Here is a 72,089-nt window from a genome sequence, read left to right as displayed (position 1 = left end):
CGTAGCACGCAATGGTGGAACAAGCAAGAAACCCTCCGTGAGATCCGATGGTGAGCCAGCCGCCAAGCGAGCAAGGAACGCCGAGCTCACTCTGGTTCCAACCCTTGAACCAAAAAGGAACGGGGAGCAGGCAGCCACTGAGATCGATGGAGATGAGCTGAGAGCCATAGTTCCCCATGTACCCGACCATGCCAAGAAAGCCAAGAAGGAACCAAAGACCGAGCCCGAGGAAGAACACTTCCCGACTACTGAGGAGTACTTGGACCACTTTAACTCTATACGAGTAGCTCAAGGTCGGTTCCCTGATATGGAGCTGTTGAAGAAGCTTGAGATACTCGATGATGTTACACTCATCTTTCAAAACATGGGCTTGGCCGAATTCTTCATGATGAGCGATGTTGCTTACGAAGGGATCACACAACAGTTTCTTGCCACTTTGGAGGTTGTCATCTACCCCAAGAGAGATCCCAAGCGTCTACATGGCAAAGGATTCGGACACATAGAGTTTGACATAGAAGGCGTGCACTACAAGGTCAGTTTCAAGGAGCTTGATGAGATATTTGGATTTGAAAGGAATGGAAGCTCGCTTGACAAGTTTGTGTACCCTCGTGATGAGTTGGCCGCGTTGTGGGAAACGATATCTTTTGGGCCTTACTTGGGAGGCAAAAGCAAGACAAGCTGCATCAGGAACCCTGCAATCAGATACACCAACCGGGTCCTGGCCTCTACGTTCTTCTCTACATACAACCCTGGTGTCATTCACACGGCAGAGCTTGAATTGTTAGGACTTGGACTTAAGCCGCTCATCACTCAAATGAAGAACAAAAAGGAGTACCAAGGGCCACTGCATGTACCGTCTTTAGGAGCGTTCTTTGCGATCCAAATGCTCACCTATAGACACAATGTGTGGTGTGACCGAAAGAAGAAGGGAGCAAGGAGGCTTCAGAACGGTTGGATTGTCACTACAATTTTGAGAGCTCAAGGGTTCATATTCCCTGATTCACCATCAAGACCGAATCTCATTGATGAGCAATACCTAAGTAAAAGCGGTTTCTTTGGAGGCAAGTCAGGGGATAGATGGGTTTACAACTTCACGCTGATGCACAGGGACGGTACACAAGTTCTACTGCCTAACCGAGGCCTCACCATGCTTGATAAGCAGTGTAACATCTCCTTCTATGTCCTCAAGGATCAGTTGTACAACCCCTCTCTCGGCCCACCAATGCGCAAGTGCACCAAGGCCATACCTAACAAGCCTCAAAACGAGAACGGCCCGGCCGGATGTGAGAATGAAGAAGAACGGCACCCTGAGAGAAGGATGGGAGCAGGCCGATATCATTTTGATCCATACGTGTGGGGTGAGCCTGAATACCACACCAAGAAGCTGTATTTGCGAGTGAACACTCTCCAAAAGTGGTGTAAGTGGCAAGACAAGACCATTCATGCGTTGGTGGACTGTGTAAGGCACCTGAAGAAGAAGGTCAAGCAGCTGACACGGCCATCTTCTCCGGACATGAACTCGGGGACCTCAACCGCACCAGTTACACAGGAGGAGGTTGGGGAAAGCTCAAACGCAAGGAACCCGGAGTTTCCACCAGGCAAAGAGGATTGGATCAACCCTGCCTTGGCATTCTTACCTGAACCCTCGGATAGCAGCCCGCCACGTCAGTCCACACCCTCCTGCTCAACATCAAATCCCTCGTACTACTTGGGATCAGACCTCTCCGACTAAGGTATCGACTTCATGCATCTTGTGTATATCATTCTGCATTCGTTTAGTTCGTCTTTTTACTTCTCTCACACGCTTCTATAACACACGGGACTGTGTTGTTTAAGTGTGGGGGAGGAGCTTTGTGTTTTCTGATCTTGTTTTCTCTGTTCTTATTTGACTTTTGCATTCTTGAGTCTCATTTAGTTAATGACTTTTGCATCATTAACATCCTAGTTGCATCTCGCATTCTAAGATCGAGTCTAGTTGCATCATTTAGGACTGCATCAATGCAAGGAGCAATGATAGATTTTTTTTTTTCCTAGAAAGTAAATCACTTGAGAACTTGAACTAAATATGCTTGTGAAACTCATTCTGTGCTTGTAAAGCTTGAAACGATTTGAATCTGTGAAGCAGGTCTAAATTACACTCAACTCTAGTTAAGTGATAACCCTGAACTTGAATTGTAAATATCTTTTGATGCATTACTTGAATTGGCTTGTGGATACCGATATACATACTTGAGCTAGAATCATTGTTTTTACCACCCTCTTTTCCTTTGCTCAAGTAGCTGAATCCGCATCATGGATCAGTTCCCTCACCTTGAACCCAACTTTCTTTTCGAGCCAATGTTTGTGTGTGAATTGTAAGGCCACCTTGGACTGAACTTAGCAGAAAGTGTTAGGTTTAGAGCGACAAGGGCATGTCTCATTGAGTGCTACGTTCCAACATCAAGGAACTGAGAGTATTGGCAAGAAATAAGTGTGGGGGAAAAGATCTATTGGTGAGTGGAAAAAGGTGAGCTGAGAGAAAAAGAGAGAATGGAGATAGCTAGGGGAATGAAAGAAAAAGAATCGAGTCTTGAATTTGAAAAGAAGAGCTATGTTGTTCTAAAAAGAAAAGTATAGTCTTTGAAATGAAAAGAAGCCAAAAAGGCTCAAGTGTTCTAAAAAGAAAAGAAAAGAGCTGTTTGAATAAGTAAACACCAAAGGCTTGAAAATCAAAACAAAAGTGAGTCCCCTAGTGAAAACGAAAGCGATTGAGAGAGTGAGGATCTTGAGAGGGTGAGCAAGTAAGAAAAGCTTTGAGTGGAGTGTGGGGTGTGATGAGTCTTGCCCTTGTATGCATCAGTTGCTTTTTACCTTTAGCATTCTGCCAAAGTTTGGTCGTTCATTGAGTGATCCCATTGTTGCATTACACCCGCTTGAATATTGATGAGATCATTTTTATCTCATGACCTTACCCTAGCCAAGCCAGCCTATTTGAACATTGCATCATTTGATTCACCGGTTACGAGCTTAATGAATGTGAAAGAGTTGAATGTGATAATGACTTGTGGAGATTCTGTGCTTTAATTGTAGAATATCTGAGTATGGCTTTACGTTGCATATTTGAGCATGAATCCGAGTTCTCCTTGTGATCACTTCTTTCTAAAAAGGAAATATGAGCTCCATCTGCATTACACCATCTTCTCCGGACAAGAACTCAGCAACCTCAACCGCACCGGTTACACAAGAGGAGGTTGATATGTCTATATTTTACATCATTTAGAGTGCATTTTAGAGTCCTCATCATGTGTTTTCCCATGTAAATTGAGTCTTTAGGCATGAAAATAGGATTTAGGGCTTGCATTAGGTCCCAAAGAGTTTTGCATGTTTTGAGGTCTTTATCAGGTGCTTTGGGAGTCATTTGGAGCTTAAGAAGAGAAGCAGAGAAGAAGACGGTGAAGAAAACGGTCAAAAATGGTGAAAACCGCTTGGAGGAATTTCTCGGCCAAATCGCGTACCGGACGGACAGAAACCTCGGTCAAAATCCTTACCGATCGCTCATTACCGGCCAAAATCCTTACCGATCGTCCAACCTCGACCAAAAAGCTTACCGATCGTTCAGCACCGACCAAAGTCCGTACCGATCGACCAAAGTCAGCCTGGGTCGAAGATCAGGCGTTAATACCGCGGGTCGAGTTTTGGCCGAAGCGAAAGAATTTTTACGACCAAAAAGCTCACCGCGGTACACAGCCCTCGGTCATTTTTCTTACCGCGGGAAGCCTTTCTCGACCAAAATCTGTCCTTGTCTGCGCAATTCAAAGATCAGAAATCCGGGGAACCTTCCGGTCCGAATCAGTTGGCGGGGTCTTCAGCAAAGTTGGAGATAATAAAACAAAGATCCCAGAACAGTTAGAATCATCCAATTCGGACCAGTAGGGAGTAAGATACAGCTTCCGGAAGATACATCAACATTACGCGCATCCGAGAACTGAACGGCGAAGTACAAAGGTCACGGCGGACGGAGCCTTTCCGGACCAAATCATCTTACCCGGTCTTCATCAAAGTTTGAGATCTGTGAAAGACCTTTTCAGAACAGTAGGGATCGCTCAACTCGGACGAGTGGTTTGAAAGATAAAATCTCCGGAGTTCACATCGGTCCGAACAGCTTATTTTCCGGTGATTTCGATGCGGTTCAAAGATGTGAAGTCCAGGAAGACTTCCACTACCCAAGCTCCGACGGTTTCTTCACCAAAGTTCGAGTTTATTGAGTCACCTTGACTATGAAACTGGTCTCAGAGCATTCGGAGTCGTGGGTCGAAAGTTAATGCCGCCGGAAGGCGACATGGTCGATACGGGCCCAAATATGTTGCGATACGCGCTAAGTGTTTCTTCAGGGCTCGGCATCATTACCTCGACATCGGCCAAGTCAAGGCTCATATTTTGGAAGTATCCTGAGCTAGGCCTCGTACAGATACCTCGGCACGTTGGGATCAAGGCATGCACACGTAAGAAAGGAGCTGGAAACGACTAAGTGTTGAACATGCACCTCGGTATAGCGACCTCGGCGTGCATGCCGGACCCTGTTCTCCCGAACCCCTCGACGTCCAAGCGCCTCAGCATTTTATCCCGAGGTCCATTGTCACAAGCCCAGAATCAAGAACAAAGCTGCTCAAAAACACACACGTGAAGATGGATCAAAGACTAGGGTTCATGCATGTTCTTGACGTGTTCTTCACGAGATCTTCATTTGGATCTGGACTCACGTGCGCTCCTCGACATGAAGACCTCGGCTTCACTCTCCGACACACCGTGGCACTCACCCATCAGCCCAAGAACGCGGTTCAGTACCCGGTTTGTTCCGGGCTGACCCGCGACACTTTACCTTTGCTATATATACATTTTGAGACTAAAAACCTAAGAATCTTATCTCTTATCTGTTTTTAGCTTTAAGAACTTGCCTCTTTGGTGAACCTTGATCATTCTAATCCGATATCTCGTTTTTGCATGAAAAATCTTGTTCTTTCTTTATTTCTTTTATCATCTAACATTAAACTCCTCATCATGACTAGCTACACGCCTTGCAAAAGACTTAATGAGCTCGTTATGATTAGTGAGTAGTCGTTTAAGCGGCTTTAGATGAGTAGATTAGGGTGCTTTCAAGGTAGATTAGTGGGTTTAGGTGTCTAGTCTTGCATGTTTCATTCCTTAACCGACGAGATCTCTAGGCTGGATCCAAGCACATCACTTGAGGTTCAGATCTGAGACATATCTTGCATCAAAAGTGTTTGTAGAAATGTCTGAACCACTCGGTTATGGGTTTAAGAGTCTTTCATCGCGAGAGTGATAGTTTGTTCTCTTAAATGACATTTTTGAACTGACTCTTATTGCTGATTGATTCGATGCTTCTCAAAAGACATTTTTGGTATGAAGGAGAATCAGTTTAGATGCTTAATACTTTCATGAGAAGATTAACATGCCTTGAGTTCAAAGTTAAATGAAACCGCTTGATGTTTTGATTCATTAACCAACTAGTTGAACTTGGAAGCACCCGAATCAAGTATCTCGTCTAAAGTCCCTTGCTTTATTACATATTATCATCATCTGAATCGTTTAGCTATTATTTGCATCCTGTCTCTGTTTAGATCTAATCATTTGCTTTACCTTTCATGCTTAGTCGTTTGTCACTTAGCTTAGTTCGAAACCTTCACCTTTTGTCTTGACTTAAATGAACAAACATCATAGTCTAGTGTCTCGTTGACTTGTCTGGATTGATACCTCTTTGTGCTACTTCGACAAAGGGGATTGATAGCCCTGAGACCTAAAATCTCTTAACTATCAAGTATACATATATATAGTTTAAGTATAGTTTCTATGTGTTGACCCAGTCCTTGAAAGTACTGCACCATTCCTTAAACCCTATTTGAAGATCAAGAATTGCTTTCAAACTATCATGTAAGGTTGTCTTTGACCTTATAAATCAATCCAGTTTCTCCATGATTGCCTAGAATTGTTTTTTTGTGCACTTCAGTAATGATCTCCCCATTCTTTTACTGTCGGCCATAAAAACACGAATATCACTTTTTCTACTACTTACTAAGTATATAAATATTGGAATTTGAAAATATAATTTACCGAAGTAGAGGTAGTGGAATGAAACCCTATGAGAATATTAAATTGCGGAAGATACGTATCACTGGTTAAGAAGATCGGGCATGGACAGAGCCGCCCTTCTGAAACTCTCATCAGCCTCAAGATCCAATCAAAACTCAGCAGAGTCTTTTTCGATCGACGTGATTCAGCTTCATTCAAAGGTAGAAGAATTCATCATCGACAATAACATTACTTGCTTCACACAGGTTTCAGTTACTCACATGCCATCTGTAATCTTGTTTGTAAAAAATATTTCTGTACGTGAGAAGTGATTGGATAAACAAAAGTATGGAGCTTGAAAGAAAAAAGGTAGAAAAGACGTTTTCTTAAAAGAGAGAATATAAGTAACATAATTTAAAGAGGCGTATTAAATAAAGAATCGCAGTTGGAAGAGTGGAATTTTAATGGTTCTCTGTTGAATAAAAATTTTGAAAACTGCAAATGTCGTTTTTAAGAAGAAAAACTTGATATTAATATGATTTTATCAAGGCTGATGTGTCAAAATGGTAGATGCTGATGTGTCATAATTGTGAGACAACTCAAATTTTCTATAATAAATGTGGCATAATTTGTTTTAATTAAATCTTTAAGATTATATTTTTAAGAACCAATTAAACCTCGTTTTAAATTATCTTTTAAAAAACCAATGAACTCAAAAAACCCTAACATACTTCTTCAAAACACTATATATATATCTTTATATTCTCTCTTACGTAGTTTATCTTTTAATAACTTTTCTTTCCATAAACACTATATTTGCTTTCTTTCTATTAGTTTTTTTTAATGTACATTTGAGTTTGTTATTCACACCTATAAAAATATATGTAACAATTCTTAATGTTTTGTAGACAATAATTGAAAAGGTTAGTTGAAACGACCTTGGTTTAAAAAGTGGCATCAATGTTCACATACGGTGAAACAATGTATTGCATCAAGTCTACGAATATTGTTTGGTCTCTTATTTTTTTTTAATTTTATGCGGTAAAAAGATTGCTTTGCAAACCAAGTCTCCAAGATAAGATAATTGTTTTCATAATTTTTGTACTTTTATTCTTTTTTGTTTATGTTACATCCGGATATTTTATTGTTTGGATCAACTAATTTTATTTCCGAATTTATTTATATTATGTGATGGTTTTTCAGTAACCATGGGAGTGTATGTCCTATTTTAAGATTATATGTTTCTCCCGTGTATATGATCTTTATTTCGTTTTGTTTGATAACATCCTATTTGTACCCATTTTCACCACTGATTTCAAATGTTTTTCTAAAGTTTTTAATCAGTTTAAGGAACTTTTATTATGATTTTTATATATTTGTAGTTTCAAGGCTCTTTTCAGGAAACTTAGGAAAAATGATGGCAAAATGGAAGAAATCCACATTATCAGCTCAGAGACAGACCGTCAGAAATTCAGCCTTAGATGAAGACTTTCTCACCGTCTGATCCAGCTCAAATTTGAAGACAATCAAGAGGAGTCAACCAGCTTTCCATAGCACTTTACATAACGAAGATCCAACGGTGAAATCAAAAGATACATGGAGAAAAAGTTGACCAAATTCACCAGTCCCGGAAGACTCTCACCCCCGGCAAAGTAGCATTTTACCAGCACCGAAAGACTTTCACCCCCGGTGGATCCATGACGAGCCACAAGGTCCAACATCAAAGCCCACTTTGCCATTTCTCTTCAGAGAAACCATAAATGAGACCTGAAAGACCATAGGACCTATAAATATATTTCTTAGCAGTCCTAAACGGGTGTGTGCTCCTGTAATGAGATTTTGAGCCACTAAACTTTGTTTTTCTAGGGTTAGGCGATGGAGATGGGGATACTTCCCCTGATCCATTGTTATTTTTCCTTTCTATCTAATCAACTTTTATGTTTCATCTTTTGCATTATTTAATGTCTTTTATCATCAATTGCATCATGTAAATCTGTCCCAGAGAGTCAAGTTGTTTGACGAGTTTTCGATAGGCATACATGTCAATTATGATTTCTAAGTTTGTAGACCATATTCTGGATCTAATCTCTTTTATGTTGTTCATATTGCATGAGAGTAGATTCATGACCTATTCTCTGAGCCTAGGATCGATCAGAGCCACGAGAGTGTTGTATCAGATCATCCATACCTAGCTTCAGAAGAACATAATCGCTATAGGAGTCAAGAGCAACCTGTAGAGAAGATGTGAGCAGACGAATTCAATATTTAATGGATGATCCTAATTCTGGCATGAGAGCGACAATTAATTGTCAGATCTGAGTGGTTAGTTGATTAAGATGGCGAGAGTTAGCTAATCATACACATGTCTATTCTAGTTCCATGCAAATCCCAAAAACAGATGAAGATAAATCGCCCGGAGGCTAATTGGAAATGCTTTGACATCGATTAGAGTAACCGGAGAAGTCTAAATCGCCACCTATGAGTTTAGATCTATAGTTTGAGTCAATATGCTTGAGATATTCTTTTAACAATTTATTTTGCATTGCATCTTATTTCCTATAAATATTAGATTAGGTTTACTTTAGTATTCTTAACTAAAAAATCCCATGATTTTATGACTTTGCTTACTTCCCAGTTTGTTGTTTATTGCACATTAGACATCCTCCCTGTGGATCGACACCCTAAGTCCTACAACGTACATCTGTACACTTGCAGACACTAGAGTTTTATAAATTTAAAACTTTTTGAGGACCAATGGGCTTGTAAAAAACACAACACTAGGCCTGCACCGCATCAAGTTTTTGGCGCTGTTGCCGGGGAGGTTTTTAGTCGCTGGAGGTCTAAACCTGGGAGGTTGAAGCCGCATATGACTATATATATGTCTAGTTTCTGCCAAAATATCATAGGAAGTAAACCAAACTCATAAACACCCTAACTTTTTCTTTTTTCTGCTTATTATTTCTTCTGTTTGCCCTAGTTTCAGAATCCTTGAAGCATGGATCATCCGAGAAAAAACCCTAATCCCGAGTGAAGGTTTTGCAACCTGTGTGAATCTCCCTGCGCATGTGAATCACCATCCAGGCGTGATTCCGATCATCTTGTTCGGTCGAATCATCTGAACCATTAAAATGGAGACTCGCGAACTCCAAGCCACCGAGATGAGCCCTATTCGCCACACCTGGTGAACCGTCGACCATCAGATTCTGCACCAGAACACTGAGGGTGATCGATTTAGGCTCCAACTAGATCGATTAGTGATGTCGTGTCAACTGCGTGAGGGAATAAGTTTTACCCTTAACAAAACAAATGAAAGCCGCAAGTGCACAGCTAATCAGTTGTAGTATTTAGGGATCGAATCCACAGAGATTTGTGTGCCTGGTATTCTTCTATGGTTTTTAACTTTATGTCTAGACTAAATTGGTTTTAAAGGTTGGTTGTTTTTCTTGCGAATTAAACTAAAGCAAAAGAAAGCAAATAAATCTATCCTAAAAAAGCAAGTAAAGAAAATCGAATGACATGCAAATGGAATAAGTAAAATATCGAACTAAACAAAAATGAGGCAAGTAAAATATCGCATGAAAAGTAAATAAAGCAAGTAAATAACGAACTAAGGAAATTGAAATGCAGGTCTAAGAAAGCAAGTAAAAATCGATGGAATTGTAAACTATGGCTAAAAACGCTGAGCTTTTGGGAACTCTAAGGGATCATAATCGGTTTTAACACTAAGGTAGATATATTGGGATTGACGGATAACAATATATGGGTTCTAGAGCTAGAGTACGGCGGTATGACTACGTCACTGTCGTGATCATAACCAACTGTTTCTCGCAACCCTGACCAGTAGGTTTCCACTCTGGCCCTGGAAGGGAGAGAACGCAAGAGCTGCACAAGACTCGTCAATACTCACGATCTCGCCGCAGGTAGGTTTCCACTCCTACGGAAAAATCGCCTGTTTCATTCTAGGGCTGATACTTAATGAAAACTTTTGCAACACTAACTATCTAGATCAGATACTAGGTGATCAATCAAGCATACATGCAATAAGAACAAGAATAAACAGAGAACGGGTCGAAATCCCAGATCTATAAACCTAGATGTCTTAATCGATTATGAGAGCCCCTTTCGGGAACCCTAAGCCCAACTCGGGATCTACTCAGACATGGCTGAGTTCGACATCATCATTGGTTTTAATAAAAGTAATGAAAAACAGTAAAGAAAAGAGATAAAGAAAGCTTCTCTATTGAAGAACTCGGACTTGAACAATCTTCTACAAAAATCTCATAAAAACGGCTAAAGGAAAAGGGTTTCTGTAAAGTATGAAAGGCTCTCTCTAAAACGACCTAAATGACATGTATTTATAGTCTCCAATACTCCATGGTCTATAGGGTTCCGGAATTGAGGCTGGGAATGACTTTGTGCTTCAGATAAGTGGGCTTTAAGTCGGAGCTTGAATGCCACGGTCGGGAGTGTTGTGACCGCGGCAATTGGCTTGTTGGCCGCGGTCGGGAAGCTTCTGACCGCAGCAAATAGCTTGTTGGCCGCGGTCGCGTGAGTTGTTGGCCGACTCCGCGTGGCTCCGGGGCTAATGAAATATCTTGAGATCCAACCGTTGGAATGTCTCCAAACCAAGTGCATTTGAAAGCTGGTTGATTCTTCTATAAGTTGTCCAATTTTGAGGGTGATCAGACGGTGAGAAGGTCTTCGTCTCTCCATGAGAGTTCTGACGGTCTGCATTTATCCAAAAGAGTCTTTTTGTTCCATTTTGTGCCTCTTTATCCCAAATTACCTGAAAAGTCTTTTAAAATCTGGAAACATAGAAATCCTTTGAAAACCTTTGAAAATAGAGTAAAAACACCTGTAAAAGATATTAAAATGATCCATAAAAATGGCCAAAATCCGGTGTTATCATCTCCCCCAGACTTAGTCGTTTACTTGTCCTCAAACAAAACAAAGGCTAAATCTCGGCGAGAGGTTTGAAAACGCAGGAACTAAACAAAATCTCAGAGACTAAACTTCTAGACCAATATCAATCAGTATGCATCAATCGGGGATAGCCTAGAAAATTCTCACTAGCAATACAGGCATAACTAGTCCGTTAATCCGTCATGCAGAAATCTATGCACTAAGACCTAACTTCCAGTCAACTAGCTCTTAACATTCATTAAAAATCTCGGCGGTTCTCATCAAAGAAGATCTAGGCAAGGCAATCTAGGCTAGGTGTAAAGAAGGATTATTTTGGGGGTATGGCTTTTTGTGTTTAAGGGTTACCTGAAGATCTGGAGGATGCAGGACATTATGCAAAACCGCAAGAGAGTGTGAAGCTGTTGGTATCCACAGTTTTCAGTCACTTTCTTCTTGACATAGATTCATGGCTCCAAACTCCCCCAGACTTAGATTTTTGTAAATCTTTCAAAACAATAGCTCCTTAAACGAATAGTGGTTGCTCATTGCTCCACAAATTTCGACAATCTAAGACTCATTAGGCTTTTTATTTCCCTTTCTCTTTTCACGTTTTTTTTTTTTTTTTTTTTTTGAGAAAGGGAACACTTTTAGATATAAAGTCTTAGAGAGCACGAATTTACCAGTTAATATCTGTCTTGTAAAGCTTTATTATGTTTCTGATACTCTTCCTTCCCAATTCCATTCAGTCTCTTTTGCGAGTGATTGAAAACTGCGTCGCTCCTCTTCTCTCCGACGTTTTTGCACATATCTGCTGATATAAACTAAAGAGAGAATGCATGAGGATTGAAAACAAAGCTTTTGGGTTTAGGTTATGGTACCAGATAAAGATAAACTGGTCATCTAGGATGACAAAGAGTGGTAAAACTGATGGTAAAAGACGTCCTAGATGTGTATGTCGATGCCTGCCTAAAATCAATGATGAGAAAATTAGATATCAATATTAAGTCCAAATAAAATGAGCTAGTCTATCCTGTCAGAAAGAATCTCCATGAATAGAAGTCCTCTGGTGGGAGTTCGTAGTGCAAGTACTCTAGCTACCGCCTAGTCTAGTGCTAACCACAAATGAGCTATCATGCATAGTGTAGAAGTGTGCAGGTCTAAATCATCATAGTTTTGCGTCAAACATTCCTGAAAAATACTTAATGTCGAATAGGTTACATATTAAAATTTAAAAAGTACTTGAAATTTAAAAGCAAAGGCAGGAAAATAATTAGTACGGATAGACATCCTCCCCCAGACTTAAATCACACTATCCCTAGTGTGAAAAAGTTGGTGAAAAGATGGTGAATAAAAGCAAAATAAGATAAAATAAGATAAAAGAAAAGAAAATGATGATAGAACCGTGATGGTAGTGAAGTGCTGATCAATCACTCATCCTCCGAAGTGTCGTCTGCGAACTGGTGCTGCTCCTGTAAGAAGGTGACAACGCGCTCAAAGCGTCGTCCCTGTCTCTCAACTCTGCGCTCCAGATCGGAATGAGTGTGTGATGATGTAGATGATGAGGTGTGGCCGGTCGGAATGGATGGCTGAAAATGAGCACGGGCCGCAGCTGCATCACGCCTCGCCTTGGCCACTATGTACTGGCCAATGGTGAATGGTAGGCGAGGTACGGATGGCAGAAAATCATCGGATTCTGGTGTCCATCGAGGGCGTCCTCCGTTGCTCAATCTCGGGATAGACGCTGAAGGTAAGCGGACTCGGTGCTCCTCGGTGCTAGTGCAATACTTGTAACCAAACCTGTCTGGATCGAAAGCGGCACGAGAGATAGTGTGATCGCGAGAGAGATAAAGTAGATCATACCAGACATCGGGAAGTGTATCATCAGATGAGAAATCGAATCCTACAGCCTATAGTATCGCTGTAATAGCACTCCCGAAGGCTGGAGTAGTGTCATCGCAACCATGTAAATCATGCTTCACCTTTACCATATTCTGCGATATGATCCAGGCAAAGCAGGCAAGTCGTGGATCATCCATAAACGGAATCTGAAGTGTAATGAGCTCAGTCTTCAAGACACCTCCCATGTTGGCTCTAGAGAAGATCGTGTGTGCTAAAAGTTTGTGCACAACTCTCACTGCTGGGTGGCTAAGAAGGGCTGACTTAGATCTCCCACTATCATAGGCTCCATGACCCATCTCTCTCCACAGGTTAAGATCAGGTTCATCTTCAAGATAAATGCCATCAGTGTATGGAAGCTTAAGAGCTTCACAAACCTTGGAAATGGTGAGAGAATAAGGCTGTCCGCGGATAGAGAATGACAAGATGCCATCTGATGCTCTAGGGTTCCTCCTCTTCGTGTGGTGGAGTGTAACGGTCGCTAAAAGCTCACGGACTAGCTCAGGATAAGTCGGAAGGTTCAGCTCCAAGTAGGGTCTCAGTTTAAGTGCATCGATGTACCAGATCACATCCTCTCTGATTCCAAGCATCTCGAGTGTATGATAATCAATGCAAGGCGAGGGTTTGATGTTCAGCTTCTTGAAACGCCTTGCGTAGTCCACTCTCGGGTTTGTCTCCCTCCCAATGTATCGAATCTGTGGTGGCTCGGGAGGTGCTCGTGTTTCTCTTTGCTGGAGCAATCTCATCACATAGCTTCTTCTTCTCGGTCTGGCTTGGTTCAGCATGTACTCTCCTAGAGTAGCATCGTCGGGAATGTCATCGGAGCTGCCACCAGTTCGACGGCTCCTTCGGGATCTGGTTTCATCCATTTTCTGCAAAATGAAATGATTCTTGGAAAAAGAGTGAATTTGGGTGCTAATTTTAACACATTAAGATCTGTTATACTAATACTAGTATAAAGAGATTAATTAAAACTATTAGCAAACAAAATTGATATTAAATCAGAGAAATCAAGTAGTTCATGACTAAATTCGGATTTTTGATGTTCTTAACATAGAAATCTTCTAAAAATCGGTTTTATATGAGCAATTTCCATGTGAATTCTAAAGATTACCCAATACTAATAACTAAAAACACAAGACTAAATCAAATTCATCAATTTTGCTGTACCAAATTCAATTTTTATGAAGCATGTAGAATCCAAATTTCAAAAATCTCAATTCCTCTTAAGCTAGGTGCTAAAATCGTTTTTAGATAATCTAAATGGATAATCTATCATTCTTAAGCTATTTCCACCATCAATAGACAAAGATTCTGGGTTTTTAAAGAAATCCCTAAGTTCAAAATCGAGTAAGAATGGTGAGTTTGAGGTTCATACCTTGCTGGAAAGAGAGAATTGATGGCAGAATTGAAATCAGCTTCGAAAAAGAGTGAGGTTTGAGCCAAAAATCTCTTAAAAAGCTTAAGAATTGAAAAATGTGTTCTTTCTCCTAAATCTCTAAGTTTTTTTTTTTTGGAAGAGAAGAGAAGAAAGAGCTTTGATCCAAAAAGTTTGTTTCTTTTCTTTAAAAAGCGTTTTTTGAAACAAAAACGGAAAATTTCTGGAAATTTTTAAGTTTACGGGAACTTACCTTTTCTTGTTTGCACATTAGGAAAGTTTAAAACTTACGGAGGATCTTTTCGGGTTTTACCGGGAATCACCAGGCAAAACCGGGAATCACCAGGCAACACCGGGAAATCACCAGGCAACACCGGGAAGCGGCAGAAATCCGTGGAATCATCTCAACGACCAACGGCCGTGGTCAGGAGACGCGCCACCGCGGTGGCTGAGGGCTCGGCCGCGGTCATATTTCCGGCGCCGCGGTCGATGCACTCTTGGCCGCGGTCAGGTCTGTTGCGACCGCGGGTCTTCCTCTTGCGACCTATTATCCAATCTTCTCGTCTTTGCCGGGCCGAGCAGCTAAAGACCTACCTATTTCTTATTGGTTTTTCTAATTTTCTGATTTTTTTGTGTTTTTTTGTTTTATAAAATACCTAATACTTAAAAAGAAAAAAAAAAGCATAAACTCTAAAAGGGGAAAGAAAATTAAAAGAAAGAGTACCTAAATGGGTTGCCTCCCATTAAGCGCTTTTGTTTTAAGTCGTTTAGCTCGAAATAAGCATGAGGAATCAGGCTGATTTGAATGGCACTCCACTTGATGTGCCTTTATCACTTCCGGTTGGTGGAGGTTTTACTTCTTCTCCTTGAAGAGAAGTATTCTTACCTTTAATCTTCTTTCAGACTTTAATGTTGTTCAGAACCCTTTTTGTGTTTTCGATCAGCTCCTGTGTTTGATCCTCACTAGTTTCTGTTGCGTCCGGTGGAATGATGATCTTGATCTCTGCAAAAGCTTTCGGCTTCTCCTTTTCTTTCTCTTTTGGCATGTTTCCTTACTTGGAAATTCATCTAAGATAGTAGGATAGTACCTTTTTCTGTCCACATTGAGGAAAACAGCATGTCGGTTTGCGTGATCGATTATTGCTCCTACTGTAGCTTGGAATGGTCTCCCGAAAATGAGTGGCCTCTCCTTGTCTTTATCCATCTCCAGGACTTGGAAATCTGTTGGAACAATCTTATCTCCCACTAGAACTTGTAGATCATGAATCGCCCCTTCAGTATCTTTTTGAGATGAATCTCCAAAGATAACCTTAACCGTCGATGTCTTTAAGGTTTTTATGCCCAATTTTTCAGCAAATGTCTTAGACATGATGTTGACATTGGCTCCGGAATCGCACAAGCAGTCTGTAAACTTGATTCCTGAAATGAAACACTGGAAAACAAAACGTCCCGGATCATCGGTTTTGGTAAGCCTTTGAAACGGTGATCGTTCAGGTACCTTAAACGGTAGCTGCTTGGGATCGATATCCTTGTACAGTGGTACAAAGATTGGGGTTTCTTCTTTCTTTCCATCGGTTCCAGACTCTTCTTCGGGCAATGTTGTTATGGCGTTGCAAACTTCTTAGGGTTATCTTCAACTCTTCCTGGAAGAACTCCACTTTGCCTCTTCATAGAGTCGGCTGTTTGGGCGACTTGCAAATCTAACTTCTTTACGTGCGAAGATAAAGATTCAAACTTACCATTCAGATCATTGTACATGCAGTCCACTTTCACGTTCATGTCTTTAGATGCTTTTTCGTTCGTCATAACTAGCTGTTGGATTGACTGTTCAAGTCTACCGATTTGTGAAGCTAGCTGGTTCGTCGTGACTCCCTGCTGTTGTACAAATTGATTGTTAAAACCCGTACCTTGGTAGTTATATGGCTGTCACGGTTGATATGGTACTATTCCTCCAAAGTTTCCACCTTGAAACTTGTTTTGGAATGATTTTTGCTGAGGTGGGTAGTACTGATCTTGAGGGTTCTCCACATTTGGATTGCGGTAAGAGAGATTGTTGTAATTTGCACTCCGGAAGTTGTTGTTGAAGTTGTTGTTGGAGCGGATTTGGTATGGCACCAGTGCTCCTACGTAGTTCACATCTTCTTCTTGAAATGCTTGATTAATGTGATCGATATCACTAGGCCCTTCCTCTTCTGCGCCATTGTTGGTTTCACAAGCATGGATCGGGCGATTGTTGCTCTTCAGAAGCTGACTCACCATGTTCTTCAACTCGGTTATCTCCTTGTTGTCTGTTCCGGCTTGCTTCATCGATTGATCATATTCAGGACAATCATTGCTATTGGCTTGAGCCAAATTTTCGATGAGGGCTCTTCCTTGAGTTATCGTCTTTTGCCCAAAATCTCCATTGCTAGCTGTATCAAGTGAAAGTTTGTATTTTGGTTGCAAACCTCGATAAAATGTGCTTAGCAGGCTTGATCCATGAAATCCATGATGAGGGCAATCACGTTCATACTCCTTAAAACGTTCCCAAGCTTCATAGAAAGATTCAGTTGGCCCTTGTTGAAAGGTTGAGATCTTCGTTCTCAAATTGTTCGACCTTGACTTAGTGTAGAAGTGGTTCAAGAAAGCAGTTCTACATTCTTCCCAATTAGTAATCGATCCTGCAGGCAAAGACTTCAATCAACGGTGAGCTTTATCTGCTAATGAAAAAGGGAACAACTTACACTTTAAATAGTCAGGTGGAACTTGGTTTGTTCTCATCATGCTGCAAATTTCTTCAAAAAGCTCGATATGGTCCATTGGGTGCTCAGAAAGAACTCCATGGAACTGGTTTTGCTTCACCAATGAGATGATTTGAGGCTTGACTTCAAACTCATTCCGGTTTGGAAATGGTACTTGAATCGCAGATCGATTCTGAAAGTTTTGAGTAGGTGCATCAAAGTCAGCTATGCGATGGTTCCTGGCTTGTCTTCGGTGTTGATTTGCTGGCGGAATGGGGCGGTGAATGCGTTCTTGATGGGTGGATCAAGGTCTTCACGTCCTTCTCTCTCTCGGTTTTGGTGGTTTCTTGGAAGAACCTCATCCTCCTCTCCATCTTGTCGAGCATGATCACCTTCTATAAGATCATTCTCTTCGTTTTCTCCATGTTCGGACCCTTCTTGGTCCATATTTAAATTTTGATTAATAGGGTCTCCAGGCTGGTCGTCGTTGTCCATTCCTTGCGTTCGTCTAAGTCTTCGAAGTTCTCTTTCGTGTTTGTCTATCTCGTCTAGAATTGGAATGTCTCCTGCAGGTCTACGCCTGGTATTCATGCAATTCAGAGAAAAACAAAAGAAGGGAAAGATAGTTCTGGAAAACTTTAAGAAAGAACTAGAGATCAGGTGTCTAGAACAGAAGTTAAAACAAGAAAAATAGCAAAAGGCAGCGAAACAAATCCCCGGCAACGGCGCCAAAAACTTGATGTCGTGTCAACTGCGTGAGGGAACAATTTTTACCCTTAACAAAACAAATGCAAGCCGCAAGTGCACATCTAATCAGTTGTAGTATTTAGGGATCGAATCCACAGAGATTTGTGTGCCTGGTATTCTTCTACGGTTTTTAACTTTATGTCTAGACTAAATTGGTTTTAAAGGTTGGTTGTTTTTCTTGCGAATTAAACTAAAGCAAAAGAAAGCAAATAAATCTATCCTAAAAAAGCAAGTAAAGAAAATCGAATGAAATGCAAATGGAATAAGTAAAATATCGAACTAAACAAAAATGAGGCAAGTAAAATATCGCATGAAAAGTAAATAAAGCAAGTAAATAACGAACTAAGGAAATTGAAATGCAGGTCTAAGAAAGCAAGTAAAAATCGATGGAATTGTAAACTATGGCTAAAAACACTGAGCTTTTGGGAACTCTAAGGGATCATAATCGGTTTTAACACTAAGGTAGATAGATTGGGATTGACGGATAACAATATATGGGTTCTAGAGCTAGAGTACGGCGGTATGACTACGTCACTGTCGTGATCAAAACCAACTGTTTCTCGCAACCCTGACCAGTAGGTTTCCACTCTAGCCCTGGAAGGGAGAGAACGCAAGAGCTGCACAAGACTCGTCAATACTCACAATCTCGCCGCAGGTAGGTTTCCACTCCTACGGAAAAATCGCTTGTTTCATTCTAGGGCTGATACTTAATGAAAACTTTCGCAACACTAACTATCTAGATCAGATACTAGGTGATCAATCAAGCATACATGCAATAAGAACAAGAATAAACAGAGAACAGGTCGAAATCCCAGATCTATAAACCTAGATGTCTTAATCGATTATGAGAGCCCCTTTCGGGAACCCTAATCCCAACTCGAGATCTACTCAGACATGGCTGAGTTCAACATCATCATTGGTTTTAATAAAAGTAATGAAAAACAGTAAAGAAAAGAGATAAAGAAAGCTTCTCTATTGAAGAACTCGGACTTGAACAATCTTCTACAAAAATCTCATAAAAACGGCTAAAGGAAAAGGGTTTCTGTAAAGTATGAAAGGCTCTCTCTAAAAACGACCTAAATGACATGTATTTATAGTCTCCAATACTCCATGGTCTCTAGGGTTCCGGAATTGAGGCTGGGAATGACTTTGGGCTTCAGATAAGTGGGCTTTAAGTCGGAGCTTGAATGCCGCGGTCGGGAATGTTGTGACCGCGGCAATTGGCTTGTTGGCCGCGGTCGGAAAGCTTCTGACCGCGGCAAATAGCTTGTTGGCCGCGGTCGCGTGAGTTGCTGGCAGACTCCGCGTGGCTCCGGGGCTAATGGAATATCTTGAGATCCAACCGTTGGAATGTCTCCAAACCAAGTGCATTTGAAAGCTGGTTGATTCTTCTATAAGTTGTCCAATTTTGAGGGTGATCAGACGGTGAGAAGGTCTTCGTCTCTCCATGAGAGTTCTGACGGTCTGCATTTATCCAAAAGAGTCTTTTTGTTCCATTTTATGCCTCTTTATCCCAAATTACCTGAAAAGTCTTTTAAAATCCGGAAACATAGAAATCCTTTGAAAACCTTTGAAAATGGAATAAAAACACCTGTAAAAGATATTAAAATGATCCATAAAAATGGCCAAAATCCGGTGTTATCAATTAGACAACACAATGAATGAGTTTATTAATCTACAAGTTATTGCTGAATCTAACCTTTGTTTGAAACTGGAATCAATGTCCTCTGATTGTACCAGGAAGTTTGAATGTCTCTCTAATATGAACCTCCCTGAATTCGATATGGATCTAAGGGATAGCCTTGCAAACAAGCGAGTTGTTTCAAGGTTTGTTGACTTGATGAGACTACAAGGGTTGCGGAAGACCCTTGATGAATTGGTTTTGGAACCTCCTCAAGACTCTGATGCGAGTTGTAAACGGGGTTTGTTGTTTTCGTTTTACTAAGCTTCAGGTTTTAAATTTATAACCCCTAAATGTCTGCAAGTGCACAGATGTGCGCTGTAGTACTTAGGGTATCGATCCACAAAGACTTAGTTGTTTCAGTACGAATTCAACGCAACGCTTAAATCAGATTAGAACTAAAAGGTTTTGGTTTTGGTTTTGGGTTTTTGTTGTCACTAAATCTAAACTAGAAAGCTAAACAAGTAAAAGCAATTGAAAGTGAAAGCAATAAAGCAAGTAAAAATCGATTAAACAAAAGCGAATGAAGGCAACTAAATGGCGATTAAACTAGGCGATTGAAAGCAAAGAACAAGCAAATGAAAAGCAAACTAAATCAAAGGTTGTAAGCAATGAAAGAAAAACGTTGGGGCTCAAGGGGTTTTGCAGGGGGTTCATGGTCTAGGCTATATCGATTTTAAGCATATGATAAAGGTAATCAACTACGTATGTTCTAGAACTCGAGGCACAGAAGTATGAATAGTCTACTTTCGCAGCACTAAACAACTATCTCTCGCAACCCTAATCAGTAGGTTTCCACTCTGATTCTGGAAGGGAGAAGATGCAATAGCAGAATAAGACTCATCAACATTCACAACTCAACTACAGGTAGGTTTCCACTCCTATAGAAGAATTGCTCGTTTCACCCTAGTTCAGACAATCAATGAAAACTTTCGCAACATATCATTATCAGATCGGCTTCTAAGTGGCCAGCAAAGAATCACGCAGTAAGATTAAAGGCAAACGAAGAACATCTAGAAGATTAATAATCCTAAATCTATCGATACATAAGCAAAGACACATGAAATTCCCTTTGAAAAATCCCTTTAAACCCAAGTGGGCAACTACTCAAACATATTGTAAACAATCATCACAGAGTATTGAAAGTTGCAGGAAATTAAAGAAAAGAAGGAAGAAGAACGAAGAACGGAAGCGACGACGGAGGCGCGATGATGCTCTCCTCGGCGGTGGCTCCTCCTTCAAGCGGCGGCTTCTCTAGGGTTTGTGAAGCACCCACACGAATTCTCTCTCTATTTTTATCTTATGTCTTCTCCACACCTTTAGGAATGACCTAAAGGGGATATTTATAGCTTCTGGGGTGGTTCTGGACACTTAGGACTTCAAAAATAACGAAGGGAATTGATCTGGAATTTAATTAAGTCGTCGGGAAAGTGAACGACCAAAGTCCGCGGTCGCGGTGGCTCTACCCACGGGAAAATGGGTGTTGGCCGCGGTCCCGGCACCTGCTCTCTTCCGGAACTGCATTTTCTGTCATTCTTGCATCGGGAGTATCTGACGATCTAACCGTTGGATTGTCTCCAAACCAAGTGCATTAGAAAGCTGGTTGGATCTTCTATGTTGTCTCAAATTTTGGGGGTGATCAGACGGTGAGAAGGTCTTCATCGCTTTTCATACTTCTGACGGCCTGCATTTATCCAAAATTGCTCATTTGTTCCAAATTGCATATCTTTTGCCCAAAATTCCTGTAAAATCTTTTGAAACTCTATAACATTGAAAACACTTTAAAAACATTGAAAACAGAGTTAAAACACCTGCATAAGACATAATTATGATCCATAAAAGTGGTCAAAATACGGTGTTATCAACTCCCCCAGACTTACCTTTTTGTTTGTCCTCAAACAAACTTAAGTCAGGAAAGAATTTTGGCTCTGATTGTTAACTTGCGGACTGGCGGAATTGCATTTTTAAACACAATTTCACAGGTTTTTTGCCAATCAACAAAAATCCGCGTAATGAAAAAATACACATAAAAACGCAGACTGCGTTTTTGCTTAACAAAAATACAAAGAAAAAGTCATTCCGCAGAAAAGCGACTTATAAGTCGCTTAATCTATTCCGCAAGATTTTTTCCACAATTCCGCCATTCCGCAAAGTTACCAATCAAAGCCTTTAAAAATCGCAGGAACTAAACAATATCTCAGTGACCGTCCTTCTAAACCATAACTTATCGTGAAACATCTATTTGGATCTAGTCTAGAAAATTCTCACCAAAATACAAGCAAACTAGTCCGTTAATCCGTCATGCGAAAATCTACACACTTAGATCTAACTTCCAGTCAAATAGCTCTCTACATTCATTAAATATATTGTGAGTTCTCATCAAAGACATTATTCAGGGTAGACGGCGTTTGGCATTAAGGCTATTTAAGTGGTGGAGTTAAAGTGTTTCGGGTTACCTGAAGATCTGGAGGATGCAAGATAATATGCAAAACCGCAAGAGAGAGAAGGACATGTTGATGACCACAGTTTTCAGTCACTTCTTCTTGCCAAATGTTGTTGCATAATCCTTCCTCCTTTGTTGTAAACAGCTGTTCCCCCAGAACTCAAAGTTCCATGGATTAGCAATGGAAGATCCCTTGGAACACTTGGATCAATTTGATAAAGTGTGTGACCTGACCAAGACTAATGGAGTTTCTGAGGACAGTTTCAAGCTAAGACTATTCCCTTTCAGTCTTGGTGACAAAGCTCACCAATGGGAGAAGAATATTCCAAGAGGCTCCATTCAAACCTAGGAGCAATGCAAGCAAGCTTTCCTATCTAAGTTCTTCTCCACCTCAAGAACTGCAAAACTGAGGAACGAAATCTCTAGCTTCACTCAGCACAGCAATGAGAGTTTTGGTGAAGCATATGAGAGATTCAGCAGCTACACTAACCAATGCCTACACCATGGGTTTAGTGCGGCTTCTCTTCTCAGCACACTTTATAGAGGAGCTCTTCCCAAGATTAGAAACCAGCTGGATACTGCTTCCAATGGGAACTTTCTGGTTAAAGAAATTCATGCTGCTTTAGAGCTAGTGGAGAACTTAGCAATGAGCAATGACACTTATGGTGAAGACTATGATAGATCAAATAGATCTGAAGGTTCAAGCTCAGAACAGAGGCTCACTAGGGAAGTTAAGGAGTTGAGAAGTGAATTGGACAAGTTGAAATTCACCACTCAGAAGCCAATGCATTTTGTTGGAGAGTATGAAGAACCTTCTCAAATTTTTGAGAACATAAGTGAAGAAGGTCTCACCCAGGAGGAGCTTAACTACATTGGGAATCAGAGGTTCCAGAGATATCAGTATGGCAATGCAAATCAGAACCTCTCTTACAGGAATCCCAATGTGGCAAACCCACAAGACCAGGTCTATCCCAATTCTCAAGCTCCAAAGAACTTTGTTCCCAAGAACAACTTTCAAGGGTCTTTTCAACCCAAGAATCAGTTTGCTCAGAATCAGGGTTTTGGTCAACAACAGCAACCATTTCAGGGTACTGGTTTCAACTCCCAGCAACAACAAAAAGCACCACCAGGGTTTGGTCCACCACAGTTCCAACAGCAGGCGCCGGTTCAACAACAGTTTCAGCCACCAATGGTTCAGCAGCAGCCACAGATGGGGTCAGATATGGTTGGTATTCTGCAACAACTACTTCAGGGTCAACAGATCTTTGCAAGCCAGAATGCAGCCATGCAGCAGGAAATCAAGGAACTAAAGCAGAACCAGGCCTCAAGCTCAAGGAACCAAGGTCACCTACCTGGAAAACCAGAACCCAACCCTAAGGAATATGCTAAGGCCATTACACTGAGGAGTGGAAAGGAGTTACCTGGTATTGAGAACAACAATGTGATCATTGAGGAAAATGATCAAACTGAGGGGGAGGCAGCCTTAAAAGATGATCAAGTTGCTGAGAAACCAAGGCAAGAAAAGGGTAAAGAGGTAGCAAAGGAACCTGAACCAGAAAAGGTATATGTGCCACCACCTCCATACCAACCCAAGCTCCCATTCCCAGGGAGGTTTAAGAAGCAGCTTGTAGACAAGGCAAGAGCTGTATTTGAGAAGGCACTCAAGGAGACACCACTCACAATGCCTCTCATTGATGCATTTCTAATGATGCCAAAGATGGGCAAGTTCTTGAAAGATGCCATTCTGAACAAGACAAAAGATGCCATTCTGAACAAGGCATGGTGGTACTAAGTCATGAATGCAGTGCTATCATTCAGAAGAAGTCCATTCCAAGAAAGTTAACTGATCCAGGGAGTTTCACACTGCCTTGTGCCATTGGACCTCTTCTATTCTCTGAATGTCTTTGTGATCTAGGAGCATCAGTCAGCTTGATGCCATTCTCCATAGCAAAGAAGCTGGGCTTTAAAGTCTTCAAACCTGCAAGGATCTCTCTTATCCTTGCAGATAGATCAGTTAGATTGCCTGTTGGTATGTTGGAAGATTTACCTGTTAAGATAGGTGGTTTTGAGGTTCCAACAGATTTTGTTGTGCTGGAAATGGATGAGGAACCAGTTGATCCTCTTATCTTGGGCAAGCCATTCTTAGCCACCGCAGGAGCCATAACTGATGTGAGAGGTGGGATAATAGAGCTTCAACTTGGGTCTGAAAAGCTCAAGTTTGATGTGAATGAGATGATGAAGAAACCCAGCATTGAAGGTCAATGTTTCTATGTGGAGACAATGGATCAGTTGGCTGATGAGTTGCTAGAGGAGCTGAACACTGAGGATCCTCTTCAAGCTGCTCTAACTCAAGAACAAGGAGACAATGGGCTCTTAGCAGAAGCAAGTGAAGGGTACAAGTTGTATTTGGACAATGCTGGAGAGCTAGGTCCTGAGACAAGGTTTTTAGAGCTAGAACAAAGTGGCTCTGAGGTTTTTGCTATCAAAGGATCATACACCAGCCAAAGCATCTTGGACCAGGATTGGAATGAGGCTGATGCACCCCCTGTTGAGATCAAGCCTCTACCAACAGGGCCCAGGTATGCTTTCTTGGGCTTAAACTCCACATATCCAGTAATCATCAATGATAGCTTATTAGAGCACCAAGAGAGTGCATTGCTTAGTGAGATAAGAAAGTTCAGGAGAGCCATAGGATATTCTTTGGCTGATATTAGAGGGATCTCTCCTGACATTTGCACCCATAGGATCCACCTAGAGGACCAATCTATGTCCTCTATTGAGCATCAACGACGTCTTAACCCCAACCTTAAGGAAGTGGTTAAGAAGGAGATACTAAAACTTCTTGAGGCAGGGATAATTTACCCAATCTCTGACTCAAGATGGGTATCTCCTGTTCATGTTGTGCCCAAGAAGGGTGGGATCACAGTGGTTAAAAACGAGAAGGATGAGCTGATAGCTACTAGGACTGTCACAGGACACAGAATGTGTATAGACTACAGAAAGCTCAATGCAGCCTCTAGGAAGGATCATTTTCCTTTGCCTTTCATTGATCAGATGTTAGAGAGGCTTGAAAACCACCCCTTCTTTTGTTTTCTCGATGGGTACTCGGGGTTCTTCCGAATTCCCATAGATCCCCGAGATCAAGAGAAAACAACATTCACATGCCCTTATGGCACCTTTGCATACAGGCGAATGCCTTTTGGTCTCTGTAATGCCCCTGCCACATTTCAACGTTGCATGATGCATATCTTCTCTGACATAATTGAAGAGAAGGTGGAGGTGTTCATGGATGATTTTAGTGTCTATGGCTCCTCCTTCTCGGATTGTCTCTCTAATTTGTCACAGGTTTTGGAGAGATGTGAGCAGCATAACTTGGTGTTGAACTGGGAGAAATGCCACTTCATGGTGCAGGAAGGAATAGTTCTTGGGCATAAGATATCTGAGAAGGGCATCGAGGTTGACAGAGCAAAGGTGGAAGTGATGGTGAATCTGCAAACTCCCACTTCAGTCAAAGGGATAAGGAGTTTCCTTGGGCATGCAGGGTTTTACAGAAGATTTATCAAAAGACTTCTAAAGAATAGCCAGGCCCTTGACAAGGCTGTTGTGTAAAGAAGTTGATTTCATCTTTGATGCTGAATGTGATGAGGCCTTCAAGATGATCAAGGATGCATTAGTCAGTGCACCAATTGTCCAAGCACCAGACTGGTCCCTTCCTTTTGAGGTTATGACAGATGCATCTGATTTTGCTGTTGGAGCAGTATTTGGGCAAAGGAAGGACAAGAAGCTACATGTTATCTACTATGCCAGTAGAACACTTGACTCTGCACAAGAGAAGTATGCTACTACTGAGAAGGAAATGCTTTCAATAGTCTTTGCCTTTGATAAATTCAGAAGCTACCTGGTGGGATCGAAAGTCATTGTATATACTGATCATGCAGCCCTCAGGTATCTGATGACCAAGAAAGATGCCAAGCCTAGACTATTAAGATGGGTTCTTCTACTTCAACAATTTGATATGGAAGTACAAGATAAAAAGGGTATAGAGAATGGAGCTGCAGACCATCTCTCTAGGTTGAGAATAGACTCTGAAGTCCCTCTTAATGACAGTCTTCCTGAGGAATCACTGATGGTACTCCATTCTTACTTGGAGTTTGAAGAAGTAGACAGCATTCAAGAGAGGAGGATGCCATGGTTTGCTGATATTGTGAACTTTCTTGCTTGTGGAGTGGAACCACCTGTACTTGATGCTTACCACAGGAAGAAGTTTTTCAGAGATGTTCAAAGATACTATTGGGATGAGCCTTACCTCTATGTCCTGAACAAAGATCAGCTGTATAGAAGGTGTCTTGCTGAGGAGGAGATGCAACCTGTGTTGCAAGAGTGTCATGGTTCAGCTTTTCGGGGTCACATGGGAGCATTCAAGACTGTGGCCAAGGTTCTTCAGAGTGGGTTTTGGTGGGCCACAATGTTCAAAGATGCTCAGTTGGTTGTTTCAGCATGTGATGCCTGTCAGAGGCATGGGAACATATCAAAGAGGAGTGAGATGCCTCAAAATCCAATTCTAGAAGTTGAAATCTTTGATTGCTGGGGAGTTGACTTCATGGGGCCCTTCATTTCATCCTATGGGAATCAGTATATACTTGTTGCTGTGGACTATGTGTCCAAATGGGTTGAGGCCATTGCTTCCCCTACCAATGATTCCAAGGTAGTAGTGAAGTTGTTCAAGAGCATTATCTTCCCAAGATTTGGAGTACCCAGGGTTGTCATTTCTGATGGAGGATTTCATTTTGTGAACAAGACTTTGGAGGGATTGCTGAGAAAGCATGGAGTGAAACACAAGGTAGCTACTCCTTATCACCCTCAAACTAGTGGCCAGGTTGAAGTATCTAATAGACAAATCAAGGCCATTCTTGAGAGGACTGTTAGCTCAAGAAGAAATGATTGGAGCAAGAGGCTAGATGATGCATTGTGGGCTTATAGGACTGCCTTTAAAACTCCTATTGGGACATCACCTTTCAATCTGCTATATGGGAAGAGCTGCCACCTTCCTGTTGAGTTGGAGTACAAGGCCTTGTGGGCTGTGAAGTTGCTAAACTTTGATATCAAGACAGCTCAAGAGAAAAGGGTCATGCAACTCCATGAACTTGAAGAGATCAGGCTTGGGGCTTTTGAAAGCTCAAAGATCTATAAGGAGAAGACCAAGGCTCTGCATGATTAAAAGATTCTGAAAAGGGAGTTCAAGGATGGTGATATGGTGTTGCTGTTCAACTCTAGGCTTAAGTTGTTTCCTGAAAAACTTAAGTCTAGATGGTCTGGTCCCTTTAAAGTACTTGAGGTGAGGCCATATGGAGCTATTGTGCTAGAAGGCAAGAATGGTCAAGAGTTTGTGGTAAATGGCCAAAGGATCAAGCACTATCTGGTTTCAAAAAGGAAGGAGGAAGCTACATCAGTTCCCCTTCTTGATCCACCACCTGTTCAACAGGTTTCTAAAGTCAAACTTAGATACTTTAAACAAAGTGCTCTTGGGAGACACCCCAAGCTTATCTTTTGTAAATATGCTTTTGATCTTTTGATTTCTTTCTTTTTTATGTTTTAGGATGTTTTGATGGGTTTGTTTAGTGTCTACAGGTTACAGGTTTGTGTTTGGACCCTTGGAAAGTGAACAAAGGCAAAAAAATGAGGAATGGACCTGAGTTCGGGACTTGACACGGCCAGGAGACATGGAACGGAAGCTGGCCGTGGCAAAAGTTAGAATTGTTTGGTGTTTGCCACGGGTAAAAGGCACGGGACCGCAGGCAGGCCGCGGAAAAGAAAAGAAGACTGAGCATTCAGTCGGTTCCTGCCACGACCACGAGACACAGACATGAAGGTGACCGTGGCAACACAAAGATAATAAAAACTTGGGTTCGGGCTTTGACACGGTCAATGGACACGGGACCGCGACCTGGCCATGGCAAAACGAGACACAGACGGACAAAGGCTCGGGTTCTGACACGGTTAGAAGACACGGGTTTGGGACCTGGCTGGGGCAAAACAAAGATGGAATGAGCATGGTTCGCACATTGACACGGGTAAAGGACGTGGGAAGAAGCCAGGCCGTGGCAAAGCAAAGAGAAATTGACCGAGGTTCGGACTTTGCCACGGTTAGAAGACACGGTTAAAGATCAGACCGTGGCAAAGCAAGAAGAAATGGGCCGATGTTCGGTGATTGCCATGAGGAGATGACACGGGAAGGAGGTGTGACCGTGGCACAGATTGGAAAAGAAGCCAACATTCGGACATTGACACGGTTGGATGACACGGGACGACCCAGGCCGCGGCAAAAAGAAAGCACACACACGTTTTTTGACACGGTCACGTGCCACGGTCAACGATGGCGCGACCAAATTTTGAAAAATGTTGACCGTACGGACGTTGACCGGTCAAAGAACGCGCCAATACAGCTGTGTCCCACCGAGTCTTCTTCTTCTTCACGAGTTTGCTTCCTTTCTCACCATTTCTTGAGCTTTAAACACTCATATCTCTCTCGTTCTTGCACCAAATTGAGAAATTCCAACTGCATTGAACTCGTAATCCTGTCTAGTTTCATGTGCACATTCGTTTTTCACTCGAAACCTGAAGATTCCAAGGTATTTAGTCTGTTAAAACTCACCTTTTCCATGTCTTAGTGTACTGTTCATGAACAGGAAAACAAATGGAATCGATTTTAATAGGCCTCTTGATACCTTGGAATCATTTTGTGAGTATTGTACAAGTAGAATGGATAGGAAATGCATGGATCTTGCTTGAGAAGAACCTGTTCTTGGAATTGTTTTTTAGAAATTTCTTGAAATTCACCAAGTATCTTGATTTTTTTTTAGAAATTGTGTTTCAAGCTGAACTCTTTGTGTGCATTGCTTCTTGCCATTGCTTTGAGTTTATTGAGTTTTTAATCAGCCTAAGAAACATTCTTTTCTAGTGAAAATGAACTTGGTGAATTTTTTGGAAAATTTTTGTTATTCTCTTGTTTTGGTGCTCACAGCTATTTGAGAAAATGCAGGATGGGAGGAACAAAAAGAACAGCAGCCATGGAGAAATCGAAAAAAGAGAAAGCTGGAGCTTCAGAGGATCAGATTATGCCTTTTGGGCATAAAGTTTTCAAGAAACAGAAGAAACAGAGGAAGGCAAAGGATCCAGCTGAGAAGAAGCAAAAGAGTGTGGCTGCACCAAAGAAAACAAAGGCCTCTACTTCAAAGACTTCTGGTAAAGAACTGGCACTGGTTGAGGTTGTTCACAGGGCAGGAAAAGAGGTGGCTGTGGCTGAGGATGAAGAAGAAATAGAGAGTGATCCTGAAATCCCATTGCAGCCGGTTAAGAAAGCAAAAAGAAAGTCAGAACCTGAGGACAAAGAACCAACTTTTGATGACTACTTTGCTGTGTTCAAGAATGTAAAGGTGCTGCAAACCAAGTTCCCTGACATGGAGCTGCTGAAAAAGATGGGGCTTCTTGAAGAGGTTCAGCTAATTTTTAACAACATGGGATTTGGTGGATTCTTTGAGATGAAAGAAATGGCTCATGATGGTGTAACACAAGAGTTCCTTGCATCACTTCAAGTTTGTGGATATGGCCCAAGAGATGAAAGAATCAATGAGGGAAATGGTCTTGGGCACATAGAGTTCACAATCAATGGTACACAATACCATGTAAGCTTCAAGGAACTAGATGAGATCTTTGCCTTTCCAAGATCACAGGATGAGACACTGAAGTTCGCATACCCTGATCACATGATTACTGACCTGTGGGATACAATTGCTTTTGGGAGTTTCAGAGGAGGAAGATGCAAGAGTTCATGGATAAGAAACCCAGCAATCCGCTATGCTCACAAGGTGCTTTGCCAAATGGTCTTTACCAAGCACAATGATGGTGTGGTGCATCTAGCTGATATGGAACTACTGGGTATGGGTCTACATCCTCTCATCAGTCACTTGAGGAGCAAGAGAGCATTTCGCCTCCCACACTACATCCCATCTAGTGGTGCATTCTTGGCACGCCATATGCTGATATACAAGGACATTGCTTGGAGTGAGGGTAAGAGAAAGAAGCTCACTAAGTTGCACAATGGATGGCTAGTGACAAAGATTCTGAAAGCAAGAGGTTTTGTCTTTGATGATGTTGAGGTCAGGCATGAGTTGATTGATGAAGCTACACTCACCAAAGTTAAGTTCTTGGAAGAAAGCAATGGTGACAACTTCTTGTACAACTTCAAACTCTTACAAGATGAGAAAGTTCAAGTTCTGTTGCCATACCCAGCCATCACAACTCTCACAGAACGGCACAATGTCTCCTTTATTGTTCTAAAGGATCAGCTCTACAACCCAGCCATTCACCCTCCAATCCGCAAATGCAAGAGGACAGCAAGTTCCAAGGGTAAAGAGCCAGTTGAAGAGGAGGACACAACTAGGACCGCTGGTTGTGAGAATGAGGAGCCAAGAGATTTAGAAAGAAGGATGGGAGCAGGCCGGTATCACTTTGATCCTTACTTTTGGGGTGAGCCTGATTATCACACAAGGAAGCTGTATTCCAGAGTTAACAGCCTTCAGAAATGGTGCAAATGGCAAGACAAAACGATCCACAAGCTCGTTGACTGTGTTAGGCAGCTTAAGAAGAAGGTTAAGAAACTCACAGCCCCAGCCACCTCACCCAAACAAGATGCAAGTGAAAATGTGGGAGAAAGCTCAGCTGCTCATGACCTTGTGTTACCACCAGGAAAAGAAGATTGGGTGAACCCGGCCACAATGTTCTTACCAGACTCACCTGAGAGCAGCCCACCTAGATACTCAACTCCATCATGTTCCACCTCCAACCCATCCCACTACCTGGGATCAGACCTCAGTGATTGAGGTAAACACTCAAAACTCTGTATATATGCATGTAGATTTTCTTTTCCATTTTGCATTTTACTTGTTTGCTTTGTTTTTAACTTCTTTCTCATGCTTTTATAACACAAGGGACTGTGTTATTTAAGTGTGGGGGAGGAGTTTCATCTTTTACTAATCATGTTTTCTCTGTTCTTATTTTACACTTTGAGTCTTGAGTCACATTCTAGTTGCATATTCATGTAGTCTCATCTAAGTGCATATAAAAACCAAAAAAATGGAAAAATCTGAAAAATTTTCACAAAAAATGATCATGTAGTTGCATTCTCATTTTTAGGATTGAGCCTAGATTGCATGTTCATTTAGGTTGCATCTTGCAAGAAGTAATGATAGGTTTTCTAGAGAGTACATCACTTTGAGAACTTGAACTGAATATGCTTGTGAATCTCTTTCTGTGCTTGCAAAGTCTGAAATGATCTGAATCTGAGAAGCAAGTTTGAATTAAACTCAACTCTAGTTAAGTGAGAACCTTGAACTTGACTTGAAAATATCTTGTGATGCATTGTTTGAAAAAGCTTGTGGATACCGATATACATACTTGAGCTAGAACCATTGTTTTTACCACCCTTTTTCCTTAGCTCAAGTAGCTGAATCCGCATCATGGATCAGTTCCCTCACCTTGAACCCATCCTTCTTTCAAGCCAATGTTTGTGTGTGAATTGAAAGGCCACCTTGGATTAAACTTAGCAGAAAGTGTTAGGTTTAGAGCGACAAGGGCAGGTCTCATTGAGTGCTGTGTTCCAACATCAAGGAACTGAGAGTGTTGGCAAGGAATAATTGTGGGGGAAAAGACTTGTTGGTGAGTGGAAAAAGGTGAGATGAGTGGAAAAGAGAGAGTGGAAATAGCTAGGGGAATGAAAGAAAAAGAAATCAGTCTTGGAGTTTTGAGTTAAAAAAAGTGAGCTCTGGTGTGTTGAAAAGAAAGAGTCTAGCGTCTAAGTAAAAAGAAAAGAAAAGAAGCCAAAGAGCTCAAATTTTTTGAAAAAAAAGAAAAAAAAAAGAGGCTAGAGGTTGCAAAAGAAAAAGAGCTGTGTAAAGTTTGAACTCCAAGACTTGAGAGTGAAAGAGAAAAGTAAGTCCCCTAGTGACTCCAAGACAAAGCAAGGACTCTACGAGTGGCTAGTTATGCCGTTTGGTCTCACCAATGCTCCCAGTACCTTCATGAGATTAATGAACCATGCCCTGAGACCATTCATTGGCGTGTTCGTAGTGGTTTATTTCGACGATATCCTCATCTACAGTAAAGGTTTGGAAGAACATCTAGATCACATCAGATCGGTTCTTGATGTTCTTCGCTCTCAATCTCTCTTTGCTAATTTATCTAAATGTTCATTCTGCACTAACGAAATTGTTTTCTTAGGCTTTGTAGTAAGTGCAGGAGGAGTTAAAGTAGATGAAGAGAAGATAAAAGCTATCAAGGAGTGGCCAACCCCCAAGAATATTGGAGAAGTCCGAAGTTTCCATGGCTTAGCAGGATTCTATAGGCGTTTTGTTCGTGATTTCAGCACCATAGCCGCGCCCTTAACAGAAGTGATCAAGAAAGACGTGGGGTTCAAGTGGGGAGAGGTGCAAGACAGGCTTTTACAGCTCTTAAAGAGAAGCTTATCAATTCGCCCTTACTAGTACTTCCTGATTTTACTACGACTTTTGAGATTGAATGCGATGCTTCTGGTGTAGGTATTGGCGCAGTTCTTATGCAGGATAAGAAGCCCGTCGCTTACTTCAGCGAAAAGTTAGGAGGATCAACGTTGAATTATCCCACGTATGACAAGGAGTTGTACGCATTGGTTCAAGCTCTCTAGACGTGGCAGCATTACCTATGGACTAAGGAGTTCGTCATTCATACCGATCACGAGTCTCTAAAGCACCTCAAGGGTCAGCAGAAGCTTAACAAAAGACATGGGCGATGGATGGAGTTCATTGAGACATTCCCCTACATTGTTAAGTACAAAAAGGTAAAGATAATGTGGTCGCAGACGCATTATCCCAGAGGTACACTCTTATTTCTACCTTAACGTCAAAGTTGATTGGATTTGAGCATATTATAGATCTTTATGAATCTGATACTGACTTTTCTGAGAGCTATGCCAAATGTCATAAGTTTTCCTGTGAGAAATTTTATAGACAGGATGGATACTTGTTCTTCAGTAACCGATTGTGCATACCACGAGGATCCATTCGAGAGTTACTGGTACGAGAAGCTCATGGAGGTGGATTAGCTGGACATTTCGGTGTCACAAAGACACTTCTTGGATTACAAGAGCAATTCTACTGGCCGAACATGAAGAAAGACGTTGAGAAAATCTGTTCTAGATGTGTCGTATGTAAGATGGCTAAGAGTAAAGTTCAACCTCACGGTTTGTATACTCCTTTGCCTATTCCTTCTCAACCTTGGACTAATATCGCTATGGATTTTGTAGTTGGCTTACCTCGAACCAGAAATGGTAGAGATTCTATTTTTGTAGTTGTTGACAGGTTTAGCAAGATGGCCCACTTCATCGCTAGCCACAAGACAGATGATGCTGTGAATGTAGCTAACTTGTTTTTCAGGGAAGTAGTAAGACTGCATGGAATGCCACAGGTTATCGTTTCAGATCGAGACACGAAGTTCTTAGGAAATTTTTGGCGAACTCTTTGGGCTAAGTTGGGAACAAAGCTATCATTCTCAACTACGTGTCATCCTCAGACCGATGGACAGACCAAGGTGGTGAATAGAACGTTGTCCACACTTCTAAGGACTTTGGTGAAGAGTAACCTCAAGACATGGGAAGAGTGTCTGCCTCATGTTGAGTTTGCCTATAATCACGCTAAGCATTCCGCTACTCTCTTTTCTCCTTTTGAAATTGTATATGGGTTTAATCCACAATCACCTCTAGACTTGATCCCTTTGCCTTTAAGTGGAAAATTCAGCTTGAATGGCAAGGAGAAAGCTGAACAGGTCCGAAGAATACATGCTAAGGCTAAGGAGAACATCGAGAAGAAGACAAAGCAGTATGAGAAGCATGCCAACAAAGGACGAAAGGAGCTGATTTTCGAAGAAGGAGATCTGGTGTGGATCCATCTGAGGAAGGAGCGATTTCCAGCTGAGCGAAAGAACAAGCTAATGCCCAGAGTTGATGGACCATTCGCAGTCATCAAAAGAATCAACAACAACGCCTATCAGATTGATTTTCAAGGTAAGTATGATGTTTCTGATGCTTTCAATGTTTCTGACTTGCTTCCTTATGTTGCAGATTCAGATTTGAGGACAAACCCTTTTCAAGAGGGAGAGGATGATATGATCGTGACCAGCTCAGAGGAGGAGGAACCAGAGGTAGCTGGCAGGATCACTTGTTCCAGAGCTAGAGAGATGGCTAAGGAGGCTCACGCACTCATGGCCGCAGAGGACATCGATCAACTGGAGGCTGGAGCTCACATCTTCAACATCTCTATCTTGAAGAATGAAGAACCCAGTAACAATGACTAGGTAACTTAGGTGATGATTCTGTACTCTTTTCCTTGGTGAGGATTTTGGAAGGCAAGGAGGTTCTTCTCCAAGGTTTTTAACGAGGCAGAAATCATTGCTACGTCGAGTTACTTAGAAGTTGTTACTAATGGGTAATAACGTGCAAAGTCACAATGACTTGTGCACTAGTTGTTTTAGGCGCACCACTTAGGATTTAGAAGGGACGCCTCGCTGTTTTATTTTTAAATCAAACTTCGTGTTGTTTTTATTTCAGACTTCATGTAGTTTTGTATTAGGGCTGCGATTTTCTCTCTTACTCTATAAAATAGAGAAAATCGCCTATGTCATATTCAGTGAAGAATTTTGATCAAACTTTTAACGTGTTCTTCTCTCTTTGATTTCTGAGAACTAAAAACTCTGAAATTCAAATCTCTTAAAAACTAATCTGTTTACAAGAGATTCTTCTATCCCACCATCCCATCGGTTCTATCTCTTCCACCATACCATCGATTTGAGAAACCAAACCATCATCTCCCTTCATCGATCCGCCGCACCATCACACATCCACAACTCGATCCGCCGAGTTCCATCATCCTCATCAAGCCATCATCGTGTCACCACCACCACCATATCGCCTCATCGATACAGTCTGTTCATTACATCGCTGCCTCTATTGCCTTGTTCTTCAGAGTTGATCTCCTAGGATCGTATCACCTAGTGAGAGGAAGATAAGTGTGAAAAGTGAGGTTCTTGAGAGAGTGAGCAAGTGAGAAATCTTTGAGTAGAGGGTGGGGTGTGATGAGTCTTTGCCCTTGTATGCATTGGTTGCTTTTTACCTTTAGCATTCTGCCAAAGTTTGATCATTCATAGAGAGATCCCTTGGCTGCATTAAACCCGCTTGAACACTAATGAGATCATTTTAATCTCATAGCCTCTCCCTAGCCAAGCCAGCTTGTTTAAACATTGCATCATGAGATTCACCTGATAAAAACTTAATGAATGTGAAAGAGTTGAGAGAGAGAAGAACTTGTGGCTTTGCATTGCATAATTGAGCATGAACTTGAATTCTCATTGTGATCACTTCTCTCATTAAGGAATATGAACACCCAATGCATCCAACCTCTTTCTCTTATTTGCTCTTTTTGCTTGAGGACAAGCAAGGGACAAGTGTGGAGGAGTTGATATGTTCATAATTTGCATCATTTAGGTTGTATATTTCTTTCCAAATCATATTTTATTCCATGCATTTTAGGTCCTTAGAGTTTGTTTTAGGACTTAGGAGATGCATTAGGTCCCAATGAGTCTTTGCATGTTTTGAGTGTTTATCAGGTGTATTTGGAGCTGAAAAGATGAATCCAGGAAGTGGAATGGTGATCAAGGCTTGAAAAATGGTGAAATTGGGTTTTTGGAGGTTCTCGGTCATTCTTGCGTACCGCGGGTGGATTTTATCGGCCAAAACACGTACCGCGGGTGGATTTTATCGGCCAAAACGCGTACCGGCTAAAGGATTTCTCGGCCAAAATCTCCGGGTGCAGACACGTTTCCGAAATCGCCTGTCCGGGGAACCTTCCGGTCCGATTCAGTTGTCGGGTGCTTCATTAAAGTTGGAGAGGATTGGATCACGGTTCCAGAGCAAGTGGAATCATGGAATTCGGACGCGTGAGCAGAAAGTTAAGCTCATCGGAAAAAACTCCTGTCTCGCTGCCGTTTTGGACTGACCCGATGAGCTCTGAAGAATGCGAAGGACGGTGCACTCCCAGACTGATTCATTTTCCGGGGCCTGCACGAGAATCAGAGATATTTGAGTCCTCTTTCCAGAACGTCCAAGATCATTCAATTCGGAGCTATGAGCAGGAAGATAACGTTTCTGGAATAGACACATGTCTAGACGCCTCTCTCTGATCGTGTAAATGCACTACGAAGATGAGCCCTCCAGGAAGCCTTCCACTTCCCAAGCACCGAAGCTTCCTTCACCAAAGTTGGATATATATGAGTCTTCTGTCCTCTGCAACCGGAATCACACAATTCGGACCAATATCCTGGAAGTTAATTCTTCCGGAATGCAAAGTGGTATAAGCAGCCCTGAACGATGCGAGCTAAGTGAAAGATGCCACGATGGAATGCCACGGTCCACACTTGGCCGTGGCACTTAATTGCAATCCTTCGGCGTTTGACACGATCTTCATGCCACGGTCTACACTTGACCGTGGCAAAGTAACATTTGACCGGGAAGGATTTTACAAGCATTCGACACTTGACACGGTTTCAATGCCACGGTCTAGGACTCGACCGTGGCAACTTTGTGCAAACATTCGGCTCTTGACACGACCTCAATGCCACGGTCTAGGATTTGACCGTGGCAACTTTTTACACACTTTCGGCGATTGACACGGTCTAAATGCCACGGTCTAGGACTTGACCGTGGCAACTTTTTACACACTCTCGGCGATTGACACGGTCTGAATGCCACGGTCTAGGACTTGGCCGTGGCAACCTTGCACAAACTTTCGGCGTTTGACACGACCACTTGCCACAGGTATTGAACCAAGACTTGCTAGACCGTGGCACCAAGATTCATCCAAGAACACGCGAACAAGACTTTGACACGGTCACTTGCCACGGCCTTACCAAGAACATGCTGGACCGTGGCAAACTCATCTTTTACCCACCAAGGCCGGGTCAGTACCCGATTTGTTCCGGGCTGACCCGGTTCGTTTAAGGCTCCTATAAATAGTTTTTAGACCAAATTTGGAGAGGACTTTGATCCCATTTTTAGTCTCTTTTCCTTTTTGGTGAAACACCACTTGTTATACCTTGCTTTTGAGTTTAAAATCGATTTGAAGAGTGTTTACCATCTTGTTCTATCATTTCTTATCATCAAATCACACTTCTAATCATGATTAACAACACATCTTGCAAAGGATCTAGTGTGTTGATCATGATTAGTGAGTAATCTCTATATTAAGGTCTTAGATATGTAGATTAGGGTGCTTAAGTGGTAGATTAGTGAGCTTAGGGGTTAGATCTTGCATATTCCATTCTCTACAACCTGTTCTTAATGCTAGATCCATACAAATCATATGTGGTCTAGATTCTGGCCATTTCATGCACCAAAAGTGTTTGATGAAATGCCTGAACCATAGTTGTTAGAGGTTTAAGTGTCATTCATCATGGGAATGATTGTTTATATGCTTAAATGACAGATTAAACTGATTCATAATGCTTGTTAATTCATGTTTCACTAATGATGATTAGGTTAGAAACTGTTTTGGCATAGAAGTTGATACCTTCATGAGAGGATTAACTTAAGTTAATGATGTTTAAGTTGAATGGTTTGCTTGATCATATGCTTCATTAGCTCATTAGTTTATCACTGCAGGCACCCTAATCCACTATCATGTCTAAGACCTTTCTCATCATCATACATACATTCTCATCACTTGTCATTTTTTTAGTTCTTTGTTTGATCACTTCTTTAGTCATTAATCTTGTTTTAAGTTTGTAGTTCTCATTAGTTAATCAAAACCACTCTTATTTGCTTGAATTAAGAATATGATCACATAGTTTAGTGTCTAACACCACATATGGATTGATAAACCCCTTGTACTACAAGACAGGGGATTGATAACCTCTACAAAGAGCCTTGAAAACTCTTAGTTATCAAAAATTTCTTCAGAAACTATCTTATCTTTGTATCAAAATCTTTTCTAAGTAAGATCAAGCCCTTCTTGTTGGTGTGTTATATCCTTCAAGACCTTTTTGATTCATCTTTGGTGTGTAATATCCTTAGTTGTTTCGAAAATCAATTCATCAAGGGTTTTCCGCAACCCTTGGAGTCTTACCAAATCCACAAACCTTGAAACAGTTCACTTGTTTGCAAGGCTATCCCCTTTAGGTCCAGATTAGTGAGTGTTAAATTCAGGGAGTTTCACATTAAGTGGTATCAGAGCAAGCACTCAATCCTCTGGATCATCGAAAACATCAGGTTATATCTTATCCTTAGTGTTTATCAGTTGTTTCTGAGTTTTAGAAAGTTATTTCATCATAATCATTCAAATCGAATCTGTTACTTGCGTGTCACTGCATCTAATAGACTTAGATTCACATTTGCGATCGATTATCTGTGATATAGTTGTTGAACTACATCAAAGCAGGATAGATCTGAATAACCTTTCAACTTCTTTCCTCGGATCTGAGTTATGCAAACTTGACTCTTCGCATTATCGATCATGATTTCTTGTGGAACACGAATAATCACTTTTGCTTTGTGAAACAATCAAGGACTTGTTACTGGTGATTCTGTGTATCCGTGTTTAAGGAACAATGAGTGAACATCAAGAGGAAGCCAGCGCTAATGGTGTTAACAAGTTATACATAGAGGAGATGTAGGCTGAAGTTAAGAAGCTTGTGTCTGTTAGTCTTGAAGAATTCCGACAGGATATACAAGAGCAGACCAAGACAAGGGCTAACAAAGACAAGAAAAGAGATCTAGGCAAAGAGCCTGAAGAAGTGTTGGAACCGACTAGACCTCTCAGAGAGAATGCGGCCACAGACTATTATGGTCCTCTCAACAGCTCATCACGAGATAGTCGATGAAGGCATCGACGACACAAGGAAGATCGAGTTTAAAATCAAGATGGACTCAGAGGAGTTAAACTCAGGATCCCTCCTTTCTATGGCAAAAATGACCCTGAAGCCTACTTAGAGTGGGAAAAGAAGATTGAATTGTTGTTCAACTGTCAACATTATGCCGGGATCAACCGAGTAAAGATCGCTACCACCGAGTTCTATGACTACGTTCTTTGTTGGTGGGATCAGATTGTCACTACCAGAAGAAGAAACCAACAATTCCCGATTGAAACCTGTGAAGAAATGAAGTCTCTCATGAGGAAAAGATTTGTGCCGAGCCACTACCATAGAGAGTTGCATAAAAAACTCAGGAGGCTCACACAAGGCAGACGATCAGTTGAAGATTACTATCAAGATATGGAGATCCTGATGCTGGGAGCTGATATCAGAGAAGATGCTGAGGCCACTATATCTCGATTTCTAGGAAGATTTAACAGAGAAATTCAAGACAAGTTAGAGATGCAACAATATGATGAGTTAGAGGATATGTTGCATTAAGCTATTCTCATAGAACAACAGCTCAAGAAGAGAAAAACCAAAACCACCTATTGAGCAGGAGTAATACCTAATAAGCCAAGGTATTTCCGAGAAGAGAAGCCGAGTTCAGTGTCAAGGGAAGAGAAACCGACCACAGTCTCTAAAGAGGAACGTAAGTCTTTCTCATCGGTGTCTGACAACAGAAACAAAGCAGTTGGGTGAACAACAAGAACCAGAGACGTCAAGTGTTTCAAATGTTTTGGAAGAGGACATTACGCAAATGAATGTTCAAATAAGAAGATAATGATACTCAGGGATGATAATGAATGGGAATCAGCAGCTGAATCAGAAGCCAAGTTGATAACTAAGAGTTTTCAGGCTCTTAGAAGGGTTATCAATCCCCTTGTCAAAGTAGTATAAGGGGTGTCGAACCAAGCTTGTAAACGAGACACTAGCCTATGTCATTTGTTCACTTAAGTCAAGACAAGATGATAAAAGTTTGGTGACGATGATTAACAGGCAAATGAGCAATAAAGTTAAATAAAAGCAGAGATTTAAACTAATCAAGATGCAAATAACAAACAGGTGATTCAGATGATGGTAATGAATGATAAAGGCAGAAGCTTTAGACAGGATATTTGACTCGGGTGCTTCCAAGTTAGACTAAGGGGCTAATGAATCATTTTATCAAGCGATTTCATTTGACTTTGAACTCAAGGCACGTTAATCTTCTCATGAAAGTATTAAACGTCTAAACTGATCCTCTTTCATACCAAAATCCCTTTTGAGAAGCACGAATCAGTCAGCAATAAGAATCGGTTCAAAAACGTCATTTAAGAGAACAAACTATCACTCTCGCGATGAAAGACTCTTAAACCCTTAACCGAGTGGTTCAGACATTTCTACAAACACTTTGGCGCAAAACTCAAAGTTCCACGGTCTGGCTGGAGAAGACCCTCTCGAACATCTAGATCACTTTGATCGGGTTTGCGACTTAACCAAGATAAATGGCGTCTCCGAAGATAGCTTCAAGCTACGCTTGTTCCCTTTCAGCCTCGGTGATAAAGCACACCAGTGGGAAAAGAATATACCGAGGGGTTCTATACAAACCTGGGAGCAGTGTAAACTGGCGTTCTTATCAAAGTTCTTTTCCACATCACGCACGGCTAAGCTCAGGAATCAGATCTCAAGTTTCACGCAGCACAATAACGAGAGCTTTAGTGAAGCTTGGGAATGGTTTAGAAGCTACACTAACCAATGCCCACACCACGGCTTCTTAGAGGCATCACTCTTGAGTACTTTATACCGAGGTGCACTCCCCAAGATCAGAAACCAACTCGATACAGCTTCAAATGGAAATTTTCTTGGGAAAGAGATCAATGCGGCAATGGAACTAGTCGAGAACCTAGCCATGTCTAATGACACGTATGGAGAGGACTTTGATAGAGCAAACCGTACAGAGGGATCTAGTGATGAACAGCACATGAAAAAGGATATAAGAGAGCTTCAGAGTAAGCTTGACGAGGTTTTGATGGCGACTCAAAAGCCAATACACTTTGTAGGCGAGTTTGATGAGCAAGGGCCAAGTTTTGAAAATGTTAATGAAGATGGTCTAACACAAGAGGAGCTGAATTACATAGGGAATCAGCAGAGGTATCAGCGGTTTAACAACTAGAACAGTAACCCAAACCTCTCATACAGAAACCCGAATGTAGCTAACCCTCAAGACCAAGTGTACCCTGCTCAACAACAACAACAAAGCTATGCTCAAAAGGCTCCTTTTCAGAATACCTTCCAGCCCAAGCAACAGTTCAGTGGGCAACAGCACGGCTACACTCAGCAAAATCAAGCGGCTCAGAGTAACAACTTCAACAACCAACCGCAGCAACACAAGTTTCCACCAGGGTTCCATCCGCAACCGATGGGTAATCAACAACAGATTCAGGAAACGGGTCAGAATCAAATGGGGAACGACGTCTGTGGGATACTACAGCAACTGTTACAGGGCCAGCAAAGGGTTGAGAGCCAGCACGCGACAATGCAGCAAGATATCAGAGAGCTTAAGCAGAATCAAGCTTCTACATCATCAAGAGGCCCGGCTTTACCAGGTAAACCGGAGCCAAACCCTAAAGAGTATGTGAACGCCATCACATTGAGGAGTGGTAAGGAATTACAAACTCCAACGCCTAAGACAAAGCTCATTGAGGCCAATGAGCAATTAGAGGGGGAGGCAGCCTCAGACGATGCGTGTAAAGAAGCGGTCTTAGAGAAGGAACCGATCAAGGACAAAGGAAAAGAGGTGGAAAAGACAACCGAGCTTGAAAAGCCCTATGTTCCACCACCACCTTATCAACCCAAGATACTGTTCCCAGGGCGTTTCAAAAAGAATATCCTAGACAAGGCCAAGGCAGTCTTTGAGAAACACTTGGAGAACACGCAACTCACCTTACCCATTATAGATGCTTTCTTAGCTATACCCCAGCTTGGGAAGTTTCTAAAGGACGCGATCCTCAACAAGACAAAGGAGCTCCAGGGTATGGTGATACTGAGCCATGAGTGCAGTGCCATAATACAAAGAAGATCTATACCAAGGAAGCTATCCGATCCGGGCAGCTTCACTCTGCCGTGTGCTTTAGGTCAAACTGTTTATGCATCATTTGATTCACCGGTTACGAACTTAATGAATGTGAAAGAGTTGAATGTGATAATGACTTGTGGAGATTCCGTGTTTTAGTTGGAAAATATCCGAGTATAGCTTTGCATTGCATATTTGAGCATGAATCCGAGTTCTCTTGTGGTCACTTCTCTCTAAAAAAGGAAATATGAGCTCCATCTGCATGACAACCTCTCTCTCTCATTTGTTCTTTTTGCTTGAGGACAAGTGTGGGGGAGTTGATATGTCTATATTTTACATCATTTAGATTGCATTATAGAGTCCTCATCATGTGTTTTCTCATGTAAATTGAGTCTTTAGGCGTCAAAATAGGACTTAGGGCTTGCATTAGGTCCCAAAGAGTTTTGCATGTTTTGAAGTCCTTATCAGGAGCCTTGGAGACCAATTGGAGCCTAAGAAGAGGAACAGGAAAGAAAACGGTGAAGAAAAGGGTCAAAAATGATGAAAACCGCTTGGAGGAATTTCTCGGCCAAATCTCGTACCGGCTGGTCGGAAACCTCAACCAAAATGTTTACCGGATGCTCATTACCGGCCAAAAACCTTACCGATCGACCAGAATCGAGTATCGAGTGCAAAAATACCACGGGACAAGTTTTTGACCGAGGCAAGGATTTTTACGACCAAAAAGCTTACCGCGGTACATAGCCCTCGGCCATTTTCCTTACTGCGGGAAGGTTTTTACGACCAAAAGTTGCCCTTGCCCGCGCAATTCAGAAATCAGCAATCCGGGGAACCTTCCGGTCCGAATCAGTTGGCGGGGTCTTCACCAAAGTTGGAGATAATCAAGCAAAGATTACAGAACAGTTGGAATAATCCAATTCGGACCAGTGGAGAGAAAGATATGGCTTCCGGAGCGTTCACCAGCCTTGCACGTACCCGAGAACTGAACGGCGAACTTCAAAGATCATGGCAGACGGAGCCTTTCCTGTCCGAACCAGCTTACCCGGTCTTCATCAAAGTTCGAGATCCATGGAAGATCTTCTCAGAGCATTTGGAATCGCTCAATTCGGAGCAAAGGTTTGGAAGATAGGGTCTCCGGAGTTCACATCGGTCTAAAAGTCTATTTTCCGGTAATTTCAATGCGGCGCAAAGATGTGAAATCCAGGAAGCCTTCCGCTCCCCAAGCTCCGATGGTTTCTTCACCAAAGTTCGAGCTTTTGAGTCATCTTTACTTTGGAACTGGTCCCCGAGCAATTGGAGTCGTGTGCTGAAAGTTATCGCTTCCGGAAGGTGAAATGGTCGATACAAGCCTAAAATGAGTTGCGATACGCGCTAAGTGTCTTCACAAGCCTCGGTATCTTTACCTTGGCATAACTCAAGTCGAGGCTCATATCTTGGAAGTATTTTGGACCAGACCTCGTCCCCAAACCTTGGCATGATTAGATCGAGGCATGCATACGTAAAAACTGAAGCTGGAAACGACTAAGTGTTGAGAGTACACCTCGGTGTAATGACCTCGGCGTGCATGCCGGACTGTGTTCTCCCAAGCACCTCGACATCATGACCCCTCGACATTTTATCCCGAGGTCCCTTGTCACGAACCCAGAATCAAGAACAGAGTAGCTCAAGAACACACACGTGAGGATGGATCAAAGACTAGGGTTAATGCATGTTCTTGACGTGTTCTTCACGAGATCTTCATCCGGATCCTGACTCACGTGCACACCTCGGCATGAAGACCTCGGCTTCACTTTCCGACACACCGTGGCACTCACCCATCAACCCAAGAGGGCGGTTCAGTACCCGGTTTGTTCCGGGCTGACCCGCGACACTTTCCCTTTGCTATAAATACATTTTGAGACTAAAAACCTAGTTATCTTATCTCTTACCTGTTTTTAGCTTTAAGAACTTGCCTCCTTTGTGAAAACCAGATTAATCTAATCTGATATCTCGTTTTTACGTCTCAATCTTGTTCTTTCTTTACTCTTCTTTTATTATCAGCATTAAACTCCTAATCATGACCAGCTACACGTCTTGCAAAGGACTTAGTGAGCTCGTTATGATCAGTGAGTAGTCGTTTAAGCGACTTTAGATAAGTAGATTAGGGTGCTTTCAAGGTGGATTAATGGGTTTAGGTGTATAGTCTTGCATGTTTCATTCCTTAACCGACGAGATCTCTAGGCTGGATCCAAGCACATCACTTGAGGTTCAGATCTGAGACATATCTCGCATCAAAAGTGTTTGTAGAAATGTCTGAACCACTCGGTTAAGGGTTTAAGAGTCTTTCATTGCGAGGGTGATAGTTTGTTCTCTTAAATGACATATTTGAACTGAATCTTATTGCTGATTGATTCGTGCTTCTCAAAAGATATTTTGGTATGAAGGAGGATCAGTTTAGATGTTTAATACTTTCATGAGAAGATTAACATGCCTTGAGTTCAAAGTTAAATGAAACCGCTTGATAAAATGATTCATTAGCCCATTAGTTTAGCTTGGAAGCACCCGAGTCGATTATCTTGTCTAAAGTCTCTTCCTTTATTGCATATTATCATCATCTGAATCACCTGTTTGTTGTTTGCATCTTGCTTAGTTTAAATCTCTACTTTTTATTTACTTTTATTGCTTATTTGCCTGATTATCTTAGTCACCAAACTTTTACCTTCTTGTCTTGACTTAAGTGAACAAATGACATAGGCTAGTGTCTCGTTTAGAAGCTTGGTTTGACACCCCTTATACTACTTTGACAAGGGGATTGATAACCCTTCTAAGAACTTGAAAACTCTTAGTTATCAGGATGGCCTCACACAATCCACCAATGCGTGGATGGTTCACTCGCGAATACAGCTTCTTGAATGGCAAAGAATGCACCTAATGATGGTACATGCAGCGGCCCTTGGAACTCTTTCTTGTTCTTCATTTGAGTGATGAACGGCTTCAGTCCGAGTCCCAATAGTTCAAGCTCGGCCGTGTGAATGACACCAGGGTTAAAGGTCGAGAAGAATGTTGATGCTAGGACGCGGTTTGTGTATCTGATCGCAGGGTTGCTTATGCAGCTTGTCTTGCTCTTCCCTCCGAGGTAGGGTCCAAAAGATATCGTTTCCCACAAGACGGCCAACTCATCACGAGGGTACACAAACTTGTCAAGCGAGCTTCCATTCCTTTCAAACCCAAAGATTTCATCAAGCTCCTTGAAACTGACCTTGTAGTGCACGTTATCCATTTCAAACTCAATGTGGCCGAATCCTTTGCCATGTAAACGCTTTGGATCTCTCTTGGGATAGATGATGACCTCCAAGGTTGCAAGAAACTGCTGTGTAATCCCTTCATAGGCAACATCGCTCATCTCAAAGAACTTTGCCAAGCCCATATTCTCAAAAATGAGGGTCACGTCATCAAGTATCTCGAGTTTCTTCAGCAACTCCAAGTCAGGGAATCGACCTTGAGCCACTCTGATTGAGTTAAAGTGGTCCAAGTATTCCTCAGTGGTTGGGAAGTGCTCATCCTCGGGCTCGGCCTTTGGTTCTTTCTTGGACTTTTTGTCACCGTTGTCTACATAAGGGACTAAGGCTCCGGGCTCGTCGTCATCAGATCCCACGGCTGCCTTCTTCCCGTTCCTCTTTGACTTGAGAGCTGGTGCCAGAGTGAGCTCAGTATTTCTTGCTCGTTTGGGGGTTGGCTCGTCATCGGGTCGCATCGAGGGTTTCTTGCTGGTCTCTCCACTACGTGGCACGGCAACGGCTTTACTCTTCAAAACTCTCTTCTGGCCCGCACTTCTGTTTGTCTCGTGGGTAGGAACGGTTCGGTCTCCGGTCATCTGCAAGGGAGATTCTCAAAGAAACCGTCAGAGCCAAGTATATCGTTAAGCACATGTATCTCAAGATTGGCAAGTACAAAACTTTTTCTCTAGCAGAACTGATATTCATAGCTTTTTCAAACATCAAGGAAAGTAAGAACAAGCCAGAACAACCGATTAGAGACAAGTTATCTAGACATTTCAGCTCAAACACGCAAATCATCATTAAGACCGATTCCAAGCGCATTTTCTCAAGAATTTTAAAAATTCAAGAATAAGTGATTTTAAATGCAAAGACCAGATTTTCGTGTGTGGTCTACCCTGGTGGAATTTACAAAATTGTTCCCAAAGGCCGATATGCTCTAAAAGAATCGATTCCACATTTTACAAATATTTAAGCTCGCAAAGAATGAAGGAAAAAGATGAGTTCTTTAAGATGCAAATACCTTTGGGAATGCAAGATTTAAGCTGAACGAGATGCTTATGCAGAGTAGACAACACCCTAACGAGTCTAGAACGCTTGGAATCACGCAAAATGAACGAGAAATGAGTGAGTAATGTTCGTGAAATGCAGAGAAAAGAGTCTAGAGGGAAAACTCTGCGTTTTGGCCAAGTATAGAGGTCGGTATGGGCTGGAGCGCGCTTTCCAGCTGGCATTTGGACTGTTGTGGGACTGGTCCCCCCTTCTGCTCCAGCTCCAGCCGTTGACCGCGCCAAAAACTACTTTGACCGAGTGTTCAAATTCAAAATGCCGCGCAACCCTTCAAATGGACGCGGTATGGGGATGACGTGGGCTGTACGGACCAAGCCAAATTTTCTCGTGTTACTCTGAGCTGCCTCGACTTGTTCCACCCCGAGGGTACCAAGCCGAGTTGTCTGAGCCCATGCCAACGAGTAAATCCCCATAGCTTTCACGTCTTTTCTTTGGACCTCGCAAAGCCTCTTCTTCGTTCTAAGTGTTTCACGTGTTCTTGCTTTTGATCATTTCTTGAAACCGAGTGCCTCGGCACGCTCCACCACGAGGGCATCATGCCGAGGTCACTTGTTTTTAGCAAAGAACACGTGAGGCTTGGGGGTTTAAACAGGCTGGCCTTGGTGTAAACTGGTCGCGGCTTCGGATCAAGGTTTTTGACCGTTTTAAGTGAACATCGCTCCTCGGTATACTTATACCGAGGTGTTTACACCGTGAGCCTCCCCCACACTTAGTTATTTTACCATAGCACTTCTCAGACACGACCATGATGAAATTAAGTCGAGGAATCTAGCTGAGGTTCTCAAGCTTTCACTCGGTAAAAGATGACCATGGTATGAATATACCGAGGGTCGATACCGAGGCTATGTATGCTCTTTGACTTAATCAGGCCGTGTCTTTTTCAAGCTTTCTCTCACTTTCACCCTCAAGGTTCACTGTCTAACTCCTGAAACACTTAACAAACCCTTCAAAAAGCTTCAAATAAAAAGAAAAAGAAGATGAAAAACGAAATATGTACATGGATAAGCTTGGGGTGTCTCCCAAGAGCACTTTGTTTAACGTCACTAAGTTTGACTTTTCATACCTTTTCAGGCTGATTCTGGTTCAAGTAGAGGAACTGAGGTAGCTCCCTCCCTTGTTTCTGATGCCAAGTAATGCTTTACCCTCTGGCCGTTTACCACAAAGCCTTGTCCATCTTTTCCTTTCAAAACCACGGCTCCATAGGGTCTTACTTCAAGAATCGTGAACGGACCGGACCACCTAGACCTCAGATTCCCAGGGAACAGCTTGAGTCTTGAGTTAAACAACAGAAATTGGTCCCCTTCTTTGAACTCTCTCTTGTGTATCTTCTTGTCATGGGGCGCCTTGGTTCTTTCTTTGTAGATCTTAGAGCTCTCGAAAGCATCTAACCGGATCTCCTTATGATCATGAAGCTGTAAAACCCTCTTCTCTTGTGCGGTCTTAATGTCAAAGTTCAGAAGTTTCACTGCCCACAAGGCTTTGTATTCCAACTCAACCGGTAGATGACAGCTCTTCCCATAGAGCAAGTTAAACGTTGAGGTTCCAATGGGGGTTTTGTAGGCGGTTCTGTAAGCCCACAGAGCATCGTCAAGTTTCTTGCTCCAATCCTTCCTGGATGAGTTCAGGGTCCTTTCCAAAATGGCCTTTATTTGACGGTTGGAAACCTCCACTTGGTCGCTGGTTTGCGGATGATAAGGGGTGGCCACCTTGTGCTTTACTCCGTGCTTCTTCAAAAGACTCTCAAGAGTCTTGTTGATGAAATGGCTTCCCCCATCACTGATGACTACTCTTGGTACTCCAAACCGTGGGAAGATGATACTCTTGAAGAGTTTTACCACCACTTTTGAATCGTTGGTCGGAGATGCAACCGCTTCAACCCATTTACTCACATAATCCACTGCCACAAGGATATATTGATTCCCATATGAGCTTACAAAGGGACCCATGAAGTCAATGCCCCAACAGTCGAAGACTTCTACTTCAAAGATTGGGTTTTGGGGCATTTCATTCCTTTTGGATATGTTTCCGTGCCTTTGACAAGCTTCACACCTCGAGACCACTTCCTGGGCGTCTTTGAACATGGTCGGCCACCAGAAACTGCTCTGTAGAACCTTGGCAACTGTCTTGAACGCACCTAAATGACCACCATACGATGAGCCGTGGCATTCTTGTAGCACTGGATGGATCTCTTCTTCGGCCAAGCATCGCCTATAGAGATGGTCCTTGTTAAGCACGTAAAGATACGGCTCATCCCAATGATACCTCATCACATCTCTAAAGAACTTCTTCCTCTGATAAGTATCAAGGTCTGGTGGCTCTAATCCGCAAAACAAGTAGTTCACAAGATCCGCAAACCATGGAAGGCTTCTTTCCTTGATCGTATTGGCTTCCTCCACCTCTAAGTAAGACCGGACTAACATGAGATGTTCCTCGGGTAAAGCATCATCTATAGGGACCTGTTCTTCAATCCTCAGCCTTGAGAGGTGATCTGCGGCTCCGTTTTCAATGCCCTTCTTATCAAGTATCTCCATGTCAAATTCTTGGAGCAATAAGACCCATCTCAAAAGCCTCGGCTTAGCGTCCTTCTTAGACATCAGGTACCTCAAGGCCGCGTGATCTGTGTAAACCGTGACCTTTGATCCCACTAGATAACTCCTGAATTATTCAAATGCAAACACAATGGCAAGCATTTCCTTCTCGGTGGTGGCATACTTTTCTTGAGCCTAGTCCAAAGTGCGGCTGGCATAGTAGATCACATGGAGCTTCTTATCTTTCTTCTGTCCCAAGACAGCTCCTACAGCATAATCAGATGCATCGGTCATCACTTCAAATGGTAAAGACCAATCAAGGGCTTGTACAATCAGTGCACTGATCAAAGCCTCCTTGATTCTCTTGAACGCTTCCTCACATTCTTCATCAAAGTTGAAATCCACTTCTCTGCACAATAACCTGGTCAAAGGCCTGGCTATCTTGGAGAAATCCTTGATGAACCGTCTATAGAACCCAACGTGGCCAAGGAAGCTTCTTATTCCTTTCACAGAATTCGGGGCTTGTAAGTTCACCGTCACCTCGATCTTGGCCTTATCCACCTCGAGGCCTTTCTCTGATACCTTGTGTCCCAAGACAATGCCTTCTTGGACCATGAAATGACACTTTTCCCAGTTTAAGACAAGCCTATGCTCCTCACACCGCTTGAGAACCTGAGAAAGATTAGCAAGACATTCGGAGAAAGAGGAGCCGTATACTGAGAAGTCATCCATAAACACCTCAACTTTCTCTTCAATTAGATCAGAGAAAATGTGCATCATACATCTTTGAAAAGTGGCTGGTGCATTACACAAACCGAATGACATTCTTCTATAAGCATAAGTGCCATAAGGGCAGGTGAATGTCGTTTTCTCTTGATCTCGAGGGTCTATAGGTATTTGAAAGAACCCCGAGTATCCATCGAGAAAACAAAAATAAGGATGATTAGCTAACCGTTCAAGCATTTGATCAATGAATGGTAAAGGAAAATGATCTTTTCTTGATGCAGAATTCAATTTCCTATAGTCAATGCACATGCGATGGCCGGTTATAGTTCTTTGGGCTATGAGTTCATCCTTATCGTTTTTCACCACCGTGATCCCACCTTTCTTGGGCACAACGTGTACAGGAGATACCCACCGAGAGTCAGAGATTGGATATATTATCCCTGCCTCAAGGAGCTTTAGTATCTCCTTCTTAACCACCTCTTTGAGGTTCGGGTTATGTCGACGTTGGTGCTCAATAGAGGACATGGCTTGGTCCTCTAGGTGGATCCTGTGGGTGCATATATCAGGGGAGATTCCTCTAATGTCAGCCAAGGAATACCCTATGGCTCTCCTGAATTTCCTTATTTCACTAAGTAATGCACGTTCCTCAAGCTCAAGCAAGTTATCGTTTATGATCACAGGAAAAGTAGAGTTTAGACCTAAGAATGCATACCTGAGCCCTGTTGGTAGAGGCTTGAGCTCAACAGGGGGTGCGTCTGCCTCATTCCAATCGGCATCAAAGCTGCATTGGCCCGGAACAGCTTCCTCGGCCTTTGCTTCATTCTCGCGCGGTTTACCATCGGCCTCGGTATGAGTTGTCATGGCCATGATATCCCGAGGTGTCTCTTCTTTTCCCTTTGACTCCTCGCTTTCTAGAATGTCGAGGCTGCTCGTGTGGAGCTCCAAAAACCTCGCCTCAGCTCCAAGTTCCCTTGGTTGGTCCAAAAGACGCTTGTACACCTCGCTTTCCTCGTTCAAGTACCCGTGCTCGCTTTGTTCCCGCGTTAAGACCACTTGTAACGGATCCTCTGCGTTCAACTCTTCAAGGAGCTCATCAGCCAGCTCCTCCATTACCTCCACATAGAAAACCTGACCTCCAATGGTCGGTTTCTTCATCATTTCCTTCACGTTGAACTTCATAGTCTCGGAACCGATGTGTAGTTCAATCATTCCTCCTCTCACATCTATTATGGCTCCTGCGGTTGCTAAGAACGGTCGGCCCAAGATGATAGGGCCTAATGGTTCCTCGTCCATCTCAAGAACTATGAAGTCCGTGGGGATTTCTATCTCACCGATCCTCAAAGGTAGATCCTCAAGCAACCCCACCGGTAATCGAACCGATCTATCAGCTAATACAAGAGAGATCTTGGCTGGCTTGTAGCTTTTGTATCCCAATCTCTTGGCCACCGTGTAAGGAATTAAGCTCACAGAAGCTCCAAGGTCACATAAACAGTTTGAGAACTTCAGGTGACCTAAAGCACACGGCAAAGTGAAGCTGCCCGGATCGGATAGCTTCCTTGGTATAGATCTTCTTTGTATTATGGCACTGCACTCATGGCTCAGTATCACCATACCCTGGAGCTCCTTTGTCTTGTTGAGGATCGCGTCCTTTAGAAACTTCCCAAGCTGGGGTATAGCTAAGAAAGCATCTATAATGGGTAAGGTGAGTTGTGTGTTCTCCAAGTGTTTCTCAAAGACCGCCTTGGCCTTGTCTAGGATTTTCTTTTTGAAACGCCCTGGGAACGGTATCTTGGGTTGATAAGGTGGTGGTGGAACCCATCGGCTGCGGATGGAACCCTGGTGGAATTGCGGTTGGTTGTTGAAGTTGTTACTCTGAGCCGCTTGATTCTGCTGAGTGTAGCCGTGCTGTTGCCCACTGAACTGTTGCTTGGGCTGGAAGGTATTCTGAAAAGGAGCCTTTTGAGCATAGCTTTGTTGTTGTTGTTGAGCTGGGTACACTTGGTCTTGAGGGTTAGCTACATTCGGGTTTCTGTATGAGAGGTTTGGGTTACTGTTGTAGTTGTTAAACCGCTGATACCTCTGCTGATTCCCTATGTAATTCAGCTCCTCTTGTGTTAGACCATCTTCATTGACATTGTCAAAACTTGGCCCTTGCTCATCAAACTCGCCTACAAAGTGTATTGGCTTTTGAGTCGCCATCAAAACCTTGTTAAGCTTACTCTGAAGCTCTCTTATATCCTTTTTCATGCGCTGTTCATCACTAGATCCCTCTGTACGGTTTGCTCTATCAAAGTCCTCTCCATACATGTCATTGGACATGGCTAGGTTCTCAACTAGTTCCATTGCCGCAGTGATCTCTTTTCCAAGAAAATTCCCATTTGAAGCTGTATCGAGTTGGTTTCTGATCTTGGGGAGTGCACCTCGGTATAAAGTACTCAAGAGGGATGCCTCTGAGAAGCCGTGGTGTGGGCATTGGTTAGTGTAGCTTCTAAACCGTTCCCAAGCTTCACTAAAGCTCTCGTTATTGTGCTGCGTGAAACTTGAGATCTGATTCCTGAGCTTAGCCGTGCGTGATGTGGAAAAAAACTTTGATAAGAACGCCAGTTTACACTGCTCCCAGGTTTGTATAGAACCCCTCGGTATATTCTTTTCCCACTGGTGTGCTTTATCACCGAGGCTGAAAGGGAACAAGCGTAGCTTGAAGCTATCTTCGGAGACGCCATTTATCTTGGTTAAGTCGCAAACCCGATCAAATTGATCTAGATGCTCGAGAGGGTCTTCTCCAGCTAGACCGTGGAACTTTGAGTTTTGCACCATATTGAGCACGGAAGCTTTAACTTCAAAGTTGTTGTTTTGAACTGGTGGAGCTTGAATCCCAGCTCGGTATTGGTGCGCATTAGCTCGGTCATTCTCTCCAACACAGATTGGAGGATGTTGCCTCTGAACTTGGGGCGGTGGCGGATGAACATGATGGGCTTGTTGTTCATTTCGATTCGCTTGGTGTTGGTTTTGCTGAGCAAGCCGTTCATTTCTTTGAGACTGTTGCTGATTAACATAGGCTTGTTGTTCATTTCTTCCTGCCTGCGCCTGATTAGCCTGAGCCTGGTGCTCGGCTGCCTGAGCTTGTTGCTCCATTCTCTGTTGTTCTGCCATTCCAAGTCTGTCAAAGTGCCGTTCTCTCTCGCGAGCTCGCCTTTCTAATCTGTCGATCTTATCGTCGTATGGGAAAAGCGATCCTGTGCTCCGAGACCTGGTATTCATGCATCTGAAAACAAAACAAGAACTTGGAAAGAAGTTAGTAAAACAAAGGAAAGAAAAGCTTGAACTCAAGAACAAACAAGAGACTAATGCTCCTACAAGTTGGCAACGGCGCCAATTGATAACTAAGAGTTTTCAGGCTCTTAGAAGGGTTATCAATCCCCTTGTCAAAGTAGTATAAGGGGTGTCGAACCAAGCTTGTAAACGAGACACTAGCCTATGTCATTTGTTCACTTAAGTCAAGACAAGATGATAAAAGTTTGGTGACGATGATTAACAGGCAAATGAGCAATAAAGTTAAATAAAAGCAGAGATTTAAACTAATCAAGATGCAAATAACAAACAGGTGATTCAGATGATGGTAATGAATGATAAAGGCAGAAGCTTTAGACAGGATATTTGACTCGGGTGCTTCCAAGTTAGACTAAGGGGCTAATGAATCATTTTATCAAGCGATTTCATTTGACTTTGAACTCAAGGCACGTTAATCTTCTCATGAAAGTATTAAACGTCTAAACTGATCCTCTTTCATACCAAAATCCCTTTTGAGAAGCACGAATCAGTCAGCAATAAGAATCGGTTCAAAAACGTCATTTAAGAGAACAAACTATCACTCTCGCGATGAAAGACTCTTAAACCCTTAACCGAGTGGTTCAGACATTTCTACAAACACTTCTGATGCGAGATATGTCTCAGATCTGAACCTCAAGTGATGTGATTGGATCCAGCTTAGAGATCTCGTCGGTTAAGGAATGAAACATGCAAGACTAGACACCTAAACCCATTAATCCACCTTGAAAGCACCCTAATCTACCTATCTAAAGCCGCTTAAACGACTACTCACTGATCATAACGAGCTCACTAAGTCCTTTGCAAGACGTGTAGCTAGTCATGATAAGGAGTTTGATGTTGGATGATAAAAGAAATAAAGAAAGAACAAGATTCCGATGCAAAAACGAGATATCAGATTAGATTAATCAAGTTTCACAAAAGAGGCAAGTTCTTAGAGCTAAAAACAGATAAGAGATAAGATAACTAGGTTTTTAGTCTCAAAATGTATTTATAGCAAAGGGAAAGTGTCGCGGGTCAGCCCGGAACAAACCGGGTACTGAACCGCCTTCTTGGGTTGATGGGTGAGTGCCACGGTGTGTCGGAAAGTGAAGCCGAGGTCTTCATGTCGAGGCGTGCACGTGAGTCAGGATCCAGATGAAGATCTCGTGAAGAACACGTCAAGAACATGCATGAACCCTAGTCTTTGATCTATCCTCACGTGTATGTTCTTGAGCCATTCTGTTCTTGATTCTGGGTTCGTGACAAGGGACCTCAGGATAAAATGTTGAGGGGTCATGATGTCGAGGTGCTTGGGAGAACACAGTCCGGCATGCACGCCGAGGTCATTACACCGAGGTGTATTTTCAACACTTAGTCGTTTCCAGCTTCAGTTCTTACGTATGCATGCCTCGATCTAACCATGCCAAGGCTTTGGCACGAGGTCTAGTCCAGAATACTTCCAAGATATGAGCCTCGACTTGAGTGACGCCAAGGTAAAGATACCGAGGCTTGTGAGAATACTTAGCGCGTATCGCAACTCTTTTAGGCTTGTATCGACCATGTCACCTTCCGGAAGCAGTAACTTTCAGCACACGACTCCAATTGCTCTGGGACCAGTTCCACAGTCAAGATGACTCAATAAGCTCGAACTTTGGTGAAGAAACCATCGGAGCTTGGGGAGTGGAAGGCTTCCTGGATTTAACATCTTTGCGCCGCATTGAAATCACCGGAAAATAGACTTTTAGACCGATGTGAACTCCGGAGACCCTATCTTCCAAACATTTTCTCCGAATTGAGCGATTCCAAATGCTCTTAGAAGATCTTCCATGGATCTCGAACTTTGGTGAAGACCGGGTAAGCTGGTTCGGTCTGGAGGGGCTCCGTCCGCCATGATCTTTGAAGTTCGCCGTTCAGTTCTCGGGTACGCGCAATGCTGGTGAATGCTCCGGAAACCATATCTTTCTCTCCACTGGTCCGAATTGGATGATTACAACTGTTCTGGAATCTTTGCTTGGTTATCTCCAACTTTGGTGAAGACCCCGCCAACTGATTCGGATCGGAAGGTTCCCCGGATTGCTGATCTCTGAATTGCGCAGGCAAGGACAACTTTTGGTCGTAAAAACCTTCCCGCGGTAAGAAAAATGGCCGAGGGCTGTGTACCGCGGTAAGCTTTTTGGTCGTAAAAATTCTTGCCTCGGTCAAAAACTTGTCCCGTGGTATTTTTTTGCACTCGATACTCGATTCTGGCCGATCGGTAAGGTTTTTGGCCGGTAATGAGCGTCCGGTAAACATTTTGGCCGAGGTTTCCAACCAGCCGGTACGAGATTTGGCCGAGAAATTCCTCCAAGCGGTTTTCACCATTTTTGACCCTTTTCTTCACCGTTTTCTTTTCTGTTCCTCTTCTTAGGCTCCAATTGGTCTCCAAAGCTCCTGATAAATACTTCAAAACATGCAAAACTCTTTGGGACCTAATGCAAGCCCTAAGTCCTATTTTAACACCTAAAGACTCAATTTACATGAGAAAACACATGATGAGGACTCTATAATGCAATCTAAATGATGTAAAATATAGACATATCACAAGTCTCATTCTGATCATGAAGAATTACCGGCTCAAGGATCCCTACTTGTATCTAGAAGATCTTTAAGTGTTCAAGCAAAAGTGGTAGAACAAGAGCAAAGAGAGAACCTATTCCACAGCCGATGTCTTGTGCAAGGGAAAGTTTGTAGTCTCATCACAGATGTAGGCAGCTGTACAAATATAGCTAGTCAGGAGATGGTTCAAAAGCTCAACATGATCACTGAGAAGCACTTGAGACCATATAAGCTCAATTGGTTAAACAATGATGGGGAACTGAAAGTCAACTGCCGAGTTATGGTCCTAGTTGCCACTGGAGGATATGAAGACGAGATACAATGTGATGTGCTGCCCATGGATGCAGGACACATACTACTAGGCAGGCCGTGGCAGTCGGATCGAAAAGTCATTTATGATGGGTTTACTAACAAGTATTCCTTTGTTTTTAATGGCAGGAAGACTACTCTCATACCTTTGACACCACAAGAAGTCTACCAGGACCAAATGCAGCTAAAACAGAGGACAAAACCACCTTCTAAATCTTCTAACTTCTACTTGAAGGCTGGTGATGTCAAAAGAACTATTATCTCTAATCAATCCGTTCTTCTATTTGTGTTTAAGGAGGCTCTCGCCAACATGACTAACCTCACACCGTTTTTGCCGAGTAAGATTCAAACTCTTTTGCAGGAATACAATGATGTTTTTCCTGAAGATAATCATAAGGAGTTACCTCCTTTTAGAGGCATTGAACATCAAATTGATTTCATGCCCGGTGCCTCTCTACCTAATCGCCCGGCTTATAGAACTAATCTGGTGGAGACTAAAGAGTTACAAAGGCAACTTGATGAACTGATGGAGAAGGAACACATAAGAGAAAACATGAGTCCTTGTGCCGTATCGGTTCTACTTGTGCCCAAGAAGGATGGGAGTTGGCGAATGCGCGTAGACTGCAGAGCTATCAACAATATCACTGTAAAATATCACCATCCTATCCCTAGATGAGATGATATGTTAGATGAATTGCATGGTTATAGCATATTATATAAAATTGATCTTAAAAGTGGATATCATCAAATCAGAATGAAGGAAGAAGATGAATGGAAAACTGCATTTAAGACTAAACACGGCTTGTATGAATGGCTTGTTATGCCATTCAACTAATGCACCTAGTACATTCATGAGACTAATCAATCATGTCCTTAGAGCATTCATAGGTGTTTTTAAAGTTGTTTATTTCGATGATATCCTTGTTTATAGCAAGAATCTAGACGAACATGTCGTGCACTTAAGAGCTGTTCTAGAAGAGCTTAGAAAAGAAAAACTCTATGCCAACCTTAAGAAATGCACTTTTGGAAAAGATAACCTTGTCTTTTTAGGTTTTGTTGTAAGTGCAGATGGCATTATGGTTGATGAAAAAAAAATTAAGGCTGTTAGAGATTGGCCGGATCCTAAGACTGTCGGTGAAGTTATAAGATTCCATGGATTGGATGGATTCTATAGAAGATTTGTCAAAGATTTTAGCACCATAGCCGCCCCTCTCACGGAAGTTATAAAGAAAGATGTTGGATTTCAATGGGGAGAAACTCAGGAAGAAGCATTCAAAGCTTTGAAACATAAGCTTACTAATGCACCATTATTATCTTTACCTGATTTCTTTAAAACTTTTGAAATAGAATGTGATGCTTCAGGTATAGAAATCAGAGCTGTGCTGATGCAAGACAAGACGCCGATTGCTTTCTTTAGTGAAAAGCTTGGAGGAGCCACCCTCAATTATCCAACCTACAACAAAGAGTTGTACGCTTTGGTCAGGGCTTTATAAACATGGCAACATTACTTGTGGCCCAAGGAGTTTGTTATTCATACCGATCACGAATCCCTTAAGCATCTTAAAGGTCACCAAAACCTTAACAAGAGACATGCGAGGTGGGTTGAATTCATTGAGACCTTTCCTTATGTCATCAAATACAAGAAAGGTAAGGACAATGTAGTTGCCAATGCATTGTCCCAAAGGTACACTTTACTCTCTAATCTCGATGCTAAACTACTTGGTTTTGAGCAACTTAAACTTCTATACTCCTCTGATTTGGATTTTCAAGAAGTTTATGAATCTTGTGCTAAGTTTTCTTCTGGATATTATCATATACAAGAGGGATTCCTTTTCTTTCATAATCGATAATGTATCCCTAATTGTTCTACTCGAGACTTTTTAGTCAGGGAAGCTCATGGAGGTGGACTTATGGGTCAATTCGGTATAGTCGAAACCCTGAAGGTATTACAAGAACATTTTCATTGGCCTCACATGAAAAGGGACGTTGAACGAGTCTGTGCAAGATGTGTAACCTGTAAGCAAGCTAAGGCTATGGTTCAGTCCAACCGTTTGTATACACCTTTACCTATTCCTTATCACCCTTGGACTGATATATCAATGGATTTCGTGCTTGGATTGCCTAGGACTAGAACTGGAAAGGATTCAATATTTGTTGTTGTTGATAGGTTTTCTAAGACGTCACATTTTATTGCATGTAACAAGACTGATGATGCATCGAATGTAACTAGCCTGTTCTTTAGGGACATTGTTCGAATACATGGCATGCCTAGAACCATAGTATCTGACCGAGACACCAAGTTCTTAAGTTATTTTTGGAAAAAATTATGGTCTAAGCTAGGTACAAAGCTATTTTTTTTCACTACTTGTCACCCACAAACTGATGGTCAAACTGAAGTAGTGAATAGAACATTGTCTACATTGTTGCGAGCATTGATCAAAAAGAATCTTAAAGCATAGGAAGACTGTTTGCCTCATGTAGAATTCGCATATAATCATTCAGTGCATTCAACTGCAAAATGTTTTCCTTTGAAATTGTTTATCGCTTTAATCCTTTGTCGCCTTTGGATCTAACCCCTCTTCCTTTGAGTGAAAGCACTAGTTTGGATGGAAAGAAGAGAGCAGAACTTGTTAAACAGATCCATGAGAAGGCCAGAGCTAACATAGAGGAGAAAACAAAGCAATATGTCAAACACGCCAACAAGGGCCGACGCAAGCTTACCTTTGAAGAAGGAGATCTCGTTTGGGTGCACCTAAGGAAGATAAGGTTTCAAGAAGAAAATCTAAACTGATGCCGAGAGTTGATGGTCCCTTTGAGATAACCAGAAAGATCAATGATAACGCTTACCAACTTGATCTACAAGGTAAGTACAAGATAACTTCCACCTTCAATATTGCTGACTTGATTTCTTATCTTGCAGATAATCCAGATTTGAGGACAAATCCATTTCAAGAAGGGGGGGGGGAGATGATATGATCTTGGATAGCATCAACAAAGAGCTTGAACCAGAAGAAGAGCTGCAAGGAGTTAAAGAGCTTAGTAGCAAAGACAAGAAGTGAAGTGATTCTGGAAAGCAACAATAAGGACTTGGAGTTGGAACTAGAAGATGGAGAGCAAGTAGCCGAGGAACAAGAGATTGTAGCTGATCAAGAAGATCTTTTAAGCGTTCCAAGTGGTCCAATGACTCAATCAAAGACTAAGAAGCTCAAGCAAATCATTGGAGCTATCATCAGAGGCCTTGACTCGATTCAGGAGGGAAAAGAGCTGATCACAAGCACCCTGATTGTGATCCAAGTCCAAGACGGCTAAGTGGGCTTGAGATCCAGGCTTGTACTCTTTTTCCCTATCTCAAGTTTTGTCCCACTGGGTTTTCTTGAGATAGGTTTTTAATGAGGCAAGAATGGATCTCTATTTCGCCTAATTCCACAAAGCCTTAAGCCCAAACTGTTTCATCAAAAGGAGCATCTAAAATCAAGTTCAAACTTGACAGCTTGTTCGTTGTTTATTTCCGAGATGAGTTAATGTTTGTGAGACTCATTTCTTCTTTCTTTCTTATTTATATTCGCTTGAACTCCTTTGTATCAAACCATCTTATCTTTTATTCTAAAACTCTTTTCTTAAAGATTAAGATCTCGTTTGTTGGTGTGTCATATCCTTCAAACAACTTGAATCGACTTTGTGTGTGTCATATCACTTAGAAGATTCAAGCAGACGTATCAAGAGTGTTCGGCGACTCTTGTGTGTGTCCTATCGTTCCCCCAAATCCCTTGGAACAGTCTCCGATTGTTTACAAGGTCTATCTCATCATATTCCAGTCATTAGAGTGACGATCAAGGGCAGATCCTTACTAGGATCACATCAAGAAGCAAGGAATGGAACAAGAAGACCCTTTGCTCTTTTCAAATGGTCCCATGACCCAAACAAAGACCAAGAGACTCAAGGAAGTTGTTGGAGATATACTTAAACAAGGAGTGCTTATGGAACAAAAGGGAAAAGAGATGGGTACTGCTACGCTAGTTGTGATCCAAGTCCAAGATGGCTAATGGGCTTGTGATCCAACTATGTACTCGTTTTCCCTATCTCAAGTTTTGTCCCGATGGGTTTTCTTGAGATAGGTTTTTAACGAGGCATAGTTTGGGTCACCCACATCTAAGTCCATTCAGCCAAGCCCACGAGATGAAGAAGAGGAGCGTATGAGAAGGAGTTTGAATTCAAACTTAGCCAGCTTTTCAATTAATGCTTTGAAGACTCACCATTCTTCTCTTTATATTCTCTTGTAAACCTTCTTCAGAAAGTATCTTATCTTTTTATCAAAATCTTTTATAAGTAAGATCAAGCCCTTCTTTTTGGTGTGTTATATCCTTCAAGACCTTTTCGATTCATATTTGGTGTGTAATATCCTTAGTTGTTTCGAAAACCAATTCATCAAGGGTCTTCTGCAACCCTTGGAGTCTTACCAAATCTACAAACCTTGAAAAAGTTCACTTGTTTGGAAGCCTATCTCCTTTAGATCCAGATTAGTGAGTGTCGAATTCAGGGAGTTTCATATTACAACAAGGATCAAACACAGACGAACAAGGTGGTGATGAGACCAAGACAGAAATTCACATATGCGGAGTTGGATTTGAAGCGCAGTTTGGGTATCTGTTTCAAGTACGATGCTAATTGGTTCAAGGAACATGAGAAGGTGTGTTCAAAGAAGAAACTACAAGTGTTAACTGTGCTGAATGGTTTTGAAGTGGAAGTTTGGGACGAGATGTTTGAGCTGTGTGATAAAGAGGAGAGCAGAATGGCGAGCTATTGCACTTATCACTCAATGCTTTCATGGGTATATCTTCATCTAAAATTACAAAGGTGTATGGAAAGATTGGTAAAAAACGGTTGTAGTAATGTTGGATGGTGGTGCAGCACACAATTTCATTGCTCCAAGGAGGTTCACAAGGCCAAGTTAAAAATATCTGAGGACTTGTCGTTGGATGTGTTGTTGGATAACAGCTTGCAGGTCAAAGGTATGGGAGTATGTTCCGATTTAATATTCATTCTTTTTGGCTTTGAGTTTACCACTGATTTTATATCATTGGAGTTGGGGAATGTCGATGTGATTTTGGACATACAGTGGTTTTCTTTGCAAATGTATGGTGGATTAGAAATAACAGGAATTTTCCTTTAGATATGCAGGAGAATGTGTAACTCTGTACGGTGACCCGTCTCTGCATTCTTGGAAGTTATCACGAAAGTCCTTGGCGAGTAAATCTACTATTACCTCTAAAGGAGTGGTTTTGGAGTTTTGTAACCAACAAGCAGCATAGAAGAGTAAGAGTGAATTATCTACAGTGATATCAGAATTGGTGTATGAGTTTGAAGCTGGTTTTGCAGTACCTATTGACTTGCCACCAGTGAGAAGCAGGGAACATGAGATTACATTAATGAAAGGTACTGGTCCTATTAACGTAAGACCATAAAGATGCATAAAGAGATATGGATACGATGGTAAAAGAGATGCTCAGGCAGGAAAAATGAAGCAGACTGTAAGCCGTTACTCCAGTCCTGTGTTATTGGTGAAGAAAAAGGACTCTAGTTGGCGTTTTTGTGTTGATTACAGAGCATTAAACCGTGCAACAGTTCCAGATGAATTTCCTATACCCATGACAGATGAACTTTTGGATGAATTGCATGGGGCTGTGGTGTTCTCGAAGCTTGATTTGCGATCAGGGTTCCATCAGATTCGCATGAAGAAGTTTGACATTGATTAAACTGCCTTTAGAACGCATGATGATCACTATGAGTTTTTAGTGATGTCTTACTAATGCTCCAGCTTTCAGTCGCTAAAGAATAATTTCTTCTGTTCTTACTTACGCAAGTTTGAGCTCGTATTTTTTAATGATATCTTAATATACAATATAAGTTTTGAAGAGCATAGAGATCATCTCAGAGTTGTATTCAAAGTTTTTGAGGACAATTGACTCTTTGCTAATAAAAAAAAAATGCTTTTTTTTGCTCAGCCTGATATTGCAACTGATCCAAGTAAGACCACTACGATGAAAAATGGCCAACACCAAAGACCGTGAAGGATTTAAGAGAGTTTTCGACCTTACTGGCTATTATAGAAATTTTGTTAAAGGATATGGCAACATTGCTAAGCCTTTGACTGATTTGCTGCGTAAATATCAGTTTCAGTGATCTACGGAGGCTCAAGTAGAATTTGAAATTTTAAAACAAGCCATGGTTTTAGCTCCAGTGTTAGCCATTCCGGATTTTTCTGAGGAGTTTGTGGTGGAAACTGACGCTTCAGGCTTTAAGTTGGGTGTAGTGTTGATGCAAAAACAAAGACCAGTTGCTTATTTCAGTTGTGGATTAACTCTTCAAGAACAATTGAAGTCGGTGTATGAAAGAGAATTGATGGCAATAGTGTTGTCCATACAAAAATGGAAACATTATTTGTTGGGACGCAATTTTCAGGTGCACAAAGATCAAAAGAGCCTCAAGTTCTTATTGGAGCAATGCGAGGTGACGCTAGAATATCAGGGACGGTTAGCACGTCTGTTGGGATATAACTTTGATATAGTTTATAAACCAGGAATTGAAAACAGAGCTGCTGATGGGTTGTCAAGATGTATGCAGACTCCATTGGGTTCCATTAGCACTTTCTTGTTGGCTTTGACCGTACCTGATGTTCTACAGCTACAAGACATTTATAAGGAGATTGATGCGGATGAGCACGTTCGGTTCGGTAATCAGGAAGATTCGAGATGGGGTCACGGTTAGGGTATGTCGTGGTGGATGATAGACTTTTGTACCAAAGGAGGGTGGTTGTTCCTTTAAATTTGATGTACATGCTATTATTACTTGCTGAGTTTCATGAAGGACCGATGGGAGGACATTCTATGGTTTTTAAAACACTGAAAAGGATACAATAATCATTTTATTGGAAATGTATTTGAGAAGTAGTGCAAAATTTTGTAGCCGAATGTCAAGTTTGTCAAACCCACAATTATTTAACTCTGTCACCAGCTGAGTTATTACAACCATTATAATTCCACAGGCTATTTGGGAGGAGTTAAGTATGGATTTTATTGAAGGATTGACAATGTCGTGTGGCATAAATGTCATATTTGTGGTTGTGGATAGACTTAGTAAGTATGCACACTTTATTGAGCTCAGACATCCTTTCACAATGACTGATGTTGTGTTGAAGTTTCTCAAGGAGGAGGTTCGGCTTCATGGTTTTCCTGCATCAATATTGTCGGACCGTGATCAGAATTTCCTTAGTTATTTATGGAAAGAGTATTTCAAACAGTCAGGGACACAACTTAAATCCAGTACTGCTTTCCATCCACAAAAAGATGGACAGGCAGAGGTTCTCAATCAATGCCTTGAGACGTACTTGAGATACTTAGCATCGGGTCATACTAAATCATTGGGTAAGTATCTATCTTGGGCTGAGCTGTGGTACAACACCAATTATCACACTACTTTGAAGACTACTCCATTTATGGTGGTGTATGGAAGGGAACCACCAACATTATTGAGATATGAAGATGGATCTACAGCTAATTTTGAGCTTGTGTCTATGTTAAAGGAATGGGATTTGTTGTTAGTGCAGATCAAATATCACTTGATCCGTGCTCAGCAACGCATGAAGTTGGAAGCAGATAAACATCGTAGAGCTGTGGAGTTTGATGTTGGCTCTCGTATTTATCTGAAGCTCAGACCATATCGACAAGTATCACTGGTCTGGCGAGTTTGTGAGAAGCTGGTTATGCGTTTTTATGGTCCCTTTCTGGTCCAAGAATATATTGGAAAGGTGGCGTATCGTTTGCAATTACCGGTGGAGTCAAAAATTCATCATGTATTTCATGTTCTCAACTCAAGGCAGCAATTAGCTCGGATCAGCAAGTGTTACCTTTACCTATCACCATGTCTTCTTCTGATGAAGTATTGATTGTTCCGGAGAATGTTTTGGAGACTTGTTACACCGATGATGGGAATTGGAGGTGTTGATAGTATGGAAGGATTTACCATCTCATGAGTCTTCGTGGATGTTGGCCTCGGATGTTATGGCTCAGTTTAAGCATCAAGAGAAGAAATGAGTCATCGGCGCATAAAGATATGAAGCGCGTGGTTACGAGTCGACTTTAAATTTTTTAAACAGCAAAGTGTAATCGTTTTGATTCTTTATATTGTTTTGTGTGTTATTCCAAACGTAATGGGCTTGATCTCGATTCTGTTACGCGTGTAGAGATAGAGAGTAATACGCAACAACAGATTCTCTTTGTAATTTTCTTTCATTTATTCAATATATGGAAGTTTACAATAAGATTGTGAGCGGATTCATATTAAGTTCTATCACACATTTGTACAGTTTTTTCTTCTTTAATTTGGACCATGTCACATCTCCATATGAATCCTTTTCTTTGGAACATATCACATCTCCCATATGTTTCTTCTTCTTCCAATTTTTTTTCATACAGCTCCACGGTTGATGACAAATTGAAAGTTAAATTTTTCCTTTGGTTTTTTTTTTTAATATATATATATATATATGTTTTGTTAAATAAGACAATAAAAAACAAAATAAATGAAACTCTTATTGTGGATTTTTAGTTTATGGATAAAAAATAAAACTTAATGAATAAAAACAACGCAGTATTTAATCTTATGGGTTTTTTTATGCTTTTAGGAAATAAAAACAAAAACAAATCGACTAAGCTTAATGAATTGGTTTTAGTAAAAATAAAAAATATAAATTCTTTTGGTTTTTATTTTAAAAATTTTATGAAAAAAAACAAAGAGAGAAAAAAATTGTGCTTTTTTATTTTAAATGGAATAATAACGAAATCAGAATAATAACAAAATCGGAATGAAACAATATAAAATAAAAATAAAAATAATTGGAAATATGAGTTTTTTAGTTCTGATACCTAAATTAATGAGGCTATCACAAAGCTTGTGATTAATTTAGTCTGAAGATTGTTCAAGCTTGGATGGTCAAATCAATAGATAAGCTACTCTACGTCTCTATCCAATGTGAATTCAAACAAGGGATAACCGGTTGATGGATCCTAAACTACCAAGAGCCTGCAGAAGGCCTTTGATACAAGTTTGAACGCTGTTAGTTTGGAGACAAACTCAGCATTACTACAATGGCATATTAGAGATAAAGTTTTACGTAAAAACAATTATATGATTCACTTTATGGATGTTTTGGAATCCAGGAATTCAGGGTGATTGTTTATTCTGCCCTTCTCAACCTGAAACTATATGACACTTATTTTTTGCCTGCCCTAATTCACATAAAGTCTGGAGTACTCTTTCTACAGGTTGATATGTCTATATTTTGCATCATTTAGGCTGCATTTTAGAGTCCATATCATGTGTTTTCTCATGTATATTGAGTCTTTAGGCATCAAAATAGGTTTTAGGACTTGCATTAGGTCCCAAAGAGTTTTGCATGTTTTGAAGTCTTTATCAGGTGCTTTGGAAGCTATTTGGAGCTCAAGAGGAGGACCAGGAATGAAAACGGTGAAGAAAAGGGTCAAAAATGGTGAAAACCGCTTGGAGGAATTTCTCGGCCAAAATTCGTACCCGCTGGACGAAAACCTCGGCCAAAATCATTACCGAACGGTTGTTATCGGCTAAAAATGAGTATCGGTTGAAAATCCTATTGGGTGAAGTTTTACGCCGAGGCGAGAAGATTTATCGGCTAAAAAGCTTACCGCGGTACATGATTCTCGGACATTTTCCTCACCGCGGGAAGCATTTCTCAGCCAAAATCTATTTTTCACCCGCGCACTTCAAAGATCACCAATCCGGTGAACCGTCCAGTCCGAATCAGTTGACGGAGTATTCATCAAAGTTGGAGATAATCAAGCCAAGATCCCAGAACAGTTGGAATCATACAATTCGGACCAGTGAGAAGAGAGATATCGCCTCCGGAAGACATGCCTGTCTCGCATGCACCCGAACGCCGATCAGCTAAACTTCAAAGATTACATGGGACGGAGCCCCTTCGATGCGAACCAGTCTACCGAGTCTTCATCAAAGTTTGATATCTATGAAAGATCTTTCCGGGACACTTTGAAGCACTCAATTCGGACCGGTGGTTTGGAGGATACCATCTCCGGAGTACACATCGGTCTAAAAGCTGTATTTTCCGGTCATTCCGATGTGGTACAAAAATGAGCAATCCAGGAAGCCTTCCACATACCAAGCTCCGATGGTTTCTTCAACAAAGTTTGAGCTGAATGAGTCATCTTGACTATGGAACCGGTCTTAAAGCATTTGGAGTTGTGTGCTGAAAGTTATTGCTTCCGGAAGACAAGCGAGTCGATACGAGCCCAAATGAGTTGCGATACGCGCTAAGTATTCTCTCGAGCCTCGACATCGCTACCTCGACACTGCTCAGGCCAAGGCTCATCTCTTGAGAGCATTTTGGGCTAGACTTCGTACTGATCCCTCGGTATGATGAGATCAAGGCATGCGTGTAAGGGAAGTGAAGCTGAAAACGACTAAATGTTGAACATGCACATCGGTACAAAGACCTCGGCATTGCATGCCGGACTCCGTTTTCCTGAACCCCTCGACTACCAAGCTCCGCGGCATTACAGGGCGAGATCCCTTGTCATAACTCCGGAATCAAGAACAAGGTGACTTAAGAGAACACACGTGAAGATGGATCGAAGACTAGGGTTCATGCATGTTCTTGACGTGTTCTTCACGAGATCTCCATCTTGATCTTTGCTCACGTGCACCTCCGGGCATCAAGACCTCGGTGATATGTCCATAATTTGCATCATTTAGGTTGCATATTTCATTCCAAATCATGTTTTATTTCATGCATTTTAGGTCCTTAGGGTTTGTTTTAGAACTTAGGAGATGCATTAGGTCTCAATGAGTCTTTGCGTTTATCAGGTGTATTTGGAGCTATTTGGAGCTGAAAAGCTGAATCCAGGAAGTGGAATGGTGATCAAAGCTTGAAAAGTGGTGAAATTGGGTTTTTGGAGGTTCTCGGCCATTCTGGCGTACCAGGAAGGCTTTTATCGGCCATTTTCATGTACCGCGGGTAGACCTTATCGGCCAAAACGCGTACCGGCTATTGAATCTTTCGGCCAAAATCTCCGGGTGCAGACACGTTTCCGAAATCGCCCGTCAGGGGAACCTTCCGGTCCGATTCAGTTGTCGGGTGCTTCATCAAAGTTGGAGAGGGTTGGATCACGGATAGCAAGTAAAATCATGGAATTCGGACGCGTGATCAGAAAGTTAAGCTGGTCAGAAGAAACCCCTGTCTCGCTGCTGTTTTGGACCAAGTCGATGAGCTCTGAAGAATGCGAAGGACGGTGCACTTCCAGGCCGATTCAGTTTCCGGGGCCTTCCTGCAAATCAGAGACATTTGAGTCCTCTTTCCAAAACGTTCGAGATCATTCAATTCGGATCTATGAGCAAGAAGATAACGTCTCCGGAATGGACACATGTCTAGACGCCTCTCTCTGATCGTGTAAATGCACTGCAAAGATGAGCCCTCCAGGAAGCCTTCCACTTCCCAAGAACCGAAGCTTCCTTCACCAACGTTGGAGATATATGAGTCCTCTCTCCTCTTCAACCGGAATCACGCAATTCGGACAATTATCTTATGAGTTACACTCTCCGGAATGCGAAGTGGTCCAGACAGCCCTGAATGATGCGAGCTAAGTGAAACATGACACGGTTTGAATGCCACGGTCTGGGACTTGACCGTGGCAACTTTTACACACCTTCGGCGATTGACACGATCTTCATGCCACGGTCTACACCTGACCATGGCAAACAAACACTTGGCTGGGAGGAACTTTACAAGCATTCGGGTTTTGACACGGCTTGAATGCCACGGTATGGGACTTGACCGTGGCAACTTTTACACACCTTCGGCGTTTGACACGACCACTTGCCATGGGGCTTGACCAAGAGCTACTAGACCGTGGCAATCCAAGAAGTTCATCACCCAAACCCAGAAAAGAAGAGACACGGCCACTAGACATGGTGTAAATCAAGCCATGGCAACCTTGATCATGAAGAATCTGTCCAAGAACTTTGACAATATCAGTTTGCCACGGTCAGTTTGCCACGGTCTGTCCAAGCATCATCTGACCGTGGCAAGCCACACCACTATCCATCAAAGCCGGGTCAGGACACAGTTTGTCCTGGGCTGACCCGGTCCGCAAGAGACACTATATATGCTTTTTAGGGTTTTTTCCAAGACTTAAGCTTTGTTTTTCTCTTGTTTCTCTTTCCTTTTTAGTGTAAAAACAAGTTTGACTAAGAGATATCTAAGGGATTTGATCATTCCAAAGCTGTTTCTTATCATCTCATCATCTCATTTCTGCTTCTAATCATGATTAACATTATCTCTTGCAGAAGATTAGATGGTGTTCTTCATGATTAGTGAGTAGTCATCTTTTAAACTTCTAGGTGTGTAGATTAGGGTGCTTAGATGTTTGATTTGTGATGTTTATGGTCTAGATTCTCATTTCATTTCCTTAGTTAGCTGCTCTTAATGCTAGATCTCTCATTATAAGCTTGATTTAGAACTTAGGCATTTCTCCACCCACAAGGTGTTTGATGAAATGCCTGAATGAGCTAACTTAAGGGTTTATGCTTTTTTCATCATGGGAATGATTTGTTAAATGCATGAATGACATATTAGAACTGTTTCTTAATGCTCATTGATTCATATTTCACAAATGATGATTTGGTTTGAAAGTGGATTAGTGTAGAGATTAATGCCTTCATGAGAGGATTAGTCTAGATTAGAGTTCTAAGTTGAAATGTTTGAGATCATGTGATTGCTTGTTATGTCTTTCTGTATAAGATTCAGTCTTCTTGGTTGAGAGATTGTTTGGTCACTTATTAGGCTTGATGCATTATGCTTGCTGATTGCTTGATTATATCTAATGGTTGTTAGACTTGATTATGTGATTTGCAAAGGGATTATTGTCATGGGAATGAATTAATCTGATTAAGAAGCCTAGACTAAAGAGTAGCAAGTGTTGCATTATGTTCTTAGCATCATGATTCAATATCTAAAGCACCATAATCAATGATCACATCTAGAGGTTTAGCTTTTATCATTTGCTTAATCACCATCATCTTGTTTTGTTTGCTTGCTTAGTTCATTAATCATAGCTTGTTTGTTTCTTGTTTTATGCTTTCTTGTTACTTTGTTCACACCAAAACTCATCTTTGATCACTTGACTTAAGAACTTATCACATAAACTAGTGCCTAACTACCACACATATGGATTGACACCCCTAATACTACTTTGACAAGGGGATTGATAACCCTTATTAAGGCCTTAAAAACTTAAGTTATCAATTGGCGCCGTTGCCATATTGTGTGGGGATTGTTAGCATTAGTTTCTGATATAGTTTTTGAGATCAAGTTTCTTTTTTTTTTACTGATCACCTTTCAAGCTCTGTCTTTGTTTTCAGGTTTATGATCACAGGAAGCCAAGCCAGAAAACAAAGAGAAAGAGCTGTTCACTTGGGGAGGTTAGGAATGAATCAGCAAGTTGGGAATTAGCATCAGGGTCAAGAAGCTGATCACGGTCAAAGAGCTGGTAATGGGATTGGAATTCAAGTTCAACAGGCTCAGGTCCATCAGGGACACACTCAGGGTAACCAGAACCAAGACCGACCTCAGGTTAATCCACCACAGCCCCACCCAAACCCACCCATACGTCATCAGCCCCAACCAGTCTTTGTTGGTGAGAATGACCGAGGTTATGCACACCAGTATGGAGCAGGAATCAGGCCACCTCCTGTCCAAAACAACAACTTTGAGGTGAAGGCCTCTTTGATCAATATGGTTCAGAATCAGAAGTTCCATGGCTTACCTATGGAGGATCCCTTGGAGCATCTGGATCAGTTTGACAGAGTTTGTGATCTCACTAAGATCAATGGGGTATCTGAAGACAGCTTCAAACTGAGATTGTTCCCATTCAGCCTTGGAGATAAGGCACATCAGTGGGAAAAGAACCTCCGAAGAGGATCCATCCACACATGGGAGCAATGCAAGATTGCCTTTCTATCCAAGTTCTTCTCAAGCTCAAGGACTGTAAAGCTAAAGAACCAGATTTCCAGCTTCACTCAACATTATAATGAGACCTTTGGAGAAGCTTTGGACAGATTTAGAAGCTACACAAATAAGTGTCCACATCATGGCTTTTCAGAAGCCTCTCTCCTTAGCACTTTGTATAGAGGAGCTGTTCCTAAGATCAGGATTCAGTTGGACACAGCATCAAATGGAAATTTCTTGGCAAAAGAAATCAATGCAGCTATGGAACTTGTTGAGAACTTAGCCATGAGCCAAGACACTTATGGGGAAGATTATGATAGAAGCTATAAAGTAGAAGATTCTGGTAGACACTAAGAGCTGGAAGAGAAGATCAAAGTGCTGAATATCAAGCTTGACAAAGCCCTTGCTGCCACTCGAAAGCCTATAAACTATGTGAGTGAGGAAAAGAGATGCTTCACAAATACAAATGAAGAGGGTCTCACTCAAGAGGAGTTGCACTTCATTGGGAATTAAAACAAGTTCAATGGTTACAACAACTTCAATAACCACCAGAACTTGTCCTATAGGAGCAACAATGTGGCCAACCCCCAAGACCAAATATACCCTCCTCAGAGCTTTGTTCAACAGAATCAGTACCAAGGTAACTCCCAAGATCAACAGGGTTTTCAGCAACCAGCGTTCAGAATCAAGGGAATAGCTTCACAAATCAAGTCAGACTACAACAAAGGCCACCACCTCCTGGTTTTGGCCCACCACCTGTTCAAAAATGTCCTGATTTAATGTTGTTCTCCAACAGCTCTTACTAGGACAACAAAAGATGGTATCTGACCTGGAGACACTGGGTGCTGAACTAAAGTCTATTAAAAAGAACAAGGGCATCTGCACTTCTGAACCACAAGTCTCTCTTCCTGGTAAAGCTCTTCAAAACTCAAAAGATTATTGCAATGCCATCTACTCCAATGATGACAATTCAGCTGTTGTGCAAGAGATTGAAGACCTCCTTTATGGTCAAGTTTGTAATGAGAATGCACACACTCATGTGGATGAGAATGCCATTATAGAGGATTTCATGGGCTTCATACATGAACTCAATGAGGACATTGAAAATGAAAGTGTGGGGGCAGCCGGTTCAGTTTTTTCTGTACCGAAAGGGAATGATCCAGAGTCTCTTGAAACAAAGGAGCTGCCAACTGATCAAGCAATGCCAACAGATAGTGCCTCCACCTCTGAATCAACTCAGATGAAGCCCACCTCCCTCCCAAAGCTAGGCAACCCAGGGAAGTTCACCATCTCTTGCACTCTTGGCAACTTTAGAGTTGAGAATGCTTTGTGTGATTCGGGCTCAAGTGTGAGTATAATGTCTAAAGATATGATGGAGAAGCTAAAGGTCAAGTCTATAACGTCCTACCCTTCTTCTATCACATTTGGTGATTCCTACTCCAAGAAACCATATGGATTTTTAGAAGACTATCCACTTCAAGTTGGTGAATGTGTAATCCCCACTGATTTTGTCATCATGAAGATGAAGAAGACCAAAGAGCTTCCCCTATTGCTTGGAACTGCATTTCTCAACACCACTGGTGCAATGATTGACTTTGATACTCAAAGAGTGGTGTTTACAAAGGTGGATAAGGATGCCTTTTACCCTGTTCAACCACCTTTAGCTGAATTTTGTGGATCAGTTGTCCAAGAGATAGAACCGCCTAAGGTACTTGAGATGAAGTATGTAGGAAGTGCTGGGATTTTAGGTGGATCCCAATCTCTTTCAGCTGTGGAAAATGAGAAAGAACCCCACATCAACTCTGGTTACAAGTATGAGAATGGAGTGCCATTGATCAGAGAAAAAGATATCTTGCTCTCATGGTCTCCTACACTTAGTGATCTAAGAATGATTAACACCAAAAGTGATGGCTCAGCATCAGAAGACAATAGTATTAAACCTGATATTTCTTCCCAAGACTTTGATCTCACTCCTTGGGTTGATGATGATGGATCTCTGAAGTATAAGCTGGATTGCAATGGGAAACCAGGTCTGTTTGCTGAAGTGAGGGCATGTCTCACAAAGGCCATCTTTGATAAAGACCCAGATGGTATTCAAGAGCTAATGGACAAAGGTCTCAAGATGGGATCTCAAGGACAAGGGTCTAATGGTCCCCAAAGGCAGCAAACCAACTCAGCTTTCTTGCTCAGGACCATTGAAGTGCTGAAAAGCATCAGTGCTCAACCTCACCCCAGCTAAAAACATGTTTTTCAAAGTCAAACTTAGTGACTTTAAACAAAGTGCTCTTGGGAGACACCCCAAGCTTATCTTTGTATATAATCTTCTTAATCTTTTCTCTTCTTTTTCATGTTTTAGGATATTTTGATGGGTTT

At 41.9% G+C, this 72,089-nt stretch overlaps 5 non-coding genes across 5 annotated transcripts; 2 read left to right on the top strand and 3 right to left on the bottom strand.

The window, feature by feature from the left end:
- Positions 1 to 16,724: 16,724 nt before the first annotated feature.
- Positions 16,725 to 16,831, top strand: LOC112089487. The gene has a single exon (XR_002901125.1). It is a non-coding gene; the product is annotated as a small nucleolar RNA R71 (small nucleolar RNA).
- A 5,405-nt stretch (positions 16,832 to 22,236) lies between these two features.
- LOC112089474 lies at positions 22,237 to 22,343 on the bottom strand. The gene has a single exon (XR_002901112.1). It is a non-coding gene; the product is annotated as a small nucleolar RNA R71 (small nucleolar RNA).
- An 18,124-nt stretch (positions 22,344 to 40,467) lies between these two features.
- On the bottom strand, positions 40,468 to 40,574 carry LOC112089333. Its single transcript, XR_002900970.1, has one exon. It is a non-coding gene; the product is annotated as a small nucleolar RNA R71 (small nucleolar RNA).
- An 11,334-nt stretch (positions 40,575 to 51,908) lies between these two features.
- On the top strand, positions 51,909 to 52,015 carry LOC112089324. Its single transcript, XR_002900961.1, has one exon. It is a non-coding gene; the product is annotated as a small nucleolar RNA R71 (small nucleolar RNA).
- A 17,743-nt stretch (positions 52,016 to 69,758) lies between these two features.
- Positions 69,759 to 69,865, bottom strand: LOC112089554. The gene has a single exon (XR_002901190.1). It is a non-coding gene; the product is annotated as a small nucleolar RNA R71 (small nucleolar RNA).
- Between the last annotated feature and the right edge of the window lie 2,224 nt (positions 69,866 to 72,089).

Source organism: Eutrema salsugineum, unplaced genomic scaffold, assembly GCF_000478725.1.
Source record: "Eutrema salsugineum unplaced genomic scaffold, Eutsalg1_0 scaffold_12, whole genome shotgun sequence".
Lineage (NCBI taxonomy): Eukaryota > Viridiplantae > Streptophyta > Magnoliopsida > Brassicales > Brassicaceae > Eutrema > Eutrema salsugineum.
This window is presented reverse-complemented; position numbering and strand designations above follow the sequence as displayed.